At 45.9% G+C, this 72,089-nt stretch overlaps 2 protein-coding genes across 2 annotated transcripts; one reads left to right on the forward strand and one right to left on the reverse strand.

Moving 5' to 3' along the window:
• Window positions 1-1,559: 1,559 nt before the first annotated feature.
• Window positions 1,560-22,261, forward strand: trim36 (tripartite motif containing 36; the record flags this gene model as incomplete). The annotated part of the gene is made up of 6 exons (XM_081348547.1): window positions 1,560-1,655; window positions 6,751-7,004; window positions 8,097-8,218; window positions 16,765-17,070; window positions 17,945-18,242; window positions 20,424-22,261. Coding segments are annotated over 6 exons (1,425 nt in total), but the record flags the coding sequence as incomplete, so codon positions are not given.
• A 26,016-nt stretch (window positions 22,262-48,277) lies between these two features.
• Window positions 48,278-53,024, reverse strand: LOC308680421 (matrix metalloproteinase-19-like; the record flags this gene model as incomplete). Its single annotated transcript, XM_081348548.1, has 9 exons — window positions 48,278-48,514; window positions 48,608-48,732; window positions 48,908-49,072; window positions 49,163-49,261; window positions 49,349-49,594; window positions 49,848-50,060; window positions 52,309-52,433; window positions 52,750-52,838; window positions 52,926-53,024. 9 exons carry the CDS (start codon window positions 53,022-53,024, stop codon window positions 48,278-48,280), a joined length of 1,398 nt encoding a protein of 465 aa, XP_081204674.1.
• Between the last annotated feature and the right edge of the window lie 19,065 nt (window positions 53,025-72,089).

A 72,089-nucleotide genomic window follows, 5' to 3' on the forward strand; every position in this document is an offset into this window, starting at 1 on the left:
TTCAGTGTAAACGCCCACTGCTGTGATTGGCTGTGAGACCTCAGTGTAAACGCCCACTGCTGTGAGACCTCAGTGTAAACGCCCACTGCTGTGATTGGCTCTGAGACTTCAGTGTAAACGCCCACTGCTGTGAGACCTCAGTGTAAACGCCCACTGCTGTGATTGGCTCTGAGACTTCAGTGTAAACGCCCACTGCTGTGAGACCTCAGTGTTAACGCCCACTGCTGTGATTGGCTCTGAGACTTCAGTGTAAACGCCCACTGCTGTGATTGGCTCTGAGACCTCAGTATAAACGCCCACTGCTGTGATTGGCTGTGCGACCTCAGTGTAAACGCCCACTGCTGTGATTGGCTGTGCGACCTCAGTGTAAACGCCCACTGCTGTGATTGGCTGTGAGACCTCAGTGTAAACGCCCGCTGCTGTGATTGGCTGTGAGACCTCAGTGTAAACGCCCACTGCTGTGATTGGCTGTGAGACTTCAGTGTAAACGCCCACTGCTGTGATTGGCTCTGAGACTTCAGTGTAAACGCCCACTGCTGTGATTGGCTCTGAGACCTCAGTGTAAACGCCCACTGCTGTGATTGGCTCTGAGACCTGAATGTAAATGCCCACTGCTGTGATTGGCTGTGAGACCTGAATGTAAACGCCCACTGCTGTGATTGGCTCTGAGACCTCAGTGTAAACGCCCACTGCTGTGATTGGCTGTGAGACCTCAGTGTAAACGCCCACTGCTGTGATTGGCTGTGCAACCTCAGTGTAAACGCCCACTGCTGTGATTGGCTGTGAGACCTCAGTGTAAACGCCCGCATCTGTGATTGGCTGTGAGACTTCTGTGTAAACGCCCACTGCTGTGATTGGCTCTGAGACCTGAATGTAAACGCCCACTGCTGTGATTGGCTCTGAGACTTCAGTGTAAACGCCCACTGCTGTGATTGGCTCTGAGACCTCAGTGTAAACGCCCACTGCTGTGATTGGCTCTGAGACCTCAGTGTAAATGCCCACTGCTGTGATTGGCTCTGAGACTTCTTGGTAAATGCCCACTGCTGTGATTGGCTGTGAGACCTGAATGTAAACGCCCACTGCTGTGATTGGCTCTGAGACCTCAGTGTAAACGCCCACTGCTGTGATTGGCTGTGAGACCTCAGTGTAAACGCCCACTGTTGTGATTGGCTAACATCTCTACATGTGGAACTCTGAAATCTGGTCATTTTGGTAGCTTGGTTTCAGTTAAAGCTGGACTAACAAAGTAGTTTTCAGTTCTGAAAGGGTTAGGGTTTTTATAGCACAATTTACGACCCCTAAATTATTCATGTGTCTTCCTGAGCTGAAAACAAGCGCTCGTGTTTCTGGTGAATAGGTGTGCCTGTGAGGGCCCGTGATTAAGAGGTCAGGAATATCAGACGACTGTAAACGAGCCGTGGCTCATCCATGTTTAATGTGGTCATCTCCATCTTATGATGTTCTGTCCGGCGTCTCACAGAAGCGGGGTCATGTTTCTCACACTGGCCGGAAATCGAGTTTTCCACTGTGTTCTACTGGGCTTTACTCTCTGTCAACAGGAGAAGCTGTCGAAGAGTATCCATTACTTAATTAGCAAAGAAGACCAAGTGAGGACTCAGATTTCTGAACTGGAAGTGATGATCAGTCACACAGAGGTAAGAAGCCTGTTCCTGCTTGATCCTGATTGGTTGAGCTTCCAGAAACTTCTCGTTTAGCTGATCTGATTTATGATCCCTCAATCATGTGACTTGTTCATTATTTTTTTATTACTTTGATATTATATTTTCCCCATATCACACACCCCTCTCCGTGTGTGTGTGTGTGTGTGTTGCTGCACCCCTCTCCGTGTGTGTGTGTGTGTTGCTGCACCCCTCTCCGTGTGTGTGTGTGTGTTGCTGCACCCCTCTCCGTGTGTGTGTGTGTGTGTTGCTGCACCCCTCTCCGTGTGTGTGTTGCTGCACCCCTCTCTGTGTGTGTGTGTGTGTGTGTGTTGCTGCACCCCTCTCCGTGTGTGTTGCTGCACCCCTCTCCGTGTGTGTGTTGCTGCACCCCTCTCTGTGTGTGTGTGTGTGTGTGTGTGTGTGTTGCTGCACCCCTCTCCGTGTGTGTGTTGCTGCACCCCTCTCCGTGGGTGTGTGTGTGTTGCTGCACCCCTCTCCGTGTGTGTGTGTGTGTGTTGCTGCACCCCTCTCCGTGTGTGTGTTGCTGCACCCCTCTCTGTGTGTGTGTGTGTGTGTGTGTGTGTGTGTGTGTTGCTGCACCCCTCTCCGTGTGTGTGTGTTGCTGCACCCCTCTCTGTGTGTGTGTTGCTGCACCCCTCTCTGTGTGTGTGTGTGTGTGTGTGTGTTGCTGCACCCCTCTCCGTGTGTGTGTTGCTGCACCCCTCTCTGTGTGTGTGTGTGTGTGTGTTGCTGCACCCCTCTCCGTGTGTGTGTTGCTGCACCCCTCTCTGTGTGTGTGTGTGTGTGTGTGTTGCTGCACCCCTCTCCGTGTGTGTGTTGCTGCACCCCTCTCCGTGTGTGTGTTGCTGCACCCCTCTCCGTGGGTGTGTGTGTGTTGCTGCACCCCTCTCCGTGTGTGTGTGTGTTGCTGCACCCCTCTCCGTGTGTGTGTTGCTGCACCCCTCTCTGTGTGTGTGTGTGTGTGTGTGTGTGTGTGTGTGTGTGTGTGTGTGTGTGTGTGTGTGTTGCTGCACCCCTCTCTGTGTGTGTGTGTGTGTGTGTGTGTGTTGCTGCACCCCTCTCCGTGTGTGTGTGTGTTGCTGCACCCCTCTCCGTGTGTGTGTGTGTGTGTGTGTGTGTTGCTGCACCCCTCTCTGTGTGTGTGTGTGTGTGTGTGTGTGTGTTGCTGCACCCCTCTCCGTGTGTGTGTTGCTGCACCCCTCTCCGTGTGTGTGTTGCTGCACCCCTCTCCGTGTGTGTGTGTTGCTGCACCCCTCTCCGTGTGTGTGTGTGTTGCTGCACCCCTCTCCGTGTGTGTGTGTGTTGCTGCACCCCTCTCCGTGTGTGTGTGTGTGTGTGTGTGTTGCTGCACCCCTCTCCGTGTGTGTGTTGCTGCACCCCTCTCCGTGTGTGTGTGTTGCTGCACCCCTCTCTGTGTGTGTGTGTGTGTGTGTGTTGCTGCACCCCTCTCTCCGTGTGTGTGTGTGTTGCTGCACCCCTCTCCGTGTGTGTGTTGCTGCACCCCTCTCCGTGTGTGTGTGTGTTGCTGCACCCCTCTCTCTGTGTGTGTGTGTGTGTGTGTTGCTGCACCCCTCTCTCCGTGTGTGTGTGTGTTGCTGCACCCCTCTCCGTGTGTGTGTTGCTGCACCCCTCTCCGTGTGTGTGTTGCTGCACCCCTCTCCGTGTGTGTGTGTGTTGCTGCACCCCTCTCCGTGTGTGTGTGTGTTGCTGCACCCCTCTCCGTGTGTGTGTTGCTGCACCCCTCTCCGTGTGTGTGTGTGTTGCTGCACCCCTCTCCGTGTGTGTGTGTGTTGCTGCACCCCTCTCTGTGTGTGTGTGTGTGTGTGTGTGTTGCTGCACCCCTCTCCGTGTGTGTGTTGCTGCACCCCTCTCCGTGTGTGTGTTGCTGCACCCCTCTCCGTGGGTGTGTGTGTGTTGCTGCACCCCTCTCCGTGTGTGTGTGTGTGTGTGTGTGTTGCTGCACCCCTCTCCGTGTGTGTGTTGCTGCACCCCTCTCTGTGTGTGTGTGTGTGTGTTGCTGCACCCCTCTCCGTGTGTGTGTGTTGCTGCACCCCTCTCCGTGTGTGTGTTGCTGCACCCCTCTCTGTGTGTGTGTGTGTGTTGCTGCACCCCTCTCTGTGTGTGTGTGTGTGTGTGTGTGTGTGTGTTGCTGCACCCCTCTCCGTGTGTGTGTGTGTTGCTGCACCCCTCTCCGTGTGTGTGTGTGTTGCTGCACCCCTCTCTGTGTGTGTGTGTGTGTGTGTGTGTGTGTTGCTGCACCCCTCTCCGTGTGTGTGTGTTGCTGCACCCCTCTCCGTGTATGTGTGTTGCTGCACCCCTCTCCGTGTGTGTGTGTGTTGCTGCACCCCTCTCCGTGTGTGTGTGTGTGTGTGTTGCTGCACCCCTCTCCGTGTGTGTGTTGCTGCACCCCTCTCCGTGTGTGTGTGTTGCTGCACCCCTCTCCGTGTGTGTGTGTTGCTGCACCCCTCTCTCTGTGTGTGTGTGTGTGTTGCTGCACCCCTCTCTCCGTGTGTGTGTGTGTTGCTGCACCCCTCTCTCCGTGTGTGTGTGTGTTGCTGCACCCCTCTCTCCGTGTGTGTGTGTGTTGCTGCACCCCTCTCTCCGTGTGTGTGTGTGTTGCTGCACCCCTCTCCGTGTGTGTGTTGCTGCACCCCTCTCCGTGTGTGTGTTGCTGCACCCCTCTCCGTGTGTGTGTTGCTGCACCCCTCTCCGTGTGTGTGTTGCTGCACCCCTCTCCGTGTGTGTGTGTGTTGCTGCACCCCTCTCCGTGTGTGTGTTGCTGCACCCCTCTCTGTGTGTGTGTGTGTGTGTGTGTGTGTGTGTGTGTGTGTGTGTGTGTGTGTGTGTTGCTGCACCCCTCTCTGTGTGTGTGTGTGTGTGTGTGTGTGTTGCTGCACCCCTCTCCGTGTGTGTGTGTGTTGCTGCACCCCTCTCCGTGTGTGTGTGTGTGTGTGTGTGTGTTGCTGCACCCCTCTCTGTGTGTGTGTGTGTGTGTGTGTGTGTGTTGCTGCACCCCTCTCCGTGTGTGTGTTGCTGCACCCCTCTCCGTGTGTGTGTTGCTGCACCCCTCTCCGTGTGTGTGTGTTGCTGCACCCCTCTCCGTGTGTGTGTGTGTTGCTGCACCCCTCTCCGTGTGTGTGTGTGTTGCTGCACCCCTCTCCGTGTGTGTGTGTGTGTGTGTGTGTTGCTGCACCCCTCTCCGTGTGTGTGTTGCTGCACCCCTCTCCGTGTGTGTGTGTTGCTGCACCCCTCTCTCTGTGTGTGTGTGTGTGTGTGTTGCTGCACCCCTCTCTCCGTGTGTGTGTGTGTTGCTGCACCCCTCTCCGTGTGTGTGTTGCTGCACCCCTCTCCGTGTGTGTGTGTGTTGCTGCACCCCTCTCTCTGTGTGTGTGTGTGTGTGTGTGTTGCTGCACCCCTCTCTCCGTGTGTGTGTGTGTTGCTGCACCCCTCTCCGTGTGTGTGTTGCTGCACCCCTCTCCGTGTGTGTGTTGCTGCACCCCTCTCCGTGTGTGTGTGTGTTGCTGCACCCCTCTCCGTGTGTGTGTGTGTTGCTGCACCCCTCTCCGTGTGTGTGTTGCTGCACCCCTCTCCGTGTGTGTGTGTGTTGCTGCACCCCTCTCCGTGTGTGTGTGTGTTGCTGCACCCCTCTCTGTGTGTGTGTGTGTGTGTGTGTGTTGCTGCACCCCTCTCCGTGTGTGTGTTGCTGCACCCCTCTCCGTGTGTGTGTTGCTGCACCCCTCTCCGTGGGTGTGTGTGTGTTGCTGCACCCCTCTCCGTGTGTGTGTGTGTGTGTGTGTGTTGCTGCACCCCTCTCCGTGTGTGTGTTGCTGCACCCCTCTCTGTGTGTGTGTGTGTGTGTTGCTGCACCCCTCTCCGTGTGTGTGTGTTGCTGCACCCCTCTCCGTGTGTGTGTTGCTGCACCCCTCTCTGTGTGTGTGTGTGTGTTGCTGCACCCCTCTCTGTGTGTGTGTGTGTGTGTGTGTGTGTGTGTTGCTGCACCCCTCTCCGTGTGTGTGTGTGTTGCTGCACCCCTCTCCGTGTGTGTGTGTGTTGCTGCACCCCTCTCTGTGTGTGTGTGTGTGTGTGTGTGTGTGTTGCTGCACCCCTCTCCGTGTGTGTGTGTTGCTGCACCCCTCTCCGTGTATGTGTGTTGCTGCACCCCTCTCCGTGTGTGTGTGTGTTGCTGCACCCCTCTCCGTGTGTGTGTGTGTGTGTGTTGCTGCACCCCTCTCCGTGTGTGTGTTGCTGCACCCCTCTCCGTGTGTGTGTGTTGCTGCACCCCTCTCCGTGTGTGTGTGTTGCTGCACCCCTCTCTCTGTGTGTGTGTGTGTGTTGCTGCACCCCTCTCTCCGTGTGTGTGTGTGTTGCTGCACCCCTCTCTCCGTGTGTGTGTGTGTTGCTGCACCCCTCTCTCCGTGTGTGTGTGTGTTGCTGCACCCCTCTCTCCGTGTGTGTGTGTGTTGCTGCACCCCTCTCCGTGTGTGTGTTGCTGCACCCCTCTCCGTGTGTGTGTTGCTGCACCCCTCTCCGTGTGTGTGTTGCTGCACCCCTCTCCGTGTGTGTGTTGCTGCACCCCTCTCCGTGTGTGTGTGTGTTGCTGCACCCCTCTCCGTGTGTGTGTGTGTTGCTGCACCCCTCTCCGTGTGTGTGTGTGTGTGTGTGTGTTGCTGCACCCCTCTCCGTGTGTGTGTGTGTGTGTGTGTTGCTGCACCCCTCTCCGTGTGTGTGTGTTGCTGCACCCCTCTCCGTGTGTGTGTGTGTGTGTGTGTGTGTGTGTGTGTGTGTGTGTGTGTGTGTGTGTTGCTGCACCCCTCTCCGTGTGTGTGTGTGTGTGTGTGTTTCACCCCTCTCCGTGTGTGTGTTGTTGCACCCCTCTCTGTGTGTGTGTGTGTTGTTGCACCCCTCTCCGTGTGTGTGTGTGTGTGTGTGTGTTGCTGCACCCCTCTCCGTGTGTGTGTGTGTGTGTGTGTTGCTGCACCCCTCTCCGTGTGTGTGTGTGTGTTGTTGCACCCCTCTCCGTGTGTGTGTTGTTGCACGCTGATGTGTTACGGTGTTCTGGTGAGCGCAGGAGAACGGGCAGCTGGCGGAGCGGCGGGCGAACGAACACTTCGAGCGGCTCTTCGAGACGCTGCAGGAGCGCAGGACGGAGATGCTGCGGTGCGTGAAACAGGCCAGAACCCTGCGAGTGGACCGGCTCCGGGCCCAGGTGGAGGAGTACCAGGGCATGCTGGAGAACAGTGGCCTTGTGGGATACGCTCAGGAGGTGCTGAAGGAGACCGATCAGTCCTGCTTCGTCCAGACGGCCAAACTGCTGCACGTCAGGTGTGTGTGCAGGACGTCGGCTTCTCACACACTGTTCTCTGCTGACTGGAGCCGTTTAGTGACGCGATGAGCCGATCGCCGCGTGCCTGTAATCGCTAATCTTTGTCCACCGGCTTGTTTCTAGATTTAAACCACAAGGTTCACTGTACAGTCACTGTAATCCTGATAACTGATCTCTATTAGTCCACTAAGCAGCTTTGACTTTCACTTTCCCACAAACCCTTAGTCATGATTTCCCGCTGTGATGTTATGTAGCGCAGGGCTCCAGGCTAGCTGTGTTTGCTAGGAGCGCTGACTGAACATTTTTACAGACCTTAAATTAGCCTGCCTTGGTAATAAATAGACTTCACATACAGAAATTACAATGTGCAGTTTTATTTTAAGGTCACAGGGCCTCAGACTAACATGGTTACAATGGTAATTTAATATATATTTTTTTTTTTATTATTAGTGTGAGATTTCCTACATCTTGCAACTTTTAATTTTATAAATGGGGATAATCTTTGATGGATGAACAAAAAAAATGTTTTATCATAACATTAAAAATAACATTTAGCCTAAACATGATATTATAGTTTTGAAGTGCTGGAAACAGATGTGTAGTACTTGAAAGCATTTGCCCATTTCTGTCACAATACCACAGTTACAGTGATACTACAGTAAATCCATGGTGAATGTTGCTGATTTGTGGACTTTTATAACTTGTTCATAACTTGTGCAAAATACGAGTATTTGATGGCAGTCTGGAGCCCTGTAGCGTATCCAGCCCGAACTGTGGCCTGGTCCAGATGGACTCGATGTCATTCTCGTTTATTTCTGTAGCGCTTTATACAAAACCAATTGTTTCAAAGCAGCTTCACAGTAATAAATCCTGCTGCTGATTTACATGATCCTCCTAGAGCAGAGAATGAACAGCACTGTTCCTCTGAGACTCATTTACTCAGGGTTATAGTGTTCTCTCTGATACTATCAGTCTCGTAAGTAAAGAAGTGTCATGAAATCATTTCTGCTGTTGGAAACTCCCTGAAACTGTTGATGCCATTGTAATGTTAATTGGATGTGAATGGCCTTCATTGTGTTTGTTTCTGACAGGATCCAGAAAGCCACCGAGTCCCTGAAGACCTTCCAGGCTTCGGCCACCCCGTCGTTTGAGGAGTTTGTGTTGGACACGTCGAAGGAGGAGATCTTGCTGAAGGAGCTCAGCTTCGGTGGAGGTAAGACTGAAGATCCAGCACTGAGCCGTTAGCATTGTTAGCAGAAGCCGTCGTCCTGAGCCGCTAGCGCTGTTAGCAGAAGCCGTCGCACTGAGCCGCTAGCGTTGTTAGCAGAAGCTCTTTAGTGGAGTAATCCCTTTACAGTCTTCAAGGAGTCACTGAGACTCTTGTGTAAGATCTGGCCTTCACTGACATCATGTCAAGCCCAGTTTGAGTGGAACATCCTGAAGCTCATTATAGGGTTAAAGGTGAATGATTGTTTGTTATTGTGTACGGATACACACTCGTCCTTGAGCTCAGGTCATTCCTGCTGAGCAAAGGCTCTGCGGGAGCGGATGGAGAATCACCAGATTTATCCCGTTTCCCACTGTGCAACTCGTTCCACCGCCCAGAGGATTTTAACACACATTCAGGCCTGTTTATATGAACACAAACACGTTCAGGCCTGTTTATATGAACACAAACACGTTCAGGCCTGTTTATATGAACACAAACACGTTCAGGCCTGTTTATATGAACACGAACACGTTCAGGCCTGTTTATATGAACACGTTCAGGCCTGTTTATATGAACACGTTCAGGCCTGTTTATATGTACACGAACACGTTCAGGCCTGTTTATATGAACACGAACACGTTCAGGCCTGTTTATATGAACACGAACACGTTCAGGCCTGTTTATATGAACACGTTCAGGCCTGTTTATATGAACACGTTCAGGCCTGTTTATATGTACACGAACACGTTCAGGCCTGTTTATATGAACACGAACACGTTCAGGCCTGTTTATATGAACACGTTCAGGCCTGTTTATATGAACACGTTCAGGCCTGTTTATATGAACACGTTCAGGCCTTTTTATATGAACACGAACACATTCAGGCCTTTTTATATGAACACGTTCAGGCCTGTTTATATGAACACGTTCAGGCCTTTTTATATGAACACGTTCAGGCCTGTTTATATGTACACGTTCAGGCCTTTTTATATGAACACGTTCAGGCCTGTTTATATGTACACGAACACGTTCAGGCCTGTTTATATGAACACGAACACATTCAGGCCTTTTTATATGAACACGTTCAGGCCTTTTTATATGAACACGTTCAGGCCTGTTTATATGAACACGTTCAGGCCTTTTTATATGAACACGAACACGTTCAGGCCTGTTTATATGAACACGTCCAGGCCTTTTTATATGAACACGTTCAGGCCTGTTTATATGAACATGAACACGTTCAGGCCTTTTTATACGAACACGTTCAGGCCTGTTTATATGAACACGTTCAGGCCTGTTTATATGAACATGAACACGTTCAGGCCTGTTTATATGAACATGAACACGTTCAGGCCTGTTTATATGAACATGAACACATTCAGGCCTGTTTATATGAACATGAACACGTTTAGGCCTTTTTATATGAACACGTTCAGGCCTGTTTATATGAACACGTTCAGGCCTGTTTATATGAACACGTTCAGGCCTGTTTATATGAACACATTCAGGCCTGTTTATATGAACACGTTTAGGCCTTTTTATATGAACACGTTCAGGCCTGTTTATATGAACACGTTCAGGCCTGTTTATATGAACACATTCAGGCCTGTTTATATGAACATGAACACGTTTAGGCCTTTTTATATGAACACGTTCAGGCCTGTTTATATGAACACGTTCAGGCCTGTTTATATGAACATGAACACGTTCAGGCCTGTTTATATGAACACATTCAGGCCTGTTTATATGAACACGTTCAGGCCTGTTTATATGAACATGAACACGTTCAGGCCTGTTTATATGAACACATTCAGGCCTGTTTATATGAACATGAACACGTCCAGGCCTTTTTATATGAACACGTTCAGGCCTGTTTATATGAACACGAACACGTTCAGGCCTTTTTATATGAACACGTTCTGGCCTTTTTATACGAACACGTTCTGGCCTTTTTATACGAACACGTTCTGGCCTTTTTATACGAACACGTTCAGGCCTTTTTATATGAACACGTTCAGGCCTGTTTATATGAACACATTCAGGCCTGTTTATATGAACACGAACACATTCAGGCCTTTTTATATGAACACGTTCAGGCCTGTTTATATGAACACATTCAGGCCTGTTTATATGAACACGAACACGTTCAGGCCGGTTTATATGAACACGTTCTGGCCTGTTTATATGAACACGAACACGTTCAGGCCGGTTTATATGAACACGTTCTGGCCTTTTTATACGAACACGTTCTGGCCTTTTTATACGAACACGTTCTGGCCTTTTTATACGAACACGTTCAGGCCTTTTTATATGAACACGTTCAGGCCTGTTTATATGAACACATTCAGGCCTGTTTATATGAACACGAACACATTCAGGCCTTTTTATATGAACACGTTCAGGCCTGTTTATATGAACACATTCAGGCCTGTTTATATGAACACGAACACGTTCAGGCCTTTTTATATGAACACGTTCAGGCCTGTTTATATGAACACATTCAGGCCTGTTTATATGAACATGAACACGTTCAGGCCTGTTTATATGAACATGAACACATTCAGGCCTGTTTATATGAACATGAACACGTTTAGGCCTGTTTATATGAACATGAACACGTTCAGGCCTGTTTATATGAACACGTTCAGGCCTGTTTATATGAACACGTTCAGGCCTGTTTATATGAACATGAACACATTCAGGCCTGTTTATATGAACATGAACACGTTTAGGCCTTTTTATATGAACACGTTCAGGCCTGTTTATATGAACACGTTCAGGCCTGTTTATATGTGTTTATGAGCGTGTCTGTTCCAGGGCTTCAGCTGAATGAAGAAGTGCTCTCTTGCTGACTGCAGAAACGAAGGCTCTTCTCGGAAGCATATTGATCCGCACTGATGCTCTTGATGCCTGTAATCTTTATCATGGCAGTCGTCTAATGTGATTGGCTGAATCGCTGACGAGGCAAAACTCAGTGATGCGCTTATTCTGCTAAACTCAAACGTCTGCAGTACAGCAGATCCTCTCTCTTCCCTGCGTCTCCTGTTCTCCTCCGTCCAGCTTCATGCGTCTCCCGCTCGCATCAATAGCTTGTTGTTCAGGAGAGGCTTTGGGCGCTGAGCCCGGGCTCTTGGCAGACGGGCCTCGGGTCACGTGTGTCTCGCTCTGGGAAGGTTTAAGGTCTTTCTCAGGGAAACAGTAATAGGACTGTGACGCTTTAAACCGATTCCCAGCAGCTTTTGTAATGTGACGTGTGAGATTCATCTCGGCCTTTCAAGTCATCTTCATTTATACAGCGCTTTTAACAATATAGGCTGTTTCAAAACAGCTTTACAGTGATAATAGGAAATTACAGTAACAGAGATTGTTTTGGCTTTAGTCACGTGTCTACAGGGGTTAAATTGGGATTTATTATGGGGGGGGGCTCTCCCTAGGGGGGTCCGTGGGTGTGCCCCCCCCCCCGGGAATTTTTTTTGAAAAATAAACTATTAAATGCCATTTTCTGGAGAGTTTTGTGCAAAGAAATGGAGAAATTGAGTCTTACATGATATGTGAAAAACTGCAAGGTTAAGAGCATATTTGCATTGTTGTAGTATCAACAGGTATTAGGACATTTAGCATTTACATTACTGTTAATCAGCAGTGGTGGAATGTAACGAAGTACAAATACTTCGTTTCTGTAGGCCTACTTTACTTAAAGGAGTCATGACCTAGTATTACCTTGGATACCTACTGCTGTATTATAGTCTTTCAAAAAAAAAAAATAAACACAGAGCTCCTCAGACCCTTATTTCTGAAGGCATTATTGTCTCGCGAGATCTGATGCGATATTTTGGCTGTCGTGGACGGTCATTATAATAATGCCAATGAGGGGCGCGTTGATTGGTGGCAGGAAGGAGGGGGGTTGAGACCGCAGGTAACGCTTTACATATCATTCCAAAATGACATCATGGCGCAAGTTGTGAATGAACCCGACCTGGCCGCGACCGGCTTCCCGGCCAGTGTATAAGTATGAGGCGCCGTTTAGGGCTTAAATCAAACTTCATTCACGCACACATATGAAACACGCTTGCATACATATATACTAAGTAGTCAGTCACACATACATGTATATGAACTCTCCACACACATACTCATATGAGACGCGAGCACACACACACACAAACTCGCGCACATACTCATATGAGACGCGAGCACACACACACACAAACTAGACGGCGCCTCATATATAAGCGTTAGGCAATCAATAAACAATAGCCGAATTCATGATGATCTCAGTCATTTGTTGTTTGCAAAGTAACGTTAGCAGCCATTCCCCATGTTTACCTCGAAGCTAATACTCCCGCTAGCATACAATAGCCGCATTAGCAGTTAGCTGCTGTTTGTTACACACAGTAGAGCAATAAAAACACAGTTTTACCGTTTCAATTGCAGGCAAGTGTCTGATTGTTGAAAATGGCCCCTTTTTCCCGAGCTTCGATGCCAACTTTGCCTGATATTGCCTCAAATTTGTGAAGGATTCCGGCGTAAAATGTTTAGTTAGCACAGACACATAACGTTAAGCCAGTGGGAAGGGTTGTAGGAACCGCGTCATTAAAAATGAATTTAATCCACTGGTCCCTGACAGCTTGGTCCGTTCTTGGGAGAGAAAACACATTTACATGTTGATTCTGGCAGTCAACAACAGAGCAACTCACGTGTGCACTACGTTTCTGCATCTTTCGCGACTGAATATGAGGGGAGGAGGGGCGCCAGGGCGCGCTTCCTGCGGCAGGTCTGCGGTGTCCATATATGATATACCCTGCCCCGTCATGACGTCAAGTCGGGGCTGAAATCAAAATCTTGTATTTGAGTGCGCGTGCACGCGCGCTGGTTTATGAACCCTGGGGTAAACAAACGCTTCACTTTTAAATATCGGCTTCCCGGCCAGTGTATAATCGTTAGGCAATCATAACATACATTGATTCTCGTGGAAAAGTGAAAATTGCAGGTCATGACTCCTTTAAGTAGAATCAATAGTGCATACTTTTGACTTTTACTTCGTTACATTTTGCAGCAATTATTATACTTTCTACTCCACTACATTTCTACAACGTTTCGTTACATTTTCTGATCAGTTTTTCCCCTGCCAAAACAGGGATTGAAAAAAATTTCCTGTTTTCGGTGCTGATGCGCTGGTGATTCGTTCATGTAAGGGTGGCGCTGCCAATAAAGCACCTAAAAGCTGTCACAAAGAACCGGCAAAAGTAATGATTATGAATATGTAAAATATAGCAGGAGACATTTTAATTGTTTATTAATAAACAAGTGTTTTCTGTGTCAGTGCCCTGCACAGAGGAAGTTGACGATGCTGACTCGCGATCTTCGCAGTAGTGAACTCGCCAGAGAGAAATGCACATTTCATACGGATTAGGCTATACAAGCAGCGGTCTGTTTTCTTTCGTTTTGAATCGTTCTGTTTAAAAGAAGACCTTTCAAGCTTTCTATAGATATATTTATCAGGTCTGTCAGGCAAGTAGGCTCCCTTATACGCTGAGTTTCGTTTCATTTATGAGACGAGAGTCCAGTTCACTCGCCGGCGCCTCTGTGTCGTGATTATCTATTGTCTATATACTAGATTTACTTTCTTATTTATTAAATCCAGGCAATTGGTTGATGAAACATTAATTCAAATTAAGATACAATTAATACAAAACGAAATTCATTTTAAAGAGAGGCTTTGTGCTTTCTGTTTGAGGTCTCAGTGAAAGTTTTAAACAGTCTTTTAGTGCCACTTTCAGAGCGGTCCCGTCCGTAACATTGTTTTTTCCTCATAAATGCGAACATGAAAAAAAAAAAAAATGTTATGTTCTGTGGAGAGCCAACCCTTCTTCTTCCGGTGGGTAGTATTACTTTGGTTTGCAGTGTAATTCACAGAATTACAAAAATATTTTGCCACCTAAAAGTTAAAGATTTTTTGTCACGTCCACGGCATGTGTAGCCTATTTCCCTCATATTAAATATAAAACGCTTGATTACACACTGTATTACCTTGTTATGATAGTGACCCATACAATCTGCCAAACATTTTTTCCTTACCTTGTCATCCAAGGCCAGGGCACTTTTTGTACAACCAACGTTGTGCTGAACTTGACAAAACTGATCTGTTGCTGCAGCGGCGGCCAGCAGCTCGTTTTTTTTTTTTGTTTTTTTTGTTTTTTTTAAGGCAGTAGAAGGTTCTGGAACTTTTGCGCGCTTCCACATCCCGCGCAACTACGGATCTCCCAGGAACATTCGTTATTGCTGCGTACATTTATCCATGTCGGAGTTCTGAGTAGTAGCCTACCTAGATGCGCATGGCATGCGCGAGCGGTGCGCGATCATGGTCGACTGACAACGAGATTAAGCAGCTGAACAAGAGTACGGCCGTGTCCCGATTGTTCTCATCTCAGCTCTGCCGAGACAAAATAGACATGCCATTTCAAAATCTTTCATTTATAATCAGAAATATGTTTTCAAAAGCATCACTTTCATCAAATTTTATGTGACATAATTTCCAGTAGGCAACTGACTGCAAACGAACAGGCTTATGTGCCCGGAGAGCACCAGGAGAGCAGGAGAGCCCCGGCCCAATTTAACCACTGCGTGTCTAGTATCTGTAAAACTGCATTTTTCCATCTTTGAAATAAATCTACGGAACAATTAGTTAATGCTTTCATGACCTCGAGGCTAGATTATTGTAATGCTCTACTGGGTGGTTGCCCTGCACGCTTAATAAACAAACTACAGCTGGTCCAAAACGCAGCAGCTCGAGTTCTTACCAGAACCAGGAAGTATGACCATATTAGCCCGGTTCTGTCAACACTGCACTGGCTGCCTATTAAACATCGCATACATTTTAAAATATTGCTGATCACGTACAAAGCACTAAATGGTTTAGCTCCGCAGTACTTGAGCGAGCTCTTAACGCATTATAGTCCTTCACGTCTATTGCGATCTCAAAATTCCGTCCAGTTGATAATACCTAGAATATCAAAATCGATCCTTCTCCTATTTAGCACCAAAACTCTGGAACAGTCTTCCTAACATTGTCCGGGAAGCAGACACACTCTGTCAGTTCAAAGCTAGACTAAAGACACATCTCTTTGACCTAGCATTCACATAATACATTATAGACTTCTATAATTCAATGTTAGGCTGCATAGCCGGGAACCAGGAACACTTTCCATTAATCCTGATGTACTCGTTACGTCATAAGAAGAATGGCGTCTACGCTAATATTAGTCTCTGTTTATCCAAGGTTTACCGCAGTCTGCCGTATCCAGATCTGATGAAGGACCTGCACCTGGACACGCACGCACACACGCGCGCACACACACCCACACACACACACACACTCCAGATCTGATGACCTGCGCCTGGACACACACACACACACTCCAGATCTGATGAAGGACCTGCGCCTGGACACACACACACACTCCAGATCTGATGAAGGACCTGCGCCTGGACACACACACACACTCCAGATCTGATGACCTGCGCCTGGACGCGACAACAGTAAAGCCGAGAGCTGCTGTAAAGCCTAAACAATCTCTGTTACTGTAATCTCCTGTTATCACTGTGAAGCAGCTTTTATTTGGAACAATCTACATTGTTAAAGCGCTATATAAATGAAGGTGACTTGACTTGGCTTGGCTTTACAGCAGCTCTAGAATAAAGTTATTGTCCAGCTAAAGTTAGTTTTGATTGATTCACTTCCGTTGTAAAGATCATTAGTTATTAACTTAGGGGCCGCTAACACACACCGTTCTCACAGAAAACGGTGGAGTTCTCCATGGGGACCCTCGGCCAAACACGAGCGTGGCGGGTCTCGGGGACGCCGTGTAATTTGAGATCTTTGCGAAAAACTAAATTCCCATTCATTCGTTCTGGTGGAGACCCATGTCTCCTAGGGGACTTCCAGGAGCGCGGGCGATCTGACCGTGGCTGAGAAAGGTGAACCTTCCTCGGCTTGCGTTCAGAGCCTCTGGGGCCCTGGAAGTCCCGACCCACTGCAGGTTAGGACATTTTCAAACCAGAAAAAGGGCCCCAACTTTGAACGGCTATAACTCCGGGACCCAGCCACCTAGAGACACCAAACCCGGGTCAAAGTAGAGTGATGGGCCTTCCGACGAGCTCGGGTCAGAGCTCCGAGGCTCAGGACTCAGGACCTGTTTTCTGTTACCTTGTCCGAGCGGAGCGTTGTCCCCTCCTCGACAACACCCCAAGGGTCCGATTTTGAACCGTCGTTAATCCGACAGGAGCTCCGTCAGGCCGGCGGGTTTGTCTGAGCCGAACCCGAGGCCCTCTCCCCGGTAATAAGAAACCGCACTGACTCCTGTTCTGGTAGAGACGCTTGACGAACAGCGACAGAAACGCGTGTTGTTCAGTCGGCTCGTTCTCGTGTGTTTATTCCAGCGGTGTCAGCACAGCCACAGATCGTCCTGATCCTCCAGCTGATGTTTGGATGCTCGTGAGTAAATAACCTGTGAGACGTTGATCTGAGACGCTGATGTGTTCCTCCGCAGTCCCGGATCCTCCCGTGATCGACCTCTCTCGCTGCCGCGTGTACAACGAGGGCCTGATCCACTGGCGTCTGTCTGAGGACTCCCTGCCCACGGATCATCATGTGCTGGAGTTCAGGAGGGTGTGTGAGGAGGAGGAGGAGGATGAAGAGTCGCGCTGGAGGGCCACGGAGTGTGTGTACGGCAGTAACACTGTGGTGTCGGATCTGGCCCTTGACTGCCGCTACTCCTTCAGAGTGAAGAGCTTCCGTAACAGTGTGTGCAGTCCTTACAGTCCTGAGGTGACCTTCCACACGCCACCGGCTCCAGGTGAGACACTCACTCACTCACTCACTCACACTAACACTAACACTCTCTCACACACGCACACACACACACACACCCCTGAGGTGACCTTCCACACGCCACCGGCTCCAGGTGACACACACACACACACACACACACACACATTCACTCACTCACTCACTCACTCACTCACTCACTCACTCACTCACTCTCTCACACACATACACACACACACGCCTGCGGTGATCTTCCACACGCCACCGGCTCCTGGTGACTCACACACACACACACACACACACTCACACGCACACTCTCGAACTCACACACACATTCAGTTATCACATGCTCCAGCTCAATGGATTTGATGTGAAATCTTACAGAAGTTGAGAATGCAACATTACACACTAGCTAAAGTTAGAAAGTGAAATCATAACCAACCCTTCACAGGCGTGATCTGTGGCGTCCGACACTCCACATGAGCCTAGCTGGGGGAACTGAATTTGTTTGAATTTATTTAGCTTTAGTGATGATACACATATTAATAGCTTTAACTTTTATTGCTTCAAAATGAAGCCCTAACTGGATCTGTCAGGATGTGATGCTAATGCTACACTAGTGTTAAGGTCAGGCTTAGCATTTACTATGATTGACATGACCAACTAAAACTTTAGAGTCGACTGTAGGTCGGGTTTGTGCTGAACTGGTTTGGGGAAAAACATGTCCATCCCTAATGGATGTTATTAATATTAATATTATTCCTTCACCCTGCTGATGTTGATTACATCTGTGTATGAAAGGCTAAATTAGTCGAATAGCCATTGATTGAGATCTGAGATCTTCAGTGTTCGGGTTCCTGTTTCATGAGATGTGTGTGTGTGTGTGTGTGTCTGCTCTTCAGTGTTCGGGTTCCTGTTTAATGAGAAGTGTGGCTTCAGTGCGGAGCGGCTCACGCTGAGCAAGCGCCGGGACTCGGTGGAGAGCGTGGCGGGCCTGAGCTTCCTGCTGTCTGCGGAGCGGGTCCAGACCGGGAGCTATATATGCCTGGACTACATCATCGGGGACACGGGCATCTCTCACGGACGCCATTACTGGGCTTTCCGTGTGGATCCCGACTCCTACATGGTGAAGGTGGGAGTGGCGTCCGACTGCAAACTCTCCGAGTGGTTCCACAACCCTCGAGACTCCAGCAGCCCGAGGTGAGACTCGCCGCACTCCTCCAGCGAACACTTCTGTCCAGCGAGACCTACAGATCCTCCGTCTCAGCGCATCAGGGGAGTGTTCCCCGTACAGCGCTCTAACTCGCCGCTAACCCTAACATCAGTGAGCACACCCTAACCCTAACATCAGTGAGCACACCCTAACCCTAACATCAGTGAGCACACCCTAACCCTAACATCAGTGAGCACACCCTAACCCTAACATCAGTGAGCACACCCTAACCCTAACATCAGTGAGCACACCCTAACCCTAACATCAGTGAGCACACCCTAACTCTAACATCAGTGATCACACCCTAACCCTAACATCAGTGAGCACACCCTAACCCTAACATCAGTGAGCACACCCTAACCCTGACATCAGTGAGCACACCCTAACCCTGACATCAGTGAGCACACCCTAACTCTAACATCAGTGAGCACACCCTAACCCTAACATCAGTGAGCACACCCTAACCCTGACATCAGTGAGCACACCCTAACCCTAACATCAGTGAGCACACCCTAACCCTAACATCAGTGAGCACACCCTAACCCTAACATCAGTGAGCACACCCTAACCCTAACATCAGTGAGCACACCCTAACTCTAACATCAGTGAGCACACCCTAACCCTAACATCAGTGAGCACACCCTAACCCTGACATCAGTGAGCACACCCTAACCCTAACATCAGTGAGCACACCCTAACCCTAACATCAGTGAGCACACCCTAACCCTAACATCAGTGAGCACACCCTAACCCTAACATCAGTGAGCACACCCTAACTCTAACATCAGTGAGCACACCCTAACTCTAACATCAGTGAGCACACCCTAACCCTAACATCAGTGAGCACACCCTAACCCTGACATCAGTGAGCACACCCTAACCCTAACATCAGTGAGCACACCCTAACCCTAACATCAGTGAGCACACCCTAACCCTGACATCAGTGAGCACACCCTAACCCTAACATCAGTGAGCACACCCTAACCCTAACATCAGTGAGCACACCCTAACTCTAACATCAGTGAGCACACCCTAACCCTAACATCAGTGAGCACACCCTAACCCTGACATCAGTGAGCACATCCTAACTCTAACATCAGTGAGCACACCCTAACCCTAACATCAGTGAGCACACCCTAACCCTAACATCAGTGAGCACACCCTAACCCTAACATCAGTGAGCACACCCTAACCCTAACATCAGTGAGCACATCCTAACCCTAACATCAGTGAGCACACCCTAACTCTAACATCAGTGATCACACCCTAACCCTAACATCAGTGAGCACACCCTAACCCTAACATCAGTGAGCACACCCTAACCCTAACATCAGTGAGCACACCCTAACCCTAACATCAGTGAGCACACCCTAACCCTAACATCAGTGAGCACACCCTAACCCTAACCCAAACTTCTATAGCAGAGTAAAATCTCATAAGCCTAGAGAAGTCATTCAACTCATGTGTTTAGGAGGAAAAATATTGATTAATACCTTGATTATAATCACTCATTACATATTACATTAAAGCAGCAGTTGATTCCAGAATCACCCCTTCGATGTAAAGGACATTTGTATGTTTTCTTAATAAAAGATATAGATTGTACTGAATGTCCACGTGTCATGCAAACCAGAAACTCTGCTTCTAACCGCAGGTCGAGAGCGTCGGTCCAGACTCTGCGATGCTGGTTGCGAATGTTCTATAGAAATATGTTTTTGGGAAACACACACTCGCTGAACTGCTGATAACGACAGAACTTGCGACCATAGTTGGCAAACGAAGCTTTAGGGAAACGCACCCCAGGACTCTATCATGACATCATCCTCATTATGATCACTGAATCTGTGAGCGGCGAACACCTGCGGCGCGGCTCACGCGGAGACCGGCCTCTTCACTATCATAACTATCAGGTTTAGATACTCATACTCATTCTCTGAGAATAGCTAGTCCAGCTGATGAACGATAAAAACACTGACAGCCAATCAGAATCATCCTGCTTTTAAAGCGACGCGACGTGTGCTGCTGATATAGTTATCGTTCTTGGTGCGAACAGGCCTTTACACACCATCCGTTTGCAGTTTTACATTCATTTTGTGTTTGATGAATAAGCAAAGCTGTTTCTGATTAGCATTTGTCCAGGATCTGAGTGTGTGCAGTTTCTCCCACAGGTACGATCACGACAGCGGGCACGACAGCGGCAGCGAGGACGCGTGTTTCGAGGTGTCTCAGCCCTTCACCCTGCTGACGGTGGGCATGGGCCGGCTCTTCATCCCCAAGGCCTCGCTCGGCGCCGGCGCCGGGGACATGGGCCGGGTTCTGCCCGCACCGCCCCGGATCGGGGTCCTCCTGGACTACGACGCCGGCCGCGTGTTCTTCTACGACGGCGACAGCATGCGTTGCCTGTACGAGCGCGCGGTGGACTGCTCCGGCACCATGTTCCCTGCGTTCGGGCTCCTGGGCGGCGGCTCGGTCCATCTGGAGGAGTTCCTCACGGCCAAGCGCCTGTCCTACATGTGAGGGTCCGGCGTCTGTTAGTCCTGTAACTGTGTAGTGCTCCTTGCTCCTCGTCCCTCAGTAACCGTACATCGTGGGTCGCTGTGCAATTATACAAGTGAATCTGGTCGAAGAGCCAATCCGATCTCGAGTGCCTTCAACAACATCAGCCGAGCGGAAGCTTCACACACACCATCAGGGTTCACACAGCGCACCTTAATACACCCAATATAATGCAAAGCCTCACAATGTCACTTTCTGAACCGTGTGCACTGACACTGTTGATCACTGACCGTCGTTTACACACAGTTAGAGGAGCTTTAGGTCAGGAATGACAAGCGATATGATTTGTACTCAAGAATTCACTACTGAACACATGATTGTGCACTATTAGTTTTTATTGTAGCAGCACCTGCACACTTAGAAATGTTTAAAAGTAAATAAACACATCAGTCTGTCCTAGAACATCGTGTGGATATGATTGTGCGCTAGAGTTTTTGTAATCCGGAGTGAAACGCATGAAACACCTTTATATAACTGTAGCCTCTGAATCAAAGCGGTGCTGACCACACGAGACCGACTCTAACACCTGAGATGTACTCACTGTATGCACTAACAGCCAAGGCAAGCGTCTTGACTGGACTAACATGGCCTTATTGAATAATCGCGGCCCATGGCTTCACTGAGCAGATTAATGGCTATAAAGGGATTGGACTGACTCTTGTGGGATCTCTCCGTGCTCTTCTACCTCTGACTGGAGTTTGCTCTGCTAGTTTATCATGTAGTTGTGCTGCACAAGTCTTGTGATTTGATTCGTATTCTTCTGAAGAGGAACCGCCTGTTTACGGAGGATAAAAACATGTTGGAGAATTAGGGACGTCGTATTACCTGATTAGTGTGTGATATATGGATTATTTCCCTCTTTATCCTTGCTAATCAATTAATCAATGAGTGCATATAAAGGAGACTCGTCTTCTAAACACTTTAGACGGTTAGGTGGAGCTTTTACATGTTTGTGATCATTTTAAAAAGTGTATGTATAAAGTGTGGTTTTTGGAGAAGGACTTGTGTGTGTGTGTGATCTGATCTTTTATGAGTTCCACCATTTCTCTTTATTTTTGTAGTTGTTGCTAAATCTATACAATTTCATTTTCACGTTTTCACACGCTCACCATCAGAACGGTTTATTTTGTTGATGAGTTTATGCACCTGTGTCGAGTTACAGAACGTGTGTGTGTGTGTTTTGGAAGCCTGTAACCAAATGTTTTGCCAGTTTCTTGTACATGTTAAACAGGGTCTGTAATCGGTACCGAGCGTACGAGTCCTGCTGAAGTTCTCCAGTTAGCACTTTAAAGCATGTCAGCCACTGAGCTCGATGCAATATCATGTAGAACAGAAAGGTGGCGCTGTACGATGCTTTAAGTGTCTCTGTCACTGCATCTGTGTGCTTTTATTATTAATGTACTGTGGGCTTTTGTATTAAATAAATGAATGTCCTTTTAGGATCTGTGTCAGTCCTGTTGTTTCCTTCACCCATAAGAACTGTTTCAATATCAGAAGTAGAAATGCTGTGAGTGAGCAACATGTTATGTATATTTTATCACTTTCCCTGATGAGTATAGTATGATGATGAAAGTCTACAGTGCCTGAGCTGTAGAAGGAATTAAATAAGTTGTCCAGGTTTAAAGAGACACAAGTGCAAATAAGTTTTTTAGTTGGTTTCATTTGGTCTCAAAGCAAAGCTAGCATCGTATAAAAGTATCTGCTAAGTACAGGTAAATATCTTGATCAATGTAAAAGATTACTAGCCAAGTCACATTTTTTACATTAGGGATGACAATAAGATGAGTCAGTTCTTCATGCTTCTGAGACGATGACATCACTGTTCCCCTCTGGACCCATTATATACTGGACCTATTATATACTGGACCCGTTATATATACTGGAACTATTATATACTGGACCCATTATATATACTGGACCTATTATATACTGGATCCGTTATATATACTGGACCTATTATATACTGGACCCGTTATATATACTGGAACTATTATATACTGGACCCATTATATATACTGGACCTATTATATACTGGACCCGTTATATATACTGGACCTATTATATACTGGACCCGTTATATATACTGGACCCATTATATACTGGACCCGTTATATATACTGGAACTATTATATACTGGACCCGTTATATATACTGGACCCGTTATATATACTGGAACTATTATATACTGGACCCGTTATATATACTGGACCTATTATATACTGGACCCGTTATATATACTGGAACTATTACATACTGGACCCATTATATATACTGGAACTATTATATACTGGACCCGTTATATATACTGGAACTATTATATACTGGACCCGTTATATATACTGGAACTATTACATACTGGACCCGTTATATATACTGGAACTATTACATACTGGACCCGTTATATATACTGGAACTATTATATACTGGACCCGTTATATATACTGGAACTATTATATACTGGACCCATTATATATACTGGAACTATTATATACTGGACCTATTATATACTGGAACTATTATATACTGGACCCGTTATATATACTGGACCCATTATATACTGGACCCGTTATATATACTGGACCTATTATATACTCAGGGTCCGAAATTAACTTTTTGGCTCACCTGCCACGGGGACTGGTAGATGAAAAAAATCCACCAGCCAAGCATATTTTTTACCGGCCAAAATAATAAACAGCCTTTTTTTGTCACATATACATTCATTCAAGTACTTTTAATTGAGATTATAAGGTAGGCAAATTATGTTGAATACAAAGGTTTTTTTTTTTTTTTTTTTTTTTTTGTCAGTTTTGTTTCCTGACTCATGTGGAAGGGTAGGCAGAATGTCCTCGGTTAAGTTACTTACGTAACCTCGGTTCCCTGAGAGATAAGGGAACGAGTATTGCGTTGCAAACGCTATGAGAAACTAATTTTATCGAGAAAAGAACGGCCAATATGTAACTTAAAGCAGAAGCAGCCTGGCCAGCGGCGGAGTATGCAGGATCCGCGAGTGCTGAAGACGCTCTGCACGGCTTTTTTGGGGCGACCGCTTCTTCCAGTGGCGGGAGCTTCACATATCCTTTTTCCTCAGCGCCGTCAACAGATAGAGCGTTAACTGTACGTAGGCTACACACCGCCACCGACTTGAGCTGCAAAGAAGCTCTGTCATAAAGTACAGGAAAGCTTGACGCTTGTCCGCTCTGAATAGTGAGTGTGCGCGCGCGGCCGGGGCTCACTCACTCGCGCTCTCTCTCTCTCTCTCTCTCTCTCTCTCTCTCTCTCTCTCTGCTCGGAGGCGCGCTGACAATTTTATTATTTTGGTATGAACATTCACACCCGCCACTGTGGCGGATAGCCTTTTGAGATATACTCGCCAAACGGAAAATCTACCCGCATTTGGCGCTTGGCGGGTGTTAATTTCGGACCCTGTATATACTGGACCCGTTATATATACTGGAACTATTATATACTGGACCCATTATATATACTGGACCTATTATATACTGGACCCGTTATATATACTGGAACTATTATATACTGGACCCATTATATATACTGGACCTATTATATACTGGACCCGTTATATATACTGGAACTATTACATACTGGACCCGTTATATATACTGGAACTATTATATACTGGACCCGTTATATATACTGGAACTATTATATACTGGATCCGTTATATATACTGGACCTATTATATACTGGACCCATTATATATACTGGAACTATTATATACTGGACCTATTATATACTGGAACTATTATATACTGGACCTATTATATACTGGACCCGTTATATATACTGGACCTATTATATACTGGAACTATTATATACTGGACCTATTATATACTGGATCCGTTATATATACTGGAACTATTATATACTGGACCCATTATATATACTGGAACTATTATATACTGGACCTATTATATACTGGAACTATTATATACTGGACCTATTATATACTGGACCCGTTATATATACTGGACCTATTATATACTGGACCCGTTATATATACTGGAAATATTATATACTGGACTCGTTATATATACTGGAACTATTATATACTGGACCCGTTATATATACTGGAACTATTATATACTGGACCCATTATATATACTGGAACTATTATATACTGGACCTATTATATACTGGAACTATTATATACTGGACCCGTTATATATACTGGACCTATTATATACTGGACCCATTATATATACTGGACCTATTATATACTGGACCCGTTATATATACTGGAACTATTATATACTGGACCCGTTATATATACTGGACCTATTATATACTGGACCCGTTATATATACTGGAACTATTATATACTGGACCTATTATATACTGGAACTATTATATACTGGACCCGTTATATATACTGGAACTATTATATACTGGACCCATTATATATACTGGAACTATTATATACTGGACCTATTATATACTGGAACTATTATATACTGGACCTATTATATACTGGACCCGTTATATATACTGGACCTATTATATACTGGACGCGTTATATATACTGGAAATATTATATACTGGACTCGTTATATATACTGGAACTATTATATACTGGACCCGTTATATATACTGGAACTATTATATACTGGACCCATTATATATACTGGAACTATTATATACTGGACCTATTATATACTGGAACTATTATATACTGGACCCGTTATATATACTGGACCTATTATATACTGGACCCATTATATATACTGGACCTATTATATACTGGACCCGTTATATATACTGGAACTATTATATACTGGACCCGTTATATATACTGGACCTATTATATACTGGACCCGTTATATATACTGGAACTATTATATACTGGACCTATTATATACTGGAACTATTATATACTGGACCCGTTATATATACTGGAACTATTATATACTGGACCTATTATATACTGGAACTATTTATATACTGGACCCATTATATATACTGGAACTATTATATACTGGACCTATTATATACTGGACCCGTTATATATACTGGAACTATTATATACTGGACCTATTATATACTGGAACTATTACATACTGGACCCGTTATATATACTGGACCTATTATATACTGGACCCATTATATATACTGGAACTATTATATACTGGACCCATTATATACTGGACCCATTATATATACTGGACCTATTATATACTGGACCCATTATATACTGGACCCGTTATATATACTGGAACTATTATATACTGGACCCGTTATATATACTGGAACTATTATATACTGGACCCATTATATATACTGGAACTATTATATACTGGACCTATTATATACTGGACCCGTTATATATACTGGACCTATTATATACTGGACCCATTATATATACTGGAACTATTATATACTGGACCCATTATATACTGGACCCATTATATATACTGGACCTATTATATACTGGACCCATTATATACTGGACCCGTTATATATACTGGAACTATTATATACTGGACCCGTTATATATACTGGAACTATTATATACTGGACCCATTATATATACTGGAACTATTATATACTGGACCCATTATATATACTGGACCTATTATATACTGGATCCGTTATATATACTGGACCTATTATATACTGGACCTATTATATACTGGACCCGTTATATATACTGGACCTATTATATACTGGATCCGTTATATATACTGGAACTATTATATACTGGACCTATTATATACTGGACCCGTTATATATACTGAAACTATTATATACTGGACCTATTATATACTGGACCCGTTATATATACTGGAACTATTATATACTGGACCTATTATATACTGGACCCGTTATATATACTGGAACTATTATATACTGGACCCGTTATATATACTGGAACTATTATATACTGGAACTATTATATACTGGACCCGTTATATATACTGGAACTATTATATACTGGACCTATTATATACTGGAACTATTACATACTGGACCCGTTATATATACTGGAACTATTATATACTGGACCCGTTATATATACTGGAACTATTATATACTGGACCCATTATATATACTGGAACTATTATATACTGGACCTATTATATACTGGAACTATTATATACTGGACCTATTATATACTGGACCCGTTATATATACTGGAACTATTATATACTGGACCTATTATATACTGGACCCGTTATATATACTTGACCTATTATATACTGGACCCGTTATATATACTGGAACTATTATATACTGGACTCGTTATATATACTGGAACTATTATATACTGGACCCGTTATATATACTGGAACTATTATATACTGGACCCATTATATATACTGGAACTATTATATACTGGACCTATTATATACTGGAACTATTATATACTGGACCCGTTATATATACTGGACCTATTATATATGCTGGACCTGTTATATATACTGAAGACAGTGTTTTACAGGAGGAAGGCCTGTTTCCAGCGCAACACGCCAGCTTCGGTGCCGGAGCGGGTTAACGGGAGCGCGAGTTTCAGCGGCCACTCAACTATTACATCGGTATTTCATTTTGCCTACAAAACAAAGTGATTCCTATTATTAAGCAAACAAAGTATTTTGATGTTGCACTGGACCAAAGACACACATCCGCACTGGCTCAAACTAAATACCCAATAAACACAAACATTTTTTGAATCACAATGAATATAAGACAGCGTTATCTAATAATCATGTTGCACTAAATGTCCTTCGCTGATGAGCATATGCTCCTCGATTGTCCACGAACATCTTTCAGTGTAGAAAATGAGTTTCACAAACAGAGGTAGAAGCTCCAGATGTCAACTTCTCCCCACTGGAAACCAGTCCAGACACTTCTTTACACAGGAATTGTCGGGCCACAAATAATTCTGAATGAACCACTTCAGGATCAGTTCAGTTCAGCGTGTGTTGAATGAGCTTTTGATGTCATTCTGTGGATCAAAGACTGAAAGTGCTTCAACACTTGCTGTTTCTTCCCCTGAAGCGCTCAGACTTTGAATCATCGAAGCTCCTCTTCGTTCCCTGTTTTGACTGTTGTAAGATGTCCTGTCCAGCGCTGTTCAAGTCTCTTAATCTGCTGCCACCACACAGGACAGAGACGGTTGGCTGTAAGTGAGTGTATAAAGCAAGTTACACACATTAAAGAAGTCTTCAGGCTCGTGGATATTGCTTGAACGACCACAAGATGGAGCTGATGACTGAAGCAATGCAAGTACGTCATATGGAATACCTCTTCCTAACTTGTCCTGCAACGTCCTCTTCGAACGTCCTGCAAAATGTTCTGTCCTCTGTTGTTCCCAGAGAGAAGGGAGTTCCCATCATGCACCTGGCTCAATATTTCAGAAGTTCTGAGCCCCGTCTTTAAAAAAAGCTCTGCAATTATTTGGTTGGTCAGGGTTTGAGCATCCCGTTTTTCAGTATTTGTCATGGAAAGAAGTCGCTCTGCGAATTGATAATTGTCTTTAACAAAGCGGACGATGATGGAAATATTTTCCATTCCGGTTGGGTCACGTTAGGGTGACATCATCATCATCTGATTGTGACCATGAGTCTGCAACTTCTCAAAAAACTTCTTCAGTCACCAGACTGCTCATGTTTGCAATAACGCCGCTTTGAACATCGTGAGAAGTGTAGGTTGCATTGCCGGGTATTGTGTGTATAACACTCCTAACTCTGGGTCTTAGTGGAGGGAAGAAAGTCCTCTTACAGCCTCTGTTAGACTCTCGAATGCTGTGCTTCCCTGAGTCAGCAGAGACACACACACACGTCCACTACAGAGGAGAGAGCAGCGACTCCTAGCTTACCCTAACCCTAACCCTGAGTCAGCAGAGACACACACACACGTCCACTACAGAGGAGAGAGCAGCGACTCCTAGCTAACCCTAACCCTAACCCTAACCCAGGGAGGAAATCTCCTGTCCACTTTCGGCTGTCTATGCATTTTTATATTCCGTTAGACTTAATCGATCATTCCTATCTAGCCATCACTTATAGAGCCGATACAAACCTATTGAAATAATTACTTTTTATTACGACTGTACATGAATAAATAGGCCATTTGGCCCTGGACTAATAGGGTATTCTACTAGGTACTAGGTACTAGGACCGCTGCTGTTCACTCTGTACATGCTACCCTTAGGAGATATCATTAGGAAACATGGCATTAGCTTTCACTGTTATGCCGATGATACTCAGCTCTATATTTCTTCAAAACCTAACGAAACTTATCAATTCACAAAATTAACGGAATGCATAGCGGATATAAAAAATTGGATGACTTGTAATTACCTACTTCTAAATTCTGAAAAAACAGAGTTTCTAATTATTGGACAAAAAACTTCCTCACGTAATAATCTAGAATACTGTCTAACACTCGATGGCTGCTCTGTTAAGTCTTCGTTGTCGGTTAGGAACCTGGGTGTGTGTGTGTGTGTGTGTGTGTGCGCTCTTTGATACCAATCTTTCATTTGAAAGTCACGTGTCTAGTATCTGTAAAACTGCATTTTTCCATCTTAAAAATATATCTAAATTACGTCATATGCTCTCATTGACAAATGCGGAACAATTAGTTCATGTGTTCATGACCTCAAGGATAGATTATTGTAATGCTCTACTGGGTGGTTGCCCTGCACGCTTAATAAACAAACTACAGCTGGTTCAAAACGCAGCAGCTCGAGTTCTTACCAGAACCAGGAAGTATGACCATATTAGCCCAGTTCTGTCAAAACTGCACTGGCTCCCTATTAAACATCGCATAAATTTTAAAATATTGCTGATTACTTACAAAGCACTGAATGGTTTAGCTCCGCAGTACTTGAGCGAGCTCTTAACGCATTATAGTCCGTCACGTCTATTACGATCTCAAAATTCTGGCCAGTTGATAATACCTAGAATATCAAAATCGACTGCTGGCGGTAGATCCTTTTCCTATTTAGCACCAAAACTCTGGAACAGTCTTCCTACCATTGTCCGGGAAGCAGACACACTCTGTCAGTTCAAAGCCAGATTAAAGACACATCTCTTTGACCTAGCCTCGCCTGGACCGATGACAACGCAGTGCTGAAGTGCCAACTAGTCTCTCCCTATGGAGGATCCCTCTACCACTCTACAGATAAGGCGTTGTCGGGAAAATTCGTCTTGCGGTCCTACCCCAAAGCAACAAATAAAATAAAATTCCTTATCAAAATTTTTAAGGAAAGACAAGTATTTTGTTTAGGCTTGGCTTGTAGGGAATTCCAAACCTGCGTATATTCAAACGCACATAACTATAGAACCCATTCTAAATGCGCATGTGACCGCCATCAGCGTTTCTCACAGGTTCGCGTTTAAAGTCTGTGTAGAGAGAATGGTGTCGTCTTAGCGGCCCCTAATTTGATAACAAATGATCATTGTGACAGAAGCAAATCAATTAAAACTAACTTTAGATGAAAATAACTTAACTCTGCTATAAAGCCAAAACAATCTCTGTTACCTTAAATTATACGCTTATCTCTGTAAAGCTGCTTTGAAACAATCTACATTGTTAAAAGCGCTATATAAATGAAGATGACTTGACTTGACTTGACTTGTCCATTCTATTGGCTCTATTCTATTTTGAATGCATAAATTAACATTTCTTTTTTTTTTCTTTTTTTTTATTAGAATTAAATGTCATTTTAAATTAAATTTATTTAAACTATTAAGTTTTATGTTCCCTCGCCTGGCTTTGCTCGAGATCCTCACAACACACTGACGGAGGAACATCTGACGATGAAGTCGACTCCCTCAGATGTGTGCATTAAAACAGACGCTACTGCTCATAATATAATATAAAATCCATACAGAAGTCAGTAATATAATATCAGCAGGTTTGAATGACACATTAATTAATTACTGTTTAACATATTTATGATGTTCAGAGCAATTATGTGCGTTTACACTCTACATTGCCGAATCAAAACCAAAATCGTTCTGGACACAACTGCATTTTAATTTATTTCACTGTCAAATGTTTTGCAGCTTCACCTGATAATTGATTACAATGCAAATGATAATAATTATTGTGTGTTGAAACTGACCTAATGTGAAACTCGAAACCTTGTGTTTATAGTCCAAACCCGAAGCTTTCTTCACTCTTTATAGATTGACCAACAGCCTCGGGTTGAAGATCAGATGAAGTATTACTCCAGTGGACATGTGCAGGTCCTGAGATTCTGCAGATCTGATGATGATAATGATGAGGATCACTCAGTTACTGAACTCATGCAGTCTCCAGGAGCAGATCTATGATAAATATATATATACAGGACCTGAGTGGAACCTCATCAGTCATCAAACACTGCAGCATTTCAGACAGTTCATGATGAAGACGACAGCAGCTTTCTTTCCTTGTGTTTAAAACAACAGTGTTTTTTGTGTTGGATTTAAACCCTCGATGACTGCTAAACATGCAGCATTAGAAGATGTGTGGGGCTTTGGTCATTTTCTTCAAAGTAAGACAAAGTTTTTCTTGACAAAGTAAGTATGAGGATATTGTGGTTTGAGCCTTGAGGAGAAATAAAGATGGTTTTCTCTTTCACTTTTGCAGACACCTTTGAAGCCCTTTGTGCGAATCCTCGGTTCTCTGTGAGCAGGACCCGTTTGAGAGCACATGGTGAGCGAGTCCCTGTCCTGTGTTTCGGAGATCCGGCGGGAATACGAGCTCATCCCAGCCGCCTTCGCTCTCGGACTCATTGCCTGTTTCTGCGGTGAGTCGCAAAGAAAGAACCTCAGGAAATCATTTCAACATGAACCCGAGAATACCACAGAAACACACATATAATGCAATAATAGGGATGAAATGATTTGTGCTGCCGTTTTCTTCAAAGGTAAAAAAAAACAAAAAACTTTCAGTGAAATCATTTAAGAGTTTGATTACACACAAAATGTTTCAGTACAGTTCAGTTGTTCACTTCTCGTGTACACACACAGTAAAAACGGAAATTCAATAAAACGTACCTTACTAAATAAATATAAATTTAACGTGTTTTATGTGAGAAATTTGAAGTATTGTAGGTTATTTTGCTCTGATTCACGGTCATGTGACAACCCGTTTTCACCGTTATGTCTGTGATTTTTGGGTAGGCCCTATATTACATTTATCATTATTTTGCTTATCCATTAATCTGTTGATTATTTCTTTGATAAAAAAAAAAAAAAAAAGATTAAACAGTTATAAATATAGTAAAAGTATCCACGCAAACCGGGCAAAGTGTTAAATGCTTACGAGTTTGAGGTGCGAAGAACACACACATTCACTCATAACTATATGACATTTCAACCGTCTGTTACATGTAGAACTTTAAATGTTTATTTAATGTCCAACAACAAAATGTGTGTTTATTCAGAATTATTGTTATAGTATAGTTTAAAACAAAGACCCGTTTGCTGTCGGGATGAGGCTTTATCCAAAATGGCAATAATCTTGTGACTTTATAACATTTAGAGATAAGGATATAACTGTGAAATGTATGTTATTCACAAAAAATCACAGATCTAACATATTAAACTACAACTGGCCTGCCACATTAAAGGAGTAGTTAAAATTAACATTATATCCCATGATTTACTCTCCCTCAACTCATGAGGTGTATATGACACACTTCTGTCAGACGAACACAATCAGAGTTATATTAATAAATGTCCTGCTCTTCCAAGCTTTATAATGGCAGTGAATTGCAACCAACAGATTGAAGCTCATAAAAGTGCATCAAGCACCACAGACATACGGCCAGTCCATTACAGGCCTCACACACACACACACACACACACACACACACACACACACACACAGAGAACTCCACACAGGCCTTCTGGCTCCACCATGACCTCTTCATGACCTCTTCATGACCTCTTCAGTGCCGTTAACTGAGGGGCAAATTCATTAAACACACCATTATTTCCGTCTTATTCACAAGACACTTTGCTTGCATTGAGATGTTAGCAAAAACACACACATGTAATATATATATGCAGTGTATATATATATATATATATATATATATATAAAATTTCACACTTAAAAATAGTTGTTGCTGAATTTTGCTTGGCAGTGTTAGCAGAATGTTAGATTGATCTGATTCATATGTACGAGATCCTGCACCACAGAAGATGCACGTTACATTTCTAACTTTGATTTAGCAGATGTGAAGTTGTGGTGTTTTTGTGGCGCCACCTATTGGCAGAACAGGCACAGTGTCCTGGTGCTTATGGTTACCAACAAAATGAATGTTCTTTTGCTTTGTGCACTAAAGCAGACTCGTGTGTCATTTGTGTTATTCCTAATATAAATATAATATAAAACTGTGCCAAAGACTCCTGTGCTGTTATTGGTTCAGATTCATGGTGAATTTAAAGCTTCTTCTGTGTAATTTGAAATCATAATTTCTGGCATGACAAATATGTGGTTATACAGGAGGTTGTGGTAAACTCATACTATAGTTTGCAATGAAGAGACTGATTGAGTAAAAGTTAAATTAATCCTCATGTTGATCCAAACCCATATGACTTTCGTCCTTCTGTGGAAAACAAAAGATGATGTTCAGCAGATGATGATCATCCGCTGTATCTAATTATTATTTCCTTTATTTTTTAACCAGGAGAATCACATTGAGATATTAGTATCTCTTCTTCCAGAGAGAACTGGTCAAGACGGCAGCACATAAAGTTTCACACAACAGAATCACAAAATGACAATACCACAATTTACACATTCAAGAACTAAATATATAGTAGCAAATCAAGAAAAACAATTATAAGTGTCCTTTAAAAAAGAGACGTTTAAAAGTGCTCAGGGTGTTACAAGACAGAAGGGACAGACACACGGATGTGGGTAATGAGTTTATTTTGAACAACCAGATGAGTGATCGGCAGTGCAGGCGAAGGTAAGCGGGTGAGTAGAGAGCCAGACAATACAGACTAGAATGACACAGTTCGTATTCTTCTAGATGGAGACACACAGGAATGGAGCAGACTCAGGAGAACACACTGGAGACGAGGAAGACTTGGAGAGGTTACAAGGAAACAGGTAAACACTTTGGAGTCCTAGAGGTAAGCACAGCATTAGCGTCTTGATGCAAACGATACCGGACAATGATTGAGAGTGAGAGGGGGCTTAAGTGCTGGAGGTAATTGCAGGACTGATGACGTGCAGGTGTGTGAGATCAGTAATCAGGAGAGGAAGTGCGTTGTGATTGTGTGAGGGTGGAGTCTGGCGCGGTTGTGACACAGGGTTGGAAGTGCATCTAGATTAAGTGCATTTTGCAATTCATTCCAAGCCCAAGGAGCATAAAAGAAAAGCACCTTTACCAGATTCTGACAATAGCCGTGGGGCTTTCAGCCGAATATGAGAACCAAACATAGTGCCATAACTATTTGTGTAATAAATCAAAAGATTTGATATATAAGAGGGTAATTTACCTAAAAGTACATATGTAGCTTTCTCCTTTGATGTAAAGATAACCAAGCTAAAGAATCATATAAAATGCACTGCTGCCTCCGTGACTCTGGACCAGAAACAAAGCGTAAAGCTGCTGATACACAGAATCTAATTTTCTAAGTAGAGATGTGTCTGCGTGCAGGGCCGTTTCTAGGGCGCAAACAGCCGGGGGGCGCCAGTGAGAGCCCCCACCACTCCAAGAGATTTTTTTCTCGCCCAAGCGAGTGGAAGAAAAATCCTTCTTTTTTACATTTCCGATAATGGAGCGTATATTTGCTCTAAGTGTCTGTCTTTTCAAAAAGACGCCCACCACTAAATATCTACAGTGGCATAGGTCGTAGGGCGTGAGGTGCTTGAAAGTAGCTTTTGATGCGTTCGACCCGAGTTCGAATCCGCCTTTTGCCGAACTCGCTCTTCTCCCTTTTCATGAGATGTAAAATTTATAGCCTAACATAAAGATCTCTAGCGTTATATTTTGTCAACGAACTAAAATCGAAATCTTGATATGGCTTTGCACCTTTATAAAACAGCACAAGACTTTAATTAAGTAGCCTATACAGGCATTCTGTTTGTGCTGCGTGATTTAGAGAAAAGTGCGTAGCCTACTTTTCTCATGCGATCAGCACGGTGATCTGGTGTTTTTCTCCAAAATAAAAGCTCAAGGGTTTATTTCTTGCAAAGTTGCAAGTGAAGAAATTAGGACAAAAGTATTGTAATTGTCCCATACTATAAGTGTAATGTAAAATATACTTTTGAAATATTAATTTTAATTTATACAGTATATTATTTGCTATATGGATTTTACGTCATAGGAATACTTATATAAATCATAAACACCAGTGATAATGTAATGTAGACTGAGACTCTATATCATAACTAATAAGATGTTTGAGCCCTCTTTAGTGTCCAGGTACAAGTCAATGGTTTTTCTTTGTTCAGTGTGCACAGTTCATGGGTTAAAGCTCTTAATTTTTAGCTCTCAAAGTGCACCAGATTGATGCATTAATTTAACCTTAAAATGTACAAAAAGTTCTTGCGGGGGAGCATGCCCCCGAAACCCCCTAGAGGGACAGAGGTCCACCCAACATAGTTTCACAAAATCCTATGGGAGAGAACGATCATTTATTAACTTTACTCCAGCATAGTGCAACAAATGGGGGGGGGCCTAGGGTGCCAAAAAGGCTAGAAACGGTCCTGTCTGCATGCATTCATATAAGATCACCGTTATCAATTATAGATAAAAGTGCACTCTCTACTATTTTCTTTCGGGCCTCATATGGAAAACAATTTTTTAAACAATAGAAGAACAAATAATTGTATCATCTGCATCCAAATGTAATTTAGCCTGAATCTATTCCATGACCTAAATCATTGATAAAAATAGAAAATAAAAGAGGGGCTAAAACGGATCCTTGAGGAACCCCGATGTTCACTTGAAGGAAAGGTGAGCTGTGATTTTCTACGGACACGCATTGAGTGCGTTCTGAAAGATAGTTTTCAAACCAATTTAGAGCTGCTTCACTAAGGCCTATAAACCCGAGTCTCTGTAACATTAATTTGTGATCTACAGAATCAAAAGCTTTTGATAGATCAACAAATAGAGCAGCATGTGATTTTTTTTACTGTCTAAAGAAGTTATAATATCATTTGAGACTAACATAGCTGCAGTAATGTTACTATGTCCTGTTCTAAACCTGACTGATAATCGTGAAGAATATTATTAACCGACAGTAATTGTTTTAATTGGTCATTTATCAGTGATTCAAAGACTTTCGCTAAAACTGGCAATCTGGAAATAGGACAGTAATTATTTGGATCTAAGGGATCTCCGCCCTCTAGTAATGGAGTAACCGTTGCCAATTTCCACATTTTTGGTATAACATTGGAGACAAGGCTTCAGTTAAATATAGAGGCTATAGGCTCTGCTACAAGATCAGCTGCCAATTTTAGGAAATAGGGCTCAATTTGATCAATTCTTGCCTTTTTTCGTTAGAGTTTTGTGAACCTGTGCAGTGGTGATGGGCACGAAATTAAATGATTGTGAAGGGCAGTATTGAGTAGTTCAGCAGTTTCCTTAAAGGTATCAACACCCGATTTAATAGTCGGTTAGGGTTACAATACAGATTGCATCAAAGCAGCTTCACAGTGATAACATGAAAATGATACAACAAAGTTTGTTTCTAGAAGAAAATTGCGTCATCGTCCACCTTAAGTAAGGCAGATCATTAATATTGTTGAATATTAAATGTACCCAACTAAGCAAAGCCAGAAGCCAAGGCAACAATAGACTCAGAAGTGGAGCCAACTCAATTAAATAATTATTAAAAGTATCTGCAATAACTTCTCTGCCCTTAACTACAGTATGATTAACATTTAAATGACAGATTTGGTAGCAGACTTGACTAATTTCCAAAACTTTGTAGGATTATTTAAATTTTCATTTATCGTTGACCGATAATAATCATGTTTTGCACTTTTGATGAATTTTGTGCATTTATTTCGTAATGCTCTGTAGGAGATCCAATCTAGAGAATTGTTTGATTTCTTTGCCTTAGCCCAAGCAGAATTCCTCTTAGGAATTAGTTCCTCTTAGTTTTATAGAAATAGAAACAGTATCATTACACCAAGGGTTATCTTTACCACTTATCCTAACCCTTTTGACTGGAGTGTGTGTATCACATATGGATGAGAATGTCGGATTTGAAATAATCCTAAACCAGAGTAACATCTGGCATACATGAAACAACACCCAAATCACTACTGTAGAGATCACGTAGGAAAACTTGTTCATTAAAATGCTTAAAAAATCTTTTATAAATATAACACAGTGAAGTTCTAGGAGTTTTACAGTTTCTCACACAGACAACTGCACAGTGATCACTAATGTCATTGCAAAAGACTCCAAATGCTGAATATCTGTAGGAAGCGTTAGTTAAAATGAAGTCCAATAAAGTAGATCTGTCCATCCTTTTGATTCATCTGGGTTGTTGAGTTAATCAACTGTACCAAACAAAGAGAGTCACAGATCTCTTTAAAAAGATCATAGGATGACGACAGCCAGTCTCAGTTAAAATTGCTAAGTATAATCAATTCATATTTAGTCCAATCATGAGAGAAATCTGCAAGTAAAGTACATACCTCACTTGAAGTCGATGTTGAAGGCGGCGATAACATCCAGCCACAATAATATCGGAACCAGAAGGAAGATTTAGTTTGAGCGCTAAAAGTTCAAAGCCATTTGGTTTGCTGAGTGACTGTATGCAGGAACAGTTTAAATTAGATTTCACATATATTGCAATCCCCCCTCCTTTTTTTGCACGATCAGATCTGAAGCAATTATATGCATCAATATTAATCACATCATTTGTTACTGATGCTTTTAGCCATGTCTCAGTAAAGACCATTATGTCTGCACCAGTCGTGTCGGCCCAAACTCTTAAAAAGTCCATTTTATTAATCAGGCTGCGCACATTCAGATGAAAAACATGTAATCCATTTGAAGATTTGAATTCGTCGGGCATTTGAAGTTGGGCTAACGTTGGACCCAGGCTGGGGTGAACATTACCCGATAATCGAAGCAAGATGAGAGCTAACCACAATGTCCTTGCTGGGCCTTCCGTCGTCAGATCTTTACAACAGGTAGGCATCGCATAGGCTGAGAATTTCCCGTTTCCGTGCGACCACAAGCAGCGTAGTCCACACGATACATCTCCAGAAGAGAATAACGATTCACAAGAAATGTCTCTCCAGGATAGCCGGAGCATCGGGCCATGATCACTACACAATCCCGGGGCAGTCCCGGCACTCAGATCATGCCACTGACAAAGCGCAGTTACTTCACGATCCCTCTCGCTGCTTTCGGCAGGATTCTCAACACCAAAAGGCACACCAGTCCCAGATATCCACAAAGTCGTGTAGCAACACAAATAAAACAAAAAAAAACAATATACGTTTTTTTTTTTTTTTACGTTGTCTGGTCGCACTCACCTGAAAAAACTATAATTATAACATTTTGATTAAACAATGGAAGACAGACCAACAAACACGTCTACAAACAAGCTGCCATCTAATGATGCTGTTCCAGACCTGCCAGGCTCTCACACCAGCCAGTCACAGCGCACTCCCTCACCTGAGTTCTAATCACACACACCTGCACCTCATCACTGCCTCTATTTATACACACACTTCACCACAGCTCATTGTCTGGTCTCGTTTGTATGAAGAGGACTACTGACCTTGCCTTTACGACTTACTACCTGATATCTCCAGCGATCTTTCTCCAGCATCTCGTCTCATTCTCCTCAGTGTTGTTCCTCCAGTGTCTCGTCTCATTCTCCTCAGTGTTGTTCCTCCAGTGTCTCGTCTCCATTCTCCTCAGTGTTGTTCCTCCAGTGTCTCGTCTCATTCTCCTCAGTGTTGTTCCTCCAGTGTCTCGTCTCCATTCTCCTCAGTGTTGTTCCTCCAGCGTCTCGTCTCATTCTCCTCAGTGTTGTTCCTCCAGCGTCTCGTCTCATTCTCCTCAGTGTTGTTCCTCCAGTGTCTCGTCTCATTCTCCTCAGTGTTGTTCCTCCAGTGTCTCGTCTCCATTCTCCTCAGTGTTGTTCCTCCAGCGTCTCGTCTCCATTCTCCTCAGTGTTGTTCCTCCAGTGTCTCGTCTCCATTCTCCTCAGTGTTGTTCCTCCAGCATCTCGTCTCATTCTCCTCAGTGTTGTTCCTCCAGTGTCCCGTCTCATTCTCCTCAGTGTTGTTCCTCCAGTGTCTCGTCTCATTCTCCTCAGTGTTGTTCCTCCAGCATCTCGTCTCATTCTCCTCAGTGTTGTTCCTCCAGTGTCCCGTCTCATTCTCCTCAGTGTTGTTCCTCCAGCGTCTCGTCTCATTCTCCTCAGTGTTGTTCCTCCAGTGTCTCGTCTCCATTCTCCTCAGTGTTGTTCCTCCAGTGTCTCGTCTCCATTCTCCTCAGTGTTGTTCCTCCAGCATCTCGTCTCATTCTCCTCAGTGTTGTTCCTCCAGTGTCCCGTCTCATTCTCCTCAGTGTTGTTCCTCCAGTGTCTCGTCTCATTCTCCTCAGTGTTGTTCCTCCAGCATCTCGTCTCATTCTCCTCAGTGTTGTTCCTCCAGTGTCCCGTCTCATTCTCCTCAGTGTTGTTCCTCCAGTGTCTCGTCTCATTCTCCTCAGTGTTGTTCCTCCAGCGTCTCGTCTCCATTCTCCTTAGTGTTGTTCCTCCAGCGTCTCGTCTCCATTCTCCTCAGTGTTGTTCCTCCAGTGTCTCGTCTCATTCTCCTCAGTGTTGTTCCTCCAGCGTCTCGTCTCATTCTCCTCAGTGTTGTTCCTCCAGTGTCTCGTCTCATTCTCCTCAGTGTTGTTCCTCCAGCGTCTCGTCTCATTCTCCTCAGTGTTGTTCCTCCAGCGTCTCGTCTCCATTCTCCTCAGTGTTGTTCCTCCAGCGTCTCGTCTCATTCTCCTCAGTGTTGTTCCTCCAGCGTCTCGTCTCCATTCTCCTCAGTGTTGTTCCTCCAGTGTCTCGTCTCCATTCTCCTCAGTGTTGTTCCTCCAGCGTCTCGTCTCATTCTCCTCAGTGTTGTTCCTCCAGCGTCTCGTCTCCATTCTCCTCAGTGTTGTTCCTCCAGCGTCTCGTCTCCATTCTCCTCAGTGTTGTTCCTCCAGCGTCTCGTCTCATTCTCCTCAGTGTTGTTCCTCCAGCGTCTCGTCTCATTCTCCTCAGTGTTGTTCCTCCAGCGTCTCGTCTCATTCTCCTCAGTGTTGTTCCTCCAGCGTCTCGTCTCCATTCTCCTCAGTGTTGTTCCTCCAGTGTCTCGTCTCATTCTCCTCAGTGTTGTTCCTCCAGCGTCTCGTCTCATTCTCCTCAGTGTTGTTCCTCCAGCGTCTCGTCTCCATTCTCCTCAGTGTTGTTCCTCCAGCGTCTCGTCTCCATTCTCCTCAGTGTTGTTCCTCCAGCGTCTCGTCTCCATTCTCCTCAGTGTTGTTCCTCCAGCGTCTCGTCTCCATTCTCCTCAGTGTTGTTCCTCCAGCGTCTCGTCTCCATTCTCCTCAGTGTTGTTCCTCCAGCGTCTCGTCTCCATTCTCCTCAGTGTTGTTCCTCCAGCGTCTCGTCTCCATTCTCCTCAGTGTTGTTCCTCCAGTGTCTCGTCTCCATTCTCCTCAGTGTTGTTCCTCCAGCGTCTCGTCTCCATTCTCCTCAGTGTTGTTCCTCCAGTGTCCCGTCTCATTCTCCTCAGTGTTGTTCCTCCAGCGTCTCGTCTCATTCTCCTCAGTGTTGTTCCTCCAGTGTCTCGTCTTCATTCTCCTCAGTGTTGTTCCTCCAGCGTCTCGTCTCCATTCTCCTCAGTGTTGTTCCTCCAGCGTCTCGTCTCCATTCTCCTCAGTGTTGTTCCTCCAGCGTCTCGTCTCCATTCTCCTCAGTGTTGTTCCTCCAGCGTCTCGTCTCCATTCTCCTCAGTGTTGTTCCTCCAGCGTCTCGTCTCCATTCTCCTCAGTGTTGTTCCTCCAGCGTCTCGTCTCCATTCTCCTCAGTGTTGTTCCTCCAGTGTCCCGTCTCATTCTCCTCAGTGTTGTTCCTCCAGCGTCTCGTCTCATTCTCCTCAGTGTTGTTCCTCCAGCGTCTCGTCTCCATTCTCCTCAGTGTTGTTCCTCCAGCGTCTCGTCTCCATTCTCCTCAGTGTTGTTCCTCCAGGGTCTCGTCTCCATTCTCCTCAGTGTTGTTCCTCCAGCGTCTCGTCTCCATTCTCCTCAGTGTTGTTCCTCCAGCGTCTCGTCTCCATTCTCCTCAGTGTTGTTCCTCCAGGGTCTCGTCTCCATTCTCCTCAGTGTTGTTCCTCCAGCGTCTCGTCTCCATTCTCCTCAGTGTTGTTCCTCCAGCGTCTCGTCTCATTCTCCTCAGTGTTGTTCCTCCAGGGTCTCGTCTCATTCTCCTCAGTGTTGTTCCTCCAGCGTCTCGTCTCCATTCTCCTCAGTGTTGTTCCTCCAGGGTCTCGTCTCCATTCTCCTCAGTGTTGTTCCTCCAGCGTCTCGTCTCCATTCTCCTCAGTGTTGTTCCTCCAGCGTCTCGTCTCCATTCTCCTCAGTGTTGTTCCTCCAGGGTCTCGTCTCCATTCTCCTCAGTGTTGTTCCTCCAGCGTCTCGTCTCCATTCTCCTCAGTGTTGTTCCTCCAGCGTCTCGTCTCATTCTCCTCAGTGTTGTTCCTCCAGGGTCTCGTCTCATTCTCCTCAGTGTTGTTCCTCCAGCGTCTCGTCTCCATTCTCCTCAGTGTTGTTCCTCCAGGGTCTCGTCTCCATTCTCCTCAGTGTTGTTCCTCCAGCGTCTCGTCTCCATTCTCCTCAGTGTTGTTCCTCCAGCGTCTCGTCTCCATTCTCCTCAGTGTTGTTCCTCCAGGGTCTCGTCTCCATTCTCCTCAGTGTTGTTCCTCCAGCGTCTCGTCTCATTCTCCTCAGTGTTGTTCCTCCAGCGTCTCGTCTCCATTCTCCTCAGTGTTGTTCCTCCAGCGTCTCGTCTCATTCTCCTCAGTGTTGTTCCTCCAGCGTCTCGTCTCCATTCTCCTCAGTGTTGTTCCTCCAGCGTCTCGTCTCATTCTCCTCAGTGTTGTTCCTCCAGCGTCTCGTCTCATTCTCCTCAGTGTTGTTCCTCCAGTGTCTCGTCTACATTCTCCTCAGTGTTGTTCCTCCAGCGTCTCGTCTCATTCTCCTCAGTGTTGTTCCTCCAGCGTCTCGTCTCCATTCTCCTCAGTGTTGTTCCTCCAGCGTCTCGTCTCATTCGCCTCAGTGTTGTTCCTCCAGCGTCTCGTCTCCATTCTCCTCAGTGTTGTTCCTCCAGCGTCTCGTCTCATTCTCCTCAGTGTTGTTCCTCCAGCGTCTCGTCTCCATTCTCCTCAGTGTTGTTCCTCCAGCGTCTCGTCTCATTCTCCTCAGTGTTGTTCCTCCAGCGTCTCGTCTCATTCTCCTCAGTGTTGTTCCTCCAGCGTCTCGTCTCCATTCTCCTCAGTGTTGTTCCTCCAGCGTCTTGTCTCATTCTCCTCAGTGTTGTTCCTCCAGCGTCTCGTCTCCATTCTCCTCAGTGTTGTTCCTCCAGTGTCTCGTCTCCATTCTCCTCAGTGTTGTTCCTCCAGCGTCTCGTCTCCATTCTCCTCAGTGTTGTTCCTCCAGCGTCTCGTCTCATTCTCCTCAGTGTTGTTCCTCCAGCGTCTCGTCTCATTCTCCTCAGTGTTGTTCCTCCAGCGTCTCGTCTCCATTCTCCTCAGTGTTGTTCCTCCAGCGTCTCGTCTCATTCTCCTCAGTGTTGTTCCTCCAGCGTCTCGTCTCATTCTCCTCAGTGTTGTTCCTCCAGCGTCTCGTCTCATTCTCCTCAGTGTTGTTCCTCCAGCGTCTCGTTTCCATTCTCCTCAGTGTTGTTCCTCCAGTGTCTCGTCTCATTCTCCTCAGTGTTGTTCCTCCAGCGTCTCGTCTCATTCTCCTCAGTGTTGTTCCTCCAGCGTCTCGTCTCATTCTCCTCAGTGTTGTTCCTCCAGCGTCTCGTCTCCATTCTCCTCAGTGTTGTTCCTCCAGCGTCTCGTCTCCATTCTCCTCAGTGTTGTTCCTCCAGCGTCTCGTCTTCATTCTCCTCAGTGTTGTTCCTCCAGCGTCTCGTCTCCAGCGTCTCGTCTCCATTCTCCTCAGTGTTGTTCCTCCAGCGTCTCGTCTCATTCTCCTCAGTGTTGTTCCTCCAGCGTCTCGTCTCCATTCTCCTCAGTGTTGTTCCTCCAGCGTCTCGTCTCCATTCTCCTCAGTGTTGTTCCTCCAGCGTCTCGTCTCCATTCTCCTCAGTGTTGTTCCTCCAGCGTCTCGTCTCCATTCTCCTCAGTGTTGTTCCTCCAGCGTCTCGTCTCCATTCTCCTCAGTGTTGTTCCTCCAGGGTCTCGTCTCCATTCTCCTCAGTGTTGTTCCTCCAGCGTCTCGTCTCCATTCTCCTCAGTGTTGTTCCTCCAGCGTCTCGTCTCCATTCTCCTCAGTGTTGTTCCTCCAGCGTCTCGTCTCCATTCTCCTCAGTGTTGTTCCTCCAGGGTCTCGTCTCCATTCTCCTCAGTGTTGTTCCTCCAGCGTCTCGTCTCCATTCTCCTCAGTGTTGTTCCTCCAGCGTCTCGTCTCATTCTCCTCAGTGTTGTTCCTCCAGCGTCTCGTCTCCATTCTCCTCAGTGTTGTTCCTCCAGCGTCTCGTCTCATTCTCCTCAGTGTTGTTCCTCCAGCGTCTCGTCTCCATTCTCCTCAGTGTTGTTCCTCCAGCGTCTCGTCTCCATTCTCCTCAGTGTTGTTCCTCCAGCGTCTCGTCTCATTCTCCTCAGTGTTGTTCCTCCAGTGTCTCGTCTCATTCTCCTCAGTGTTGTTCCTCCAGTGTCTCGTCTCATTCTCCTCAGTGTTGTTCCTCCAGCGTCTCCATTCTCCTCAGTGTTGTTCCTCCAGCGTCTTCATTCTCCTCAGTGTTGTTCCTCCAGCGTCTCGTCTCCATTCTCCTCAGTGTTGTTCCTCCAGCGTCTCGTCTCATTCTCCTCAGTGTTGTTCCTCCAGTGTCTCGTCTCATTCTCCTCAGTGTTGTTCCTCCAGCGTCTCGTCTCCATTCTCCTCCAGCGTCTCGTCTCATTCTCCTCAGTGTTGTTCCTCCAGCGTCTCGTCTCCATTCTCCTCAGTGTTGTTCCTCCAGTTTCTTGTCTCATTCTCCTCAGTGTTGTTCCTCCAGCGTCTCGTCTCCATTCTCCTCAGTGTTGTTCCTCCAGCGTCTCGTCTCATTCTCCTCAGTGTTGTTCCTCCAGTTTCTTGTCTCATTCTCCTCAGTGTTGTTCCTCCAGCGTCTCGTCTCCATTCTCCTCAGTGTTGTTCCTCCAGTGTCTCGTCTCCATTCTCCTCAGTGTTGTTCCTCCAGCGTCTCGTCTCCATTCTCCTCCGTGTTGTTCCTCCAGCATCTCGTCTCCATTCTCCTCAGTGTTGTTCCTCCAGTTTCTTGTCTCATTCTCCTCAGTGTTGTTCCTCCAGCATCTCGTCTCCATTCTCCTCCATGTTGTTCCTCCAGCATCTCGTCTCCATTCTCCTCAGTGTTGTTCCTCCAGCGTCTCGTCTCATTCTCCTCAGTGTTGTTCCTCCAGTTTCTTGTCTCATTCTCCTCAGTGTTGTTCCTCCAGCGTCTCGTCTCCATTCTCCTCAGTGTTGTTCCTCCAGTGTCTCGTCTCCATTCTCCTCAGTGTTGTTCCTCCAGCGTCTCGTCTCCATTCTCCTCAGTGTTGTTCCTCCAGTTTCTTGTCTCATTCTCCTCAGTGTTGTTCCTCCAGCGTCTCGTCTCCATTCTCCTCCAGCGTCTCGTCTCATTCTCCTCAGTGTTGTTCCTCCAGCGTCTCGTCTCATTCTCCTCAGTGTTGTTCCTCCAGCGTCTCGTCTCCATTCTCCTCAGTGTTGTTCCTCCAGTGTCTCGTCTCCATTCTCCTCAGTGTTGTTCCTCCAGTGTCTCGTCTCATTCTCCTCAGTGTTGTTCCTCCAGTGTCTCGTCTCATTCTCCTCAGTGTTGTTCCTCCAGCGTCTCGTCTCATTCTCCTCAGTGTTGTTCCTCCAGCGTCTCGTCTCATTCTCCTCAGTGTTGTTCCTCCAGCATCTCGTCTCATTCTCCTTAGTGTTGTTCCTCCAGCATCTCGTCTCATTCTCCTCAGTGTTGTTCCTCCAGCGTCTCGTCTCCATTCTCCTCCAGCGTCTCGCCTCCATTCTCCTCAGTGCTGTTCCTCCAGCGTCTCGTCTCATTCTCCTCAGTGTTGTTCCTCCAGCGTCTCGTCTCATTCTCCTCAGTGTTGTTCCTCCAGCATCTCGTCTCATTCTCCTTAGTGTTGTTCCTCCAGCATCTCGTCTCATTCTCCTCAGTGTTGTTCCTCCAGCGTCTCGTCTCCATTCTCCTCCAGCTTCTCGCCTCCATTCTCCTCAGTGTTGTTCCTCCAGCGTCTCGTCTCCATTCTCCTCAGTGTTGTTCCTCCAGCATCTCGTCTCATTCTCCTCAGTGTTGTTCCTCCAGCGTCTCGTCTCCATTCTCCTCCAGCGTCTCGCCTCCATTCTCCTCAGTGTTGTTCCTCCAGCGTCTCGTCTCATTCTCCTCAGTGTTGTTCCTCCAGCGTCTCGTCTCCATTCTCCTCAGTGTTGTTCCTCCAGTGTCTCGTCTCATTCTCCTCAGTGTTGTTCCTCCAGCATCTCGTCTCATTCTCCTCAGTGTTGTTCCTCCAGCGTCTCGTCTCCATTCTCCTCAGTGTTGTTCCTCCAGCGTCTCGTCTCCATTCTCCTCCAGCGTCTCGTCTCATTCTCCTCAGTGTTGTTCCTCCAGCGTCTCGTCTCCATTCTCCTCAGTGTTGTTCCTCCAGCGTCTCGTCTCATTCTCCTCAGTGTTGTTCCTCCAGTTTCTTGTCTCATTCTCCTCAGTGTTGTTCCTCCAGCGTCTCGTCTCCATTCTCCTCAGTGTTGTTCCTCCAGCGTCTCGTCTCATTCTCCTCAGTGTTGTTCCTCCAGTTTCTTGTCTCATTCTCCTCAGTGTTGTTCCTCCAGCGTCTCGTCTCCATTCTCCTCAGTGTTGTTCCTCCAGTGTCTCGTCTCCATTCTCCTCAGTGTTGTTCCTCCAGCGTCTCGTCTCCATTCTCCTCCGTGTTGTTCCTCCAGCATCTCGTCTCCATTCTCCTCAGTGTTGTTCCTCCAGTTTCTTGTCTCATTCTCCTCAGTGTTGTTCCTCCAGCATCTCGTCTCCATTCTCCTCCATGTTGTTCCTCCAGCATCTCGTCTCCATTCTCCTCAGTGTTGTTCCTCCAGCGTCTCGTCTCATTCTCCTCAGTGTTGTTCCTCCAGTTTCTTGTCTCATTCTCCTCAGTGTTGTTCCTCCAGCGTCTCGTCTCCATTCTCCTCAGTGTTGTTCCTCCAGTGTCTCGTCTCCATTCTCCTCAGTGTTGTTCCTCCAGCGTCTCGTCTCCATTCTCCTCAGTGTTGTTCCTCCAGTTTCTTGTCTCATTCTCCTCAGTGTTGTTCCTCCAGCGTCTCGTCTCCATTCTCCTCCAGCGTCTCGTCTCATTCTCCTCAGTGTTGTTCCTCCAGCGTCTCGTCTCCATTCTCCTCAGTGTTGTTCCTCCAGTGTCTCGTCTCCATTCTCCTCAGTGTTGTTCCTCCAGTGTCTCGTCTCATTCTCCTCAGTGTTGTTCCTCCAGTGTCTCGTCTCATTCTCCTCAGTGTTGTTCCTCCAGCGTCTCGTCTCATTCTCCTCAGTGTTGTTCCTCCAGCGTCTCGTCTCATTCTCCTCAGTGTTGTTCCTCCAGCATCTCGTCTCATTCTCCTTAGTGTTGTTCCTCCAGCATCTCGTCTCATTCTCCTCAGTGTTGTTCCTCCAGCGTCTCGTCTCCATTCTCCTCCAGCGTCTCGCCTCCATTCTCCTCAGTGTTGTTCCTCCAGCGTCTCGTCTCATTCTCCTCAGTGTTGTTCCTCCAGCGTCTCGTCTCATTCTCCTCAGTGTTGTTCCTCCAGCGTCTCGTCTCATTCTCCTTAGTGTTGTTCCTCCAGCATCTCGTCTCATTCTCCTCAGTGTTGTTCCTCCAGCGTCTCGTCTCCATTCTCCTCCAGCGTCTCGCCTCCATTCTCCTCAGTGTTGTTCCTCCAGCGTCTCGTCTCCATTCTCCTCAGTGTTGTTCCTCCAGCATCTCGTCTCATTCTCCTCAGTGTTGTTCCTCCAGCGTCTCGTCTCCATTCTCCTCCAGCGTCTCGCCTCCATTCTCCTCAGTGTTGTTCCTCCAGCGTCTCGTCTCATTCTCCTCAGTGTTGTTCCTCCAGCGTCTTGTCTCCATTCTCCTCAGTGTTGTTCCTCCAGTGTCTCGTCTCATTCTCCTCAGTGTTGTTCCTCCAGCATCTCGTCTCATTCTCCTCAGTGTTGTTCCTCCAGCGTCTCGTCTCCATTCTCCTCAGTGTTGTTCCTCCAGCATCTCGTCTCATTCTCCTCAGTGTTGTTCCTCCAGCATCTCGTCTCCATTCTCCTCAGTGTTGTTCCTCCAGCATCTCGTCTCATTCTCCTCAGTGTTGTTCCTCCAGCATCTCGTCTCATTCTCCTCAGTGTTGTTCCTCCAGCATCTCGTCTCATTCTCCTCAGTGTTGTTCCTCCAGCGTCTCGTCTCCATTCTCCTCCAGCGTCTCGCCTCCATTCTCCTCAGTGTTGTTCCTCCAGTGTCTCGTCCTTCCTCCGTGTCTCCAAGTCCACTGCTGTTCAGAGTTCCTGCCATCCACCATATCATCTACCAGTCATCTCACCTGTAAGAAGAAACATAATATTCACCTCCAGCATCCCCCTCTCCAGAGTATCATTGCACTTACCACTAACCCTGCTTTCAGTTCATCCGCTCAGTAATCTCCTTCTCTTGAGTCTGCTTCTGTAACAGATGCGTTATGCAAGAAACAGACTCAAAAATATATTGAGTCTTGATTCAAGCATGAATTGGATGAACTTTGAAGACCACTTTTATGGTGTCTTTTAGGCATGTATGGAGCTTATTTAAATTTTTCCAAAAGCAGAGCACATCATGGATCTCGTGCGTCATTCCCCTTCACTTCCACCGAAAAATGAAAGTGTTGGGAAAGACACAAGGACAGGTTTTCTCAATTCCTTTAAATCTTAAATTAAATGCGTTTATCTCAGCACTGACTAATTCATCACTGAAAATGATGCCATTTCTACCCATTAAAACATTTACACTTAGTATCAGTCCTTTTTATTAATACTCAGTCGAATGATTAACAGATGAATCCACAAGCCTCTAATACACCTGTTACAGTCATGCATAAGTATATGCTCATGTTAAAAAAAACAGAGATTACTAATGAACTGTTGACAATGATTTCGTAATATGTCTTATCTTTTCTGTAATGATGCCCTTTTGGATGTATGATATGAAGATAATATACATGAAAATAATTCTTGAGTAAAGCGATTAGGACTCTGCAGCGCTAGTCGTCACACGGCATCCACGGCTCTCTGGCGCGGCGTGGATAACCCTCGTCCAGCATCAGTGCGGGACTCACGCTCCAGTACTGCTCGCCTCGGAACACGAACACCCCTCCGTCGCTCCGGGCCACGGCTGCGTCCGGATCCGAGGGCAAGCCGGCGATGAGCTGGGACACAGGTCTGGGCTGAAGCAGGAGTTTACCGGACCCCAGTTCATCCCAAAGCCAGTAATCCGATCCCTAAAGAACAGACGATTGTTGCTTATGCTTGTTTAAAGAATGACTCTGAGCTGATTACCAGAACAGAAGGTTCTCTGTGCAGGATTCTGTCACCTTGATGAAGACGAGCGCTCGACGGCTGCTGAGAAAGAACGCAGCGTCTATGTCGGCGGGAATACGGAGTCGTTTCGGGTATCCATGGTCCAGTTTAAAGCCAGAGTATCTCCACACTTTATCTCCTGTAGCAATCAGGTACAACTGGTTGTTATTATTATTAATAATAAATGCAACATACACACCTCAAAACTGTTCTATATTGAAAGTACATGTTTTTATTTGTACTTTATAATTGCAAATGTATTTCTGTTTTAGCAGATCTTATTGAATTCAACACTGTGTTGGTTTACACTTCACCTTTAAGGAAATAGGACTTGTTGGTTCTTCGTGAGTGAACAGCTGCATTGATATTGCCGGGCAGCTCTTTCCACAGGGCATTAATCTGAACGGGAGCGTCATGACCGGAATCTGAGACGGTCCACATGTAATGACCTCTGAAAGCAGAAGTCTTGTGGAGAGGTCCTTCAGAGAGAGGAGAGAGAAGCACAGAGACGTGAGGCTGAATGACCCGCATCAGGTGTTGGACGGGTCAGAGATCGGCTGTTCTGTTACCCAGCATGAGGGCGTCCAGCGCCGTGGAGCAGGGGTTCGGGACAGACGGATGCGCATTAGGCTTTCTCTGAGCAGCGGATGGTCTTTCCACAGGTTTTCCTGAGAGAGGTGATATAAATAATCTTTCGGTCTGTGGTTAAACTTCAGTCATGTGGACACAGTGGAAACACGAGTCCATGTTCTTACCGTACAGAGTCTGGATTCCACGGATGTCGTCATGGTGCAGTCTGAAACCGTCCTGATACCCCGTGTACACCGGACCCATGAGTGCGTTGTGGAACTGGGAGTGGCCCAGTCCAAGGGCGTGGCCTATCTCATGGGCGGCTACGATGCGCAAGTTTGTTCCGTAACTCCTCCCCTCCGTCCACACCTCATCGGCATCGAAGTGAACCGTGCCAGACTCCGGGCCTTCGGCGTGACCCAAAACCTGCCCTGAACCCCCAGAGCAACAGATACGCATCAGCACAAGCTCAACAAACGTTTGTGCCCAAACAGACATATTTCAACATCATCCATTTGAAATTTCCTGATATTTACATTTACATTTTTTTTACATTACATTTTTCTGAACGGACAAGGCATATTTTACAAAAATACATTACATGCCTTAAATGCTTTTTTGAAATGTCATTTCAAACACTAACAGCTAATGTTACTGGAAATGTGTTTTGTAAAAGAGTGTCACCTGGTCCGTCAAAAGGAACGGGGCATCCCTGGCCTCTTCTGTGGAAGGAGAGCTGGATGTCCGCGTGACCTCCGCTGACCTCTCGGAAGTGAAGTTGAGAGACGGCGCTCCAGTAGTTGAAGGCGGACCGAATCGCTTCTTGAGTCCGAACCCAACCCAGAGGAATAGGATGGTTGTGGATGTGATAGGTCAGTCTCTTCTTACGCCAGTGACCTGTGGCCGGTGAACACACCGCTTACACTAGGCTTACAAGGGTCACCTTTTTCTTCTTTTTTAAGTCACTTACATACAGTGTTGGCAAGGTGACTTTTGTTTTAAAAAACGTGCACTTTGAACACTATTTCCAAGTTTGCGTTCTCTGGCCACCAAAACACTGTTGTCATGTAAATGAACGCATTAAAAATTTTCTGTTTTCAGTTAAAACGGTGTCGTGTTAGCAGCTCCTAAATTAGTAACTAATGATTTTTGCAACATAAGTGAATCAATCTAAACTAACTTAAACTGGACAATGATTTTTTTTCTAGATCTGCTGCACAGCTAAAACAATCTTTGTTGCATGAATTTCCTGTTATCACTATAAAGCTGCTTTGAAACAAGCTATATTGTAAAAAGCGCTATATAAATGAAGGTGACTTAACTTGACTTTGGAAATGTAATAGGTTCCATATTACAAGTTACCCTATTTAAAATGTATTAAGTAGTGCAACTATTTCAGTTACTTTATTAAAGTAATGTAACTGATTACATTTGATTACTTTTCTAAATTTCTTTCAAACGTTTTCAACTGTTAAAGGGTTAGTTCACCCAAAAATGAAAATTCTGTCAGTAATTACTCACCCTCATGTTGTTCCAACCGCGTAAGACCTTCGTTCATCTTCGGAACACAAATTAAGATATCCACAAATTAAGATGTCTCACTCCTCCATAGGCTGCTATGTGACCGAAACTTGCTGGCCCAGAAAAGTCATTAAAGAGATCGTTAATGTAGTCCAAGTGACTCCAGTGGCTCAATCTTAAGTATATCAAGCAACGAGAATACTTTTTGTGCGCAAAAACAAACAAAAATAACGACTTTTTTTCCACTTTTCATTTCCTTCTCTCTGGGCCTCTAGTTGGTTCGCGTAGTGTTTTTGCGCAGCGCGTCTGTGTACACGTCACCACGTAGGCTCACTATTGGCTGACTCCGGTCATGTGTGTGATGCGTGATGACGTGCAACACAGACGCGCAGCGCAAAAACACTACGAGGCCCAGAGAGAAGGAAATGAAAAGTGGAATAAAGTCGTTATTTTTGTTTGTTTTTGCGCACAAAAAGTATTCTCGTCGCTTGATATACTTAAGATTGAGCCACTGGAGTCACTTGGACTATATTAATGATCTCTTTAATAACTTTTCTGGGCCAGCAAGTTTCGGTCACATAGCAGCCTATGGAGGAGTGAGACATAACATAGCTCTGATTTCATCAAAAATATCTTAATTTGTGTTCCGAAGATGAACGAAGGTCTTACGCGGTTGGAACAACATGAGGGTGAGTAATTACTGACAGAATTTTCATTTTTGGGTGAACTAACCCTTTAATCATTTTCAAACATTTAACCCAGGCAGGGTTAACCGTACAGTAGTGCTTAACGCTGATACTGTCCGTCTTTCAAAATCAGACTTAAGCACCTCTTTTTTTTCTTTGAGATCAATCTGAGGGTAAATACAGATTTCTGGATGAAATTATTTTTATATTTCCAGCACTGGAAAGCATTTTTATCACTCGCCATGGTGGCAAATCTCAGACAGGTTGTAGCCGAAAGCTTTCAGCGGTAATGTGGATTGATATAATTGGCAGACGTGTTGCGCTGCAAATAGAAACAACAGAACCAATCAAAAGCATCAGAATAGCATCGCTTTACTAAACAGCCTTTAAATGACAGGAGGCATCATGCACATCAAAAACAGGCAAAGCAGCAAATTAATATTATTCAACAAATCCTAGCTTTTTACAGAAAATATTCAGATGTAACATCTTTTGTAATTGTTAACATTTTAATAAGTAACTGTAATTTAATTTCACTTTTTTTTTCTCCGCAACAGTGTAACGGATTACAGTTACATTTATTTTCTAAATAAATTACGAAACTCGGTTACATGTAACTAGTTACTTCCCTACACTACTGATATATAAAGGTATTTTGGTCTAATTTGTATTGCTAGTTGGTCAGACTAGTTATAAAGACACAGTCTTAACGTGGTGTAATGTAATTTATGCAAGGCTTGAGTCAGAGATCATTGACATTCAGTGGACCGGCATAACGACTCTGTTCTGCTGGAGAACAAGCCTTGCGTAGATAAGAGCAGTTTCAGGCAAACTGAACAAAACCAAACATAATACATAGTGCAAGATATCATGAAGAATGTTAAATGACTGTAAATGAGGCAGTGACAGACATGGATCCTCCACTGATTGAGACGCACCCAGGAGGCGATACTCCAGCGTGTTGAAGGCGTCTCTCAGCCCACAGCGAGCGGATCTCATCATGACCAGCGTTCGCCCGTCCAGTCGACCCGTCACCCGTAACCCCGTCACCTTCTGGAAGAGTCTGAAACAGGGTTAGTGATGGTGGGTCTGTGTTTATGTGTTGTGTTGATCTCAGGAAAAGAGATCCGTTCAGCTGTGGAGGAGAGCGGGATAAGCTGTGTCAGCCCATTCCTCGGCAGAACGCAGAACAGTTTTTCATGTGGCAGAACAAGACTTTGGAACAGTTGGGTTCACTTTATCATTTAAGTTAATTTTTTTATTTGAAATGTAAACGGTCTACAGGATGATATTTGACAATCAAAAAAAAAAGTGGCACAGCTTACCCCTCTGACATGTGTGTGTGTGTGTGTGTGCGTGTGTGTGTGTGAGAGAGATACCGAAGAGCCTCATTCATTTGCTCTGTTTGAAGCCCCTGATGAGCTGCGTTGGATGAGGAAGATAAATAACCGTATCGCTTCAGATAGACCTGAGAGACAGGAAAACAAGCTCATGTTGCACAACTTTCAGAATAATCAAAGAAATGTAATGCAAAGACAGACAAGTTCCTTCTTACCGTTGCTTCCGTTAGCGGCGTTGGATCCAGAGCGACACACACCGGGTCCAGAGCGACACACACCGACCCGAGAGACAGTAGCAACAGAAGGACTCGCATCTCAGAAACTGTGTGATCGTCTGGTGTCTGTGACTCTCGACTCCTCGGGCGTGTGTGTGAGAGAGAGAGAGAGAGAGTGTGTGTGTGCGTGTGTGTGTGTGTGTGTGTCAAGTCAAGTCAGCTTTATTTATATAGCGCTTTTTACAATACAGATTGTTTCAAATCAGCTTTACAGAAATAACAGGAAAATAATGTAACAAAGTTTGTTTTCAGAAGAAAATAGTGTCACAGTCCAGCTTAAAGTCGTCATGAAATTAAAATTGACCCTATTTACTTAGCGCATATTACTAGTCTTGTGGTGAACAATTATTCCGTGCAAGCAGTTATACACAGAAAAAAACAGTTTTTCGTGGTAATCTAAATCTGTAAAGTTGCTTCTGGTCTGGAATGGCGTTCCTTCTCTGATGGCGTCAGTTTGGCAGCTTGAGTTGAAAACGCTAACCCCTCAAACCGTCAGTCTGCTGTTGAAAACGCTAAACCCCTCAAACCGTCAGTCTGCTGTTGAAAACGCTAAACCCCTCAAACCGTCAGTCTGCTGTTAAAAACGTTAACCCTCAAACCGTCAGTCTGCTGTTGAAAACGTTAACCCTCAAACCGTCAGTCTGCTGTTGAAAACGTTAACCCTCAAACCGTCAGTCTGCTGTTGAAAACGCTAAACCATCAAACCGTCAGTCTGCTGTTGAAAACGCTAAACCGTCAGTCTGCTGTTGAAAACGCTAAACCGTCAGTCTGCTGTTGAAAACGCTAAACCGTCAGTCTGCTGTTGAAAACGCTAACCCTTCAAACCGTCAGTCTGCTGTTGAAAACGCTAAACCGTCATTCTGCTGTTGAAAACGCTAAACCCTCAAACCGTCAGTCTGCTGTTGAAAACGCTAAACCCCTCAAACCGTCAGTCTGCTGTTGAAAACGCTAACCCTTCAAACCGTCAGTCTGCTGTTGAAAACGCTAAACCGTCAGTCTGCTGTTGAAAACGCTAAACCGTCAGTCTGCTGTTGAAAACGCTAACCCCCTCAAACCGTCAGTCTGCTGTTGAAAACGCTAAACCCCTCAAACCGTCAGTCTGCTGTTGAAAACGCTAAACCCTCAAACCGTCAGTCTGCTGTTGAAAACGCTAACCCCCTCAAACCGTCAGTCTGCTGTTAAAAACGCTAAACCCCTCAAACCGTCAGTCTGCTGTTGAAAACGCTAAACCCCTCAAACCGTCAGTCTGCTGTTGAAAACGCTAAACCGTCAGTCTGCTGTTGAAAACGCTAACCCTTCAAACCGTCAGTCTGCTGTTGAAAACGCTAACTCCTCAAACCGTCAGTCTGCTGTTGAAAACGCTAAACCCCTCAAACCGTCAGTCTGCTGTTGAAAACGCTAACCCCCTCAAACCGTCAGTCTGCTGTTAAAAACGCTAAACCCCTCAAACCGTCAGTCTGCTGTTGAAAACGCTAAACCCTCAAACCATCAGTCTGCTGTTGAAAACGCTAACCCCCTCAAACCGTCAGTCTGCTGTTGAAAACGCTAAACCCCTCAAACCGTCAGTCTGCTGTTGAAAACGCTAAACCCTCAAACCATCAGTCTGCTGTTGAAAACGCTAACCCCCTCAAACCGTCAGTCTGCTTTTGAAAACGCTAAACCCCTCAAACCGTCAGTCTGCTGTTGAAAACGCTAAACCCCCAAAACCGTCAGTCTGCTGTTGAAAACGCTAAACCCTCAAACCATCAGTCTGCTGTTGAAAACGCTAACCCCCTCAAACCGTCAGTCTGCTGTTGAAAACGCTAAACCCTCAAACCATCAGTCTGCTGTTGAAAACGCTAACCCCCTCAAACCGTCAGTCTGCTGTTGAAAACGCTAAACCCTCAAACCGTCAGTCTGCTGTTGAAAACGCTAAACCCCCAAAACCGTCAGTCTGCTGTTGAAAACGCTAACCCTTCAAACCGTCAATCTGCTGTTGAAAACGCTAAACCGTCAGTCTGCTGTTGAAAACGCTAAACCTCTCAAACCGTCAGTCTGCTGTTGAAAACGCTAAACCTCTCAAACCGTCAGTCTGCTGTTGAAAACGCTAACCCCCTCAAACCGTCAGTCTGCTGTTGAAAACGCTAAACCTCTCAAACCGTCAGTCTGCTGTTGAAAACGCTAAACCCCCTCAAACCGTCAGTCTGCTGTTGAAAACGCTAAACCCTCAAACCGTCAGTCTGCTGTTGAAAACGCTAAACCCTCAAACCGTCAGTCTGCTGTTGAAAACGCTAACCCCCTAAAACCGTCAGTCTGCTGTTGAAAACGCTAAACCCTCAAACCGTCAGTCTGCTGTTGAAAACGCTAAACCCTCAAACCGTCAGTCTGCTGTTGAAAACGCTAAACCCCCAAAACCGTCAGTCTGCTGTTGAAAACGCTAAACCCCTCAAACCGTCAGTCTGCTGTTGAAAACGCTAAACCCTCAAACCGTCAGTCTGCTGTTGAAAACGCTAAACCTCTCAAACCGTCAGTCTGCTGTTGAAAACGCTAAACCCCCTCAAACCGTCAGTCTGCTGTTGAAAACGCTAAACCCTCAAACCGTCAGTCTGCTGTTGAAAACGCTAAACCCTCAAACCGTCAGTCTGCTGTTGAAAACGCTAACCCCCTAAAACCGTCAGTCTGCTGTTGAAAACGCTAAACCCTCAAACCATCAGTCTGCTGTTGAAAACGCTAACCCCCTCAAACCGTCAGTCTGCTTTTGAAAACGCTAAACCCCTCAAACCGTCAGTCTGCTGTTGAAAACGCTAAACCCCCAAAACCGTCAGTCTGCTGTTGAAAACGCTAAACCCTCAAACCATCAGTCTGCTGTTGAAAACGCTAACCCCCTCAAACCGTCAGTCTGCTGTTGAAAACGCTAAACCCTCAAACCATCAGTCTGCTGTTGAAAACGCTAACCCCCTCAAACCGTCAGTCTGCTGTTGAAAACGCTAAACCCTCAAACCGTCAGTCTGCTGTTGAAAACGCTAAACCCCCAAAACCGTCAGTCTGCTGTTGAAAACGCTAACCCTTCAAACCGTCAATCTGCTGTTGAAAACGCTAAACCGTCAGTCTGCTGTTGAAAACGCTAAACCTCTCAAACCGTCAGTCTGCTGTTGAAAACGCTAAACCTCTCAAACCGTCAGTCTGCTGTTGAAAACGCTAACCCCCTCAAACCGTCAGTCTGCTGTTGAAAACGCTAAACCTCTCAAACCGTCAGTCTGCTGTTGAAAACGCTAAACCCCCTCAAACCGTCAGTCTGCTGTTGAAAACGCTAAACCCTCAAACCGTCAGTCTGCTGTTGAAAACGCTAAACCCTCAAACCGTCAGTCTGCTGTTGAAAACGCTAACCCCCTAAAACCGTCAGTCTGCTGTTGAAAACGCTAAACCCTCAAACCGTCAGTCTGCTGTTGAAAACGCTAAACCCTCAAACCGTCAGTCTGCTGTTGAAAACGCTAAACCCCCAAAACCGTCAGTCTGCTGTTGAAAACGCTAAACCCCTCAAACCGTCAGTCTGCTGTTGAAAACGCTAAACCCTCAAACCGTCAGTCTGCTGTTGAAAACGCTAAACCTCTCAAACCGTCAGTCTGCTGTTGAAAACGCTAAACCCCCTCAAACCGTCAGTCTGCTGTTGAAAACGCTAAACCCTCAAACCGTCAGTCTGCTGTTGAAAACGCTAAACCCTCAAACCGTCAGTCTGCTGTTGAAAACGCTAACCCCCTAAAACCGTCAGTCTGCTGTTGAAAACGCTAAACCCTCAAACCGTCAGTCTGCTGTTGAAAACGCTAAACCCTCAAACCGTCAGTCTGCTGTTGAAAACGCTAAACCCCCAAACCGTCAGTCTGCTGTTGAAAACGCTAAACCCCTCAAACCGTCAGTCTGCTGTTGAAAACGCTAAACCCTCAAACCGTCAGTCTGCTGTTGAAAACGCTAAACCCCTCAAACCGTCAGTCTGCTGTTGAAAACGCTAAACCCCCAAAACCGTCAGTCTGCTGTTGAAAACGCTAAACCTCTCAAACCGTCAGTCTGCTGTTGAAAACGCTAAACCCCCAAAACCGTCAGTCTGCTGTTGAAAACGCTAACCCCTTCAAACCGTCAGTCTGCTGTTGAAAACGCTAAAGCGTCAGTCTGCTGTTGAAAACGCTAAACCTCTCAAACCGTCAGTCTGCTGTTGAAAACGCTAAACCCTCAAACCGTCAGTCTGCTGTTGAAAACGCTAAACCCCTCAAACCGTCAGTCTGCTGTTGAAAACGCTAAACTGTCAGTCTGCTGTTGAAAACGCTAAACCCCTCAAACCGTCAGTCTGCTGTTGAAAACGCTAAACCGTCAGTCTGCTGTTGAAAACGCTAAACCTCTCAAACCGTCAGTCTGCTGTTGAAACCGCTAAACCCTCAAACCGTCAGTCTGCTGTTGAAAACGCTAAACCCCTCAAACCGTCAGTCTGCTGTTGAAAACGCTAAAGCGTCAGTCTGCTGTTGAAAACGCTAAACCTCTCAAACCGTCAGTCTGCTGTTGAAAACGCTAAACCCCTCAAACCGTCAGTCTGCTGTTGAAAACGCTAAACTGTCAGTCTGCTGTTGAAAACGCTAAACGTCTCAAACCGTCAGTCTGCTGTTGAAAACGCTAAACCGTCAGTCTGCTGTTGAAAACGCTAACCCCCTCAAACCGTCAGTCTGCTGTTGAAAACGCTAAACCCTCAAACCGTCAGTCTGCTGTTGAAAACGCTAAACCCCTCAAACCGTCAGTCTGCTGTTGAAAACGCTAAACCCTCAAACCGTCAGTCTGCTGTTGAAAACGCTAACCCTTCAAACCGTCAATCTGCTGTTGAAAACGCTAAACCGTCAGTCTGCTGTTGAAAACGCTAACCCCCTCAAACTGTCAGTCTGCTGTTGAAAACGCTAAACCCTCAAACCGTCAGTCTGCTGTTGAAAACGCTAAACCCCTCAAACCGTCAGTCTGCTGTTGAAAACGCTAAACCGTCAGTCTGCTGTTGAAAACGCTAAACCCCTCAAACCGTCAGTCTGCTGTTGAAAACGCTAACCCCCTCAAACCGTCAGTCTGCTGTTGAAAACGCTAAACCCTCAAACCGTCAGTCTGCTGTTGAAAACGCTAAACCCCTCAAACCGTCAGTCTGCTGTTGAAAACGCTAAACCTCTCAAACCGTCAGTCTGCTGTTGAAAACGCTAAACCCTCAAACCGTCAGTCTGCTGTTGAAAACGCTAAACCCCCAAAACCGTCAGTCTGCTGTTGAAAACGCTAAACCCCCAAAACCGTCAGTCTGCTGTTGAAAACGCTAACCCTTCAAACCGTCAGTCTGCTGTTGAAAACGCTAAACCCCCTCAAACCGTCAGTCTGCTGTTGAAAACGCTAAACCTCTCAAACCGTCAGTCTGCTGTTGAAAACGCTAAACCCCAAAACCGTCAGTCTGCTGTTGAAAACGCTAACCCTTCAAACCGTCAGTCTGCTGTTGAAAACGCTAAACCGTCAGTCTGCTGTTGAAAACGCTAAACCTCTCAAACCGTCAGTCTGCTGTTGAAAACGCTAAACCTCTCAAACTGTCAGTCTGCTGTTGAAAACGCTAAACCCCTCAAACCGTCAGTCTGCTGTTGAAAACGCTAAACCTCTCAAACCGTCAGTCTGCTGTTGAAAACGCTAAACCCCTCAAACCGTCAGTCTGCTGTTGAAAACGCTAAACCCCTCAAACCGTCAGTCTGCTGTTGAAAACGCTAAACCCCTCAAACCGTCAGTCTGCTGTTGAAAACGCTAAACCCTCAAACCGTCAGTCTGCTGTTGAAAACGCTAAACCCCCAAAACCATCAGTCTGCTGTTGAAAACGCTAAACCCCTCAAACCGTCAGTCTGCTGTTGAAAACGCTAAACCCCCAAAACCATCAGTCTGCTGTTGAAAACGCTAAACCCCTCAAACCGTCAGTCTGCTGTTGAAAACGCTAAACCCCTCAAACCGTCAGTCTGCTGTTGAAAACGCTAAACCCCTCAAACCGTCAGTCTGCTGTTGAAAACGCTAAACCCCTCAAACCGTCAGTCTGCTGTTGAAAACGCTAAACCCCTCAAACCGTCAGTCTGCTGTTGAAAACGCTAACCCTTCAAACCGTCAGTCTGCTGTTGAAAACGCTAAACCCCTCAAACCGTCAGTCTGCTGTTGAAAACGCTAAACCCCTCAAACCGTCAGTCTGCTGTTGAAAACGCTAAACCCCTCAAACCGTCAGTCTGCTGTTGAAAACGCTAAACCCCTCAAACCGTCAGTCTGCTGTTGAAAACGCTAAACCCCTCAAACCGTCAGTCTGCTGTTGAAAACGCTAACCCCCTCAAACCGTCAGTCTGCTGTTGAAAACGCTAACCCTTCAAACCGTCAGTCTGCTGTTGAAAACGCTAAACCCCCTCAAACCGTCAGTCTGCTGTTGAAAACGCTAAACCTCTCAAACCGTCAGTCTGCTGTTGAAAACGCTAAACCCCCAAAACCGTCAGTCTGCTGTTGAAAACGCTAACCCTTCAAACCGTCAGTCTGCTGTTGAAAACGCTAAACCGTCAGTCTGCTGTTGAAAACGCTAAACCTCTCAAACCGTCAGTCTGCTGTTGAAAACGCTAAACCTCTCAAACCGTCAGTCTGCTGTTGAAAACGCTAAACCCCTCAAACCGTCAGTCTGCTGTTGAAAACGCTAAACCTCTCAAACCGTCAGTCTGCTGTTGAAAACGCAAAACCCCTCAAACCGTCAGTCTGCTGTTGAAAACGCTAAACCCCCAAAACCGTCAGTCTGCTGTTGAAAACGCTAACCCTTCAAACCGTCAATCTGCTGTTGAAAACGCTAAACCGTCAGTCTGCTGTTGAAAACGCTAAACCTCTCAAACCGTCAGTCTGCTGTTGAAAACGCTAAACCTCTCAAACCGTCAGTCTGCTGTTGAAAACGCTAACCCCCTCAAACCGTCAGTCTGCTGTTGAAAACGCTAAACCTCTCAAACCGTCAGTCTGCTGTTGAAAACGCTAAACCCCCTCAAACCGTCAGTCTGCTGTTGAAAACGCTAAACCCTCAAACCGTCAGTCTGCTGTTGAAAACGCTAAACCCCCTCAAACCGTCAGTCTGCTGTTGAAAACGCTAAACCCCTCAAACCGTCAGTCTGCTGTTGAAAACGCTAAACCCCTCAAACCGTCAGTCTGCTGTTGAAAACGCTAAACCCTCAAACCGTCAGTCTGCTGTTGAAAACGCTAACCCTTCAAACCGTCAATCTGCTGTTGAAAACGCTAAACCCCCTCAAACCGTCAGTCTGCTGTTGAAAACGCTAAACCCCCTCAAACCGTCAGTCTGCTGTTGAAAACGCTAACCCCCTCAAACTGTCAGTCTGCTGTTGAAAACGCTAAACCCTCAAACCGTCAGTCTGCTGTTGAAAACGCTAAACCCCTCAAACCGTCAGTCTGCTGTTGAAAACGCTAAACCGTCAGTCTGCTGTTGAAAACGCTAAACCCCTCAAACCGTCAGTCTGCTGTTGAAAACGCTAACCCCTTCAAACCGTCAGTCTGCTGTTGAAAACGCTAAACCCTCAAACCGTCAGTCTGCTGTTGAAAACGCTAAACCCCTCAAACCGTCAGTCTGCTGTTGAAAACGCTAAACCTCTCAAACCGTCAGTCTGCTGTTGAAAACGCTAAACCCTCAAACCGTCAGTCTGCTGTTGAAAACGCTAAACCCCCAAAACCGTCAGTCTGCTGTTGAAAACGCTAAACCCCCAAAACCGTCAGTCTGCTGTTGAAAACGCTAACCCTTCAAACCGTCAGTCTGCTGTTGAAAACGCTAAACCCCCTCAAACCGTCAGTCTGCTGTTGAAAACGCTAAACCTCTCAAACCGTCAGTCTGCTGTTGAAAACGCTAAACCCCAAAACCGTCAGTCTGCTGTTGAAAACGCTAACCCTTCAAACCGTCAGTCTGCTGTTGAAAACGCTAAACCGTCAGTCTGCTGTTGAAAACGCTAAACCTCTCAAACCGTCAGTCTGCTGTTGAAAACGCTAAACCTCTCAAACTGTCAGTCTGCTGTTGAAAACGCTAAACCCCTCAAACCGTCAGTCTGCTGTTGAAAACGCTAAACCTCTCAAACCGTCAGTCTGCTGTTGAAAACGCTAAACCCCTCAAACCGTCAGTCTGCTGTTGAAAACGCTAAACCCCTCAAACCGTCAGTCTGCTGTTGAAAACGCTAAACCCCTCAAACCGTCAGTCTGCTGTTGAAAACGCTAAACCCTCAAACCGTCAGTCTGCTGTTGAAAACGCTAAACCCCCAAAACCATCAGTCTGCTGTTGAAAACGCTAAACCCCTCAAACCGTCAGTCTGCTGTTGAAAACGCTAAACCCCTCAAACCGTCAGTCTGCTGTTGAAAACGCTAAACCCCTCAAACCGTCAGTCTGCTGTTGAAAACGCTAAACCCTCAAACCGTCAGTCTGCTGTTGAAAACGCTAAACCCCCAAAACCATCAGTCTGCTGTTGAAAACGCTAAACCCCTCAAACCGTCAGTCTGCTGTTGAAAACGCTAAACCCCTCAAACCGTCAGTCTGCTGTTGAAAACGCTAAACCCCTCAAACCGTCAGTCTGCTGTTGAAAACGCTAAACCCCTCAAACCGTCAGTCTGCTGTTGAAAACGCTAAACCCTCAAACCGTCAGTCTGCTGTTGAAAACGCTAACCCCCTCAAACCGTCAGTCTGCTGTTGAAAACGCTAACCCTTCAAACCGTCAGTCTGCTGTTGAAAACGCTAAACCCCTCAAACCGTCAGTCTGCTGTTGAAAACGCTAAACCCCTCAAACCGTCAGTCTGCTGTTGAAAACGCTAAACCCCTCAAACCGTCAGTCTGCTGTTGAAAACGCTAACCCTTCAAACCGTCAGTCTGCTGTTGAAAACGCTAAACCCCTCAAACCGTCAGTCTGCTGTTGAAAACGCTAAACCCCTCAAACCGTCAGTCTGCTGTTGAAAACGCTAAACCCCTCAAACCGTCAGTCTGCTGTTGAAAACGCTAAACCGTCAGTCTGCTGTTGAAAACGCTAAACCCCTCAAACCGTCAGTCTGCTGTTGAAAACGCTAACCCCCTCAAACCGTCAGTCTGCTGTTGAAAACGCTAAACCCCTCAAACCGTCAGTCTGCTGTTGAAAACGCTAAACCCCTCAAACCGTCAGTCTGCTGTTGAAAACGCTAACCCTTCAAACCGTCAGTCTGCTGTTGAAAACGCTAAACCCCTCAAACCGTCAGTCTGCTGTTGAAAACGCTAAACCCCTCAAACCGTCAGTCTGCTGTTGAAAACGCTAAACCCCTCAAACCGTCAGTCTGCTGTTGAAAACGCTAAACCCCTCAAACCGTCAGTCTGCTGTTGAAAACGCTAAACCCCTCAAACCGTCAGTCTGCTGTTGAAAACGCTAACCCCCTCAAACCGTCAGTCTGCTGTTGAAAACGCTAACCCTTCAAACCGTCAGTCTGCTGTTGAAAACGCTAAACCCCCTCAAACCGTCAGTCTGCTGTTGAAAACGCTAAACCTCTCAAACCGTCAGTCTGCTGTTGAAAACGCTAAACCCCCAAAACCGTCAGTCTGCTGTTGAAAACGCTAACCCTTCAAACCGTCAGTCTGCTGTTGAAAACGCTAAACCGTCAGTCTGCTGTTGAAAACGCTAAACCTCTCAAACCGTCAGTCTGCTGTTGAAAACGCTAAACCTCTCAAACCGTCAGTCTGCTGTTGAAAACGCTAAACCCCTCAAACCGTCAGTCTGCTGTTGAAAACGCTAAACCTCTCAAACCGTCAGTCTGCTGTTGAAAACGCAAAACCCCTCAAACCGTCAGTCTGCTGTTGAAAACGCTAAACCCCCAAAACCGTCAGTCTGCTGTTGAAAACGCTAACCCTTCAAACCGTCAATCTGCTGTTGAAAACGCTAAACCGTCAGTCTGCTGTTGAAAACGCTAAACCTCTCAAACCGTCAGTCTGCTGTTGAAAACGCTAAACCTCTCAAACCGTCAGTCTGCTGTTGAAAACGCTAACCCCCTCAAACCGTCAGTCTGCTGTTGAAAACGCTAAACCTCTCAAACCGTCAGTCTGCTGTTGAAAACGCTAAACCCCCTCAAACCGTCAGTCTGCTGTTGAAAACGCTAAACCCTCAAACCGTCAGTCTGCTGTTGAAAACGCTAAACCCTCAAACCGTCAGTCTGCTGTTGAAAACGCTAACCCCCTAAAACCGTCAGTCTGCTGTTGAAAACGCTAAACCCTCAAACCGTCAGTCTGCTGTTGAAAACGCTAAACCCCCAAAACCGTCAGTCTGCTGTTGAAAACGCTAAACCCCTCAAACCGTCAATCTGCTGTTGAAAACGCTAAACCCTCAAACCGTCAGTCTGCTGTTGAAAACGCTAAACCTCTCAAACCGTCAGTCTGCTGTTGAAAACGCTAAACCCCCTCAAACCGTCAGTCTGCTGTTGAAAACGCTAAACCCTCAAACCGTTAGTCTGCTGTTGAAAACGCTAAACCCTCAAACCGTCAGTCTGCTGTTGAAAACGCTAACCCCCTAAAACCGTCAGTCTGCTGTTGAAAACGCTAAACCCTCAAACCGTCAGTCTGCTGTTGAAAACGCTAAACCCTCAAACCGTCAGTCTGCTGTTGAAAACGCTAAACCCCTCAAACCGTCAGTCTGCTGTTGAAAACGCTAAACCGTCAGTCTGCTGTTGAAAACGCTAAACCCCTCAAACCGTCAGTCTGCTGTTGAAAACGCTAACCCCTTCAAACCGTCAGTCTGCTGTTGAAAACGCTAAACCCTCAAACCGTCAGTCTGCTGTTGAAAACGCTAAACCCCTCAAACCGTCAGTCTGCTGTTGAAAACGCTAAACCTCTCAAACCGTCAGTCTGCTGTTGAAAACGCTAAACCCTCAAACCGTCAGTCTGCTGTTGAAAACGCTAAACCCCCAAAACCGTCAGTCTGCTGTTGAAAACGCTAAACCCCCAAAACCGTCAGTCTGCTGTTGAAAACGCTAACCCTTCAAACCGTCAGTCTGCTGTTGAAAACGCTAAACCCCCTCAAACCGTCAGTCTGCTGTTGAAAACGCTAAACCTCTCAAACCGTCAGTCTGCTGTTGAAAACGCTAAACCCCAAAACCGTCAGTCTGCTGTTGAAAACGCTAACCCTTCAAACCGTCAGTCTGCTGTTGAAAACGCTAAACCGTCAGTCTGCTGTTGAAAACGCTAAACCTCTCAAACCGTCAGTCTGCTGTTGAAAACGCTAAACCTCTCAAACTGTCAGTCTGCTGTTGAAAACGCTAAACCCCTCAAACCGTCAGTCTGCTGTTGAAAACGCTAAACCTCTCAAACCGTCAGTCTGCTGTTGAAAACGCTAAACCCCTCAAACCGTCAGTCTGCTGTTGAAAACGCTAAACCCCTCAAACCGTCAGTCTGCTGTTGAAAACGCTAAACCCCTCAAACCGTCAGTCTGCTGTTGAAAACGCTAAACCCTCAAACCGTCAGTCTGCTGTTGAAAACGCTAAACCCCCAAAACCATCAGTCTGCTGTTGAAAACGCTAAACCCCTCAAACCGTCAGTCTGCTGTTGAAAACGCTAAACCCCTCAAACCGTCAGTCTGCTGTTGAAAACGCTAAACCCCTCAAACCGTCAGTCTGCTGTTGAAAACGCTAAACCCCTCAAACCGTCAGTCTGCTGTTGAAAACGCTAACCCTTCAAACCGTCAGTCTGCTGTTGAAAACGCTAAACCGTCAGTCTGCTGTTGAAAACGCTAAACCTCTCAAACCGTCAGTCTGCTGTTGAAAACGCTAAACCTCTCAAACTGTCAGTCTGCTGTTGAAAACGCTAAACCCCTCAAACCGTCAGTCTGCTGTTGAAAACGCTAAACCTCTCAAACCGTCAGTCTGCTGTTGAAAACGCTAAACCCCTCAAACCGTCAGTCTGCTGTTGAAAACGCTAAACCCCTCAAACCGTCAGTCTGCTGTTGAAAACGCTAAACCCCTCAAACCGTCAGTCTGCTGTTGAAAACGCTAAACCCTCAAACCGTCAGTCTGCTGTTGAAAACGCTAAACCCCCAAAACCATCAGTCTGCTGTTGAAAACGCTAAACCCCTCAAACCGTCAGTCTGCTGTTGAAAACGCTAAACCCCTCAAACCGTCAGTCTGCTGTTGAAAACGCTAAACCCCTCAAACCGTCAGTCTGCTGTTGAAAACGCTAAACCCCTCAAACCGTCAGTCTGCTGTTGAAAACGCTAAACCCCTCAAACCGTCAGTCTGCTGTTGAAAACGCTAAACCCCCAAAACCGTCAGTCTGCTGTTGAAAACGTTAAACCTCTCAAACCGTCAGTCTGCTGTTGAAAACGCTAAACCTCTCAAACCGTCAGTCTGCTGTTGAAAACGCTAAACCCCCTCAAACCGTCAGTCTGCTGTTGAAAACGCTAAACCCTCAAACCGTCAGTCTGCTGTTGAAAACGCTAAACCCTCAAACCGTCAGTCTGCTGTTGAAAACGCTAAACCCTCAAACCGTCAGTCTGCTGTTGAAAACGCTAAACCCCCAAAACCGTCAGTCTGCTGTTGAAAACGCTAAACCCCTCAAACCGTCAATCTGCTGTTGAAAACGCTAAACCCTCAAACCGTCAGTCTGCTGTTGAAAACGCTAAACCTCTCAAACCGTCAGTCTGCTGTTGAAAACGCTAAACCCCCTCAAACCGTCAGTCTGCTGTTGAAAACGCTAAACCCTCAAACCGTTAGTCTGCTGTTGAAAACGCTAAACCCTCAAACCGTCAGTCTGCTGTTGAAAACGCTAACCCCCTAAAACCGTCAGTCTGCTGTTGAAAACGCTAAACCCTCAAACCGTCAGTCTGCTGTTGAAAACGCTAAACCCTCAAACCGTCAGTCTGCTGTTGAAAACGCTAAACCCCTCAAACCGTCAGTCTGCTGTTGAAAACGCTAAACCCTCAAACCGTCAGTCTGCTGTTGAAAACGCTAACCCTTCAAACCGTCAATCTGCTGTTGAAAACGCTAAACCCCCTCAAACCGTCAGTCTGCTGTTGAAAACGCTAAACCTCTCAAACCGTCAGTCTGCTGTTGAAAACGCTAAACCCCCTCAAACCGTCAGTCTGCTGTTGAAAACGCTAAACCCTCAAACCGTCAGTCTGCTGTTGAAAACGCTAAACCCTCAAACCGTCAGTCTGCTGTTGAAAACGCTAACCCCCTAAAACCGTCAGTCTGCTGTTGAAAACGCTAAACCCTCAAACCGTCAGTCTGCTGTTGAAAACGCTAAACCCCCAAAACCGTCAGTCTGCTGTTGAAAACGCTAAACCCCTCAAACCGTCAATCTGCTGTTGAAAACGCTAAACCCTCAAACCGTCAGTCTGCTGTTGAAAACGCTAAACCTCTCAAACCGTCAGTCTGCTGTTGAAAACGCTAAACCCCCTCAAACCGTCAGTCTGCTGTTGAAAACGCTAAACCCTCAAACCGTTAGTCTGCTGTTGAAAACGCTAAACCCTCAAACCGTCAGTCTGCTGTTGAAAACGCTAACCCCCTAAAACCGTCAGTCTGCTGTTGAAAACGCTAAACCCTCAAACCGTCAGTCTGCTGTTGAAAACGCTAAACCCTCAAACCGTCAGTCTGCTGTTGAAAACGCTAAACCCCTCAAACCGTCAGTCTGCTGTTGAAAACGCTAAACCGTCAGTCTGCTGTTGAAAACGCTAAACCCCTCAAACCGTCAGTCTGCTGTTGAAAACGCTAACCCCTTCAAACCGTCAGTCTGCTGTTGAAAACGCTAAACCCTCAAACCGTCAGTCTGCTGTTGAAAACGCTAAACCCCTCAAACCGTCAGTCTGCTGTTGAAAACGCTAAACCTCTCAAACCGTCAGTCTGCTGTTGAAAACGCTAAACCCTCAAACCGTCAGTCTGCTGTTGAAAACGCTAAACCCCCAAAACCGTCAGTCTGCTGTTGAAAACGCTAAACCCCCAAAACCGTCAGTCTGCTGTTGAAAACGCTAACCCTTCAAACCGTCAGTCTGCTGTTGAAAACGCTAAACCCCCTCAAACCGTCAGTCTGCTGTTGAAAACGCTAAACCTCTCAAACCGTCAGTCTGCTGTTGAAAACGCTAAACCCCAAAACCGTCAGTCTGCTGTTGAAAACGCTAACCCTTCAAACCGTCAGTCTGCTGTTGAAAACGCTAAACCGTCAGTCTGCTGTTGAAAACGCTAAACCTCTCAAACCGTCAGTCTGCTGTTGAAAACGCTAAACCTCTCAAACTGTCAGTCTGCTGTTGAAAACGCTAAACCCCTCAAACCGTCAGTCTGCTGTTGAAAACGCTAAACCTCTCAAACCGTCAGTCTGCTGTTGAAAACGCTAAACCCCTCAAACCGTCAGTCTGCTGTTGAAAACGCTAAACCCCTCAAACCGTCAGTCTGCTGTTGAAAACGCTAAACCCCTCAAACCGTCAGTCTGCTGTTGAAAACGCTAAACCCTCAAACCGTCAGTCTGCTGTTGAAAACGCTAAACCCCCAAAACCATCAGTCTGCTGTTGAAAACGCTAAACCCCTCAAACCGTCAGTCTGCTGTTGAAAACGCTAAACCCCTCAAACCGTCAGTCTGCTGTTGAAAACGCTAAACCCCTCAAACCGTCAGTCTGCTGTTGAAAACGCTAAACCCCTCAAACCGTCAGTCTGCTGTTGAAAACGCTAACCCTTCAAACCGTCAGTCTGCTGTTGAAAACGCTAAACCGTCAGTCTGCTGTTGAAAACGCTAAACCTCTCAAACCGTCAGTCTGCTGTTGAAAACGCTAAACCTCTCAAACTGTCAGTCTGCTGTTGAAAACGCTAAACCCCTCAAACCGTCAGTCTGCTGTTGAAAACGCTAAACCTCTCAAACCGTCAGTCTGCTGTTGAAAACGCTAAACCCCTCAAACCGTCAGTCTGCTGTTGAAAACGCTAAACCCCTCAAACCGTCAGTCTGCTGTTGAAAACGCTAAACCCCTCAAACCGTCAGTCTGCTGTTGAAAACGCTAAACCCTCAAACCGTCAGTCTGCTGTTGAAAACGCTAAACCCCCAAAACCATCAGTCTGCTGTTGAAAACGCTAAACCCCTCAAACCGTCAGTCTGCTGTTGAAAACGCTAAACCCCTCAAACCGTCAGTCTGCTGTTGAAAACGCTAAACCCCTCAAACCGTCAGTCTGCTGTTGAAAACGCTAAACCCCTCAAACCGTCAGTCTGCTGTTGAAAACGCTAAACCCCTCAAACCGTCAGTCTGCTGTTGAAAACGCTAAACCCCCAAAACCGTCAGTCTGCTGTTGAAAACGTTAAACCTCTCAAACCGTCAGTCTGCTGTTGAAAACGCTAAACCTCTCAAACCGTCAGTCTGCTGTTGAAAACGCTAAACCCCCTCAAACCGTCAGTCTGCTGTTGAAAACGCTAAACCCTCAAACCGTCAGTCTGCTGTTGAAAACGCTAAACCCTCAAACCGTCAGTCTGCTGTTGAAAACGCTAAACCCTCAAACCGTCAGTCTGCTGTTGAAAACGCTAAACCCCCAAAACCGTCAGTCTGCTGTTGAAAACGCTAAACCCCTCAAACCGTCAATCTGCTGTTGAAAACGCTAAACCCTCAAACCGTCAGTCTGCTGTTGAAAACGCTAAACCTCTCAAACCGTCAGTCTGCTGTTGAAAACGCTAAACCCCCTCAAACCGTCAGTCTGCTGTTGAAAACGCTAAACCCTCAAACCGTTAGTCTGCTGTTGAAAACGCTAAACCCTCAAACCGTCAGTCTGCTGTTGAAAACGCTAACCCCCTAAAACCGTCAGTCTGCTGTTGAAAACGCTAAACCCTCAAACCGTCAGTCTGCTGTTGAAAACGCTAAACCCTCAAACCGTCAGTCTGCTGTTGAAAACGCTAAACCCCTCAAACCGTCAGTCTGCTGTTGAAAACGCTAAACCCTCAAACCGTCAGTCTGCTGTTGAAAACGCTAACCCTTCAAACCGTCAATCTGCTGTTGAAAACGCTAAACCCCCTCAAACCGTCAGTCTGCTGTTGAAAACGCTAAACCCCCTCAAACCGTCAGTCTGCTGTTGAAAACGCTAACCCCCTCAAACTGTCAGTCTGCTGTTGAAAACGCTAAACCCTCAAACCGTCAGTCTGCTGTTGAAAACGCTAAACCCCTCAAACCGTCAGTCTGCTGTTGAAAACGCTAAACCGTCAGTCTGCTGTTGAAAACGCTAAACCCCTCAAACCGTCAGTCTGCTGTTGAAAACGCTAACCCCTTCAAACCGTCAGTCTGCTGTTGAAAACGCTAAACCCTCAAACCGTCAGTCTGCTGTTGAAAACGCTAAACCCCTCAAACCGTCAGTCTGCTGTTGAAAACGCTAAACCTCTCAAACCGTCAGTCTGCTGTTGAAAACGCTAAACCCTCAAACCGTCAGTCTGCTGTTGAAAACGCTAAACCCCCAAAACCGTCAGTCTGCTGTTGAAAACGCTAAACCCCCAAAACCGTCAGTCTGCTGTTGAAAACGCTAACCCTTCAAACCGTCAGTCTGCTGTTGAAAACGCTAAACCCCCTCAAACCGTCAGTCTGCTGTTGAAAACGCTAAACCTCTCAAACCGTCAGTCTGCTGTTGAAAACGCTAAACCCCAAAACCGTCAGTCTGCTGTTGAAAACGCTAACCCTTCAAACCGTCAGTCTGCTGTTGAAAACGCTAAACCGTCAGTCTGCTGTTGAAAACGCTAAACCTCTCAAACCGTCAGTCTGCTGTTGAAAACGCTAAACCTCTCAAACTGTCAGTCTGCTGTTGAAAACGCTAAACCCCTCAAACCGTCAGTCTGCTGTTGAAAACGCTAAACCTCTCAAACCGTCAGTCTGCTGTTGAAAACGCTAAACCTCTCAAACTGTCAGTCTGCTGTTGAAAACGCTAAACCCCTCAAACCGTCAGTCTGCTGTTGAAAACGCTAAACCTCTCAAACCGTCAGTCTGCTGTTGAAAACGCTAAACCCTCAAACCGTCAGTCTGCTGTTGAAAACGCTAAACCCCCAAAACCATCAGTCTGCTGTTGAAAACGCTAAACCCCTCAAACCGTCAGTCTGCTGTTGAAAACGCTAAACCCCTCAAACCGTCAGTCTGCTGTTGAAAACGCTAAACCCCTCAAACCGTCAGTCTGCTGTTGAAAACGCTAAACCCCTCAAACCGTCAGTCTGCTGTTGAAAACGCTAAACCCTCAAACCGTCAGTCTGCTGTTGAAAACGCTAACCCCCTCAAACCGTCAGTCTGCTGTTGAAAACGCTAACCCTTCAAACCGTCAGTCTGCTGTTGAAAACGCTAAACCCCTCAAACCGTCAGTCTGCTGTTGAAAACGCTAAACCGTCAGTCTGCTGTTGAAAACGCTAAACCCCTCAAACCGTCAGTCTGCTGTTGAAAACGCTAACCCCCTCAAACCGTCAGTCTGCTGTTGAAAACGCTAACCCTTCAAACCGTCAGTCTGCTGTTGAAAACGCTAAACCCCCTCAAACCGTCAGTCTGCTGTTGAAAACGCTAAACCCTCAAACCGTCAGTCTGCTGTTGAAAACGCTAACCCTTCAAACCGTCAGTCTGCTGTTGAAAACGCTAAACCCCCTCAAACCGTCAGTCTGCTGTTGAAAACGCTAAACCTCTCAAACCGTCAGTCTGCTGTTGAAAACGCTAAACCCCAAAACCGTCAGTCTGCTGTTGAAAACGCTAACCCTTCAAACCGTCAGTCTGCTGTTGAAAACGCTAAACCGTCAGTCTGCTGTTGAAAACGCTAAACCTCTCAAACCGTCAGTCTGCTGTTGAAAACGCTAAACCTCTCAAACCGTCAGTCTGCTGTTGAAAACGCTAAACCCCTCAAACCGTCAGTCTGCTGTTGAAAACGCTAAACCTCTCAAACCGTCAGTCTGCTGTTGAAAACGCTAAACCCCTCAAACCGTCAGTCTGCTGTTGAAAACGCTAAACCCCTCAAACCGTCAGTCTGCTGTTGAAAACGCTAAACCCCTCAAACCGTCAGTCTGCTGTTGAAAACGCTAAACCCTCAAACCGTCAGTCTGCTGTTGAAAACGCTAAACCCCCAAAACCATCAGTCTGCTGTTGAAAACGCTAAACCCCTCAAACCGTCAGTCTGCTGTTGAAAACGCTAAACCCCTCAAACCGTCAGTCTGCTGTTGAAAACGCTAAACCCCTCAAACCGTCAGTCTGCTGTTGAAAACGCTAAACCCCTCAAACCGTCAGTCTGCTGTTGAAAACGCTAACCCTTCAAACCGTCAGTCTGCTGTTGAAAACGCTAAACCCCTCAAACCGTCAGTCTGCTGTTGAAAACGCTAAACCCCTCAAACCGTCAGTCTGCTGTTGAAAACGCTAAACCTCCGTCAGTCTGCTGTTGAAAACGCTAAACCCCTCAAACCGTCAGTCTGCTGTTGAAAACGCTAACCCCCTCAAACCGTCAGTCTGCTGTTGAAAACGCTAACCCTTCAAACCGTCAGTCTGCTGTTGAAAACGCTAAACCTCTCAAACCGTCAGTCTGCTGTTGAAAACGCTAAACCCCCAAAACCGTCAGTCTGCTGTTGAAAACGCTAACCCTTCAAACCGTCAGTCTGCTGTTGAAAACGCTAAACCGTCAGTCTGCTGTTGAAAACGCTAAACCTCTCAAACCGTCAGTCTGCTGTTGAAAACGCTAAACCTCTCAAACCGTCAGTCTGCTGTTGAAAACGCTAAACCCTCAAACCGTCAGTCTGCTGTTGAAAACGCTAAACCCCTCAAACCGTCAGTCTGCTGTTGAAAACGCTAACCCCCTCAAACCGTCAGTCTGCTGTTGAAAACGCTAACCCTTCAAACCGTCAGTCTGCTGTTGAAAACGCTAAACCCCTCAAACCGTCAGTCTGCTGTTGAAAACGCTAAACCCCTCAAACCGTCAGTCTGCTGTTGAAAACGCTAAACCCCTCAAACCGTCAGTCTGCTGTTGAAAACGCTAACCCCCTCAAACCGTCAGTCTGCTGTTGAAAACGCTAACCCTTCAAACCGTCAGTCTGCTGTTGAAAACGCTAAACCCCCTCAAACCGTCAGTCTGCTGTTGAAAACGCTAAACCTCTCAAACCGTCAGTCT

This window comes from Scardinius erythrophthalmus (assembly GCF_964197995.2).
Source record: "Scardinius erythrophthalmus genome assembly, chromosome: 20".
In the NCBI taxonomy this organism is placed as follows: Eukaryota; Metazoa; Chordata; class Actinopteri; order Cypriniformes; family Leuciscidae; genus Scardinius; species Scardinius erythrophthalmus.